The sequence below is a fragment of the Haematobia irritans genome, chromosome 3 (assembly GCF_050003625.1).
Source record: "Haematobia irritans isolate KBUSLIRL chromosome 3, ASM5000362v1, whole genome shotgun sequence".
Lineage (NCBI taxonomy): Eukaryota > Metazoa > Arthropoda > Insecta > Diptera > Muscidae > Haematobia > Haematobia irritans.
Window position 1 is genome coordinate 181,797,280 of NC_134399.1, and position 72,089 is coordinate 181,869,368.

General features: G+C 35.5%; 1 protein-coding gene across 1 annotated transcript; it reads left to right on the plus strand.

Moving 5' to 3' along the window:
• Positions 1-29,505: 29,505 nt before the first annotated feature.
• On the plus strand, positions 29,506-34,903 carry LOC142231316 (uncharacterized). The gene is made up of 2 exons (XM_075301931.1): positions 29,506-34,752; positions 34,886-34,903. Exons 1-2 carry the CDS (start codon positions 29,506-29,508, stop codon positions 34,901-34,903), a joined length of 5,265 nt encoding a protein of 1,754 aa, XP_075158046.1.
• The last annotated feature ends 37,186 nt before the right edge of the window (positions 34,904-72,089 follow it).

Below are 72,089 nucleotides of genomic sequence, written 5' to 3' on the forward strand. Positions count from 1 at the left end.
CGAAATTTGACAAAAAAATTTGTTTTTCTTTGTTAGACCGGGGACTTATCAGCCAACCTGTTAGTATCAGTCATTCCATTTGGTGAATCGTTCATTGAAATCGTTCATAGTACTACTATAGAGTCCAAAATGGATACTAGAGGTCGACACTTTTTCATGCTGATCAATATTATCTGCCCACATAGTGGTATAAACATAGCCTTATTATTTTCCAGATCTTTTTACAGTTTGGCGCTAATCCCAATCCCCAGTAACAGAAAATCCCTTTGTTTTATATTTACATGCTGCTAATTCCCAAAGATTTTATATTCCTTATATGCAACCCGTTGAAAGACCACAAGAATAGTCAACAGTCATCACATCCCACTGATGTGGGCGGGAAACAATATTCAATGATGGACATGGGGCGGATCATGAATTCATACGAATACTGATGGGTTGGTTGGTTGCATTCGTTGCGTTCGTCTTTTACCAGTTCTGAGGAACTGGCATTGTGACATGTGACACAATAAAACATCTCGTCTGTCAGTCACCCAGTCTGTCATATAGTCAAAGAGTCAGTCATTGCCATTTTACATTTCTCGCTGCATCAATAACGTTTTGGCAATGTGTCAACCGCTTATAAATCATTCAGTAGCACAATCGTAAATTCGCTCCTTTTGCGGTTTTTCAACTATCCCATATACGCATCTCACTGCGGTTTGGGTTTTTAATGGATTTGTGTATATGCAAACACACATACATACAGTCACGATTGGAAGTCTTTTTATATGCGAAAGTCTACAAGCATACATGTTCAAAGAATATTCACACACACACACACATTTATACATATGCTACGAATGCATTTATGCATGTGTAGCTACTTTTGTGCTTGATGTCTATATATGAATGGAATTTAATGCCCTTGTAGTTGTCAACTACATAACGTCGGTAAGTCATTGCCTTGATCATTTGTCATTACCAGTGCGTCTTTATCATTTAATAAATTCTGCACTCTCTTCAATTTGAAAAGGTTAAATTAACTTTATTGAATGCTTTGTACACTCATTGATAAATTTTCCTGAATTTCCCATGTTCTTTTTGCCCAATGGTGAAGTGAACCAGAAAGGAAAAGTGATGTTTGGTTGGAATATTATTTCAAGGCATCGAGCCACCGTGGTGCAATGGTTAGCATGCCCGCCTTGTATACACAAGGTCGTGGGTTCGATTCCTGCTACGACCGAACACCAAAAAGTTTTTCAGCGGTGGATTATCCCACCTCAGAATGCTGGTGATATTTCTGAGGGTTTCAAAGCTTCTCTAAGTGGTTTCACTGGAATGTGGAACGCCGTTCGGACTCGGTTATAAAAAGGAGGTGCCTTGTCATTGAGCTTAACATGGAATCGGGCAGCACTCAGTTCAGTTCACCACTGTGGTATCACAATGAACTGAATAGTCTAAGTGAGCCTGATACATCGGGCTGCCACATAACCTAACCTAACCTAAGGCATAGAGTCCGAAGGATGATATATGATCGGGCAAGACCTACATGACTAAAGGTGCACTCTAAAAATACCGAATAGACCTACGCGTTACAGATTGAAAGGGTTTTGAGTTTATGTTGTTTTGGATTTCTGCCCACACGTAGATGGATTAGAAATCGCAGTAATTTTGTTCACACACGTCGTTGGACGCGCGCGACCTAACCCTTATCGCAAATCAAAGAGTCGGAGTTAAAATTTTACAAATTCATTTATTGAGGTCTTCGTGACCTATTCTTTAGAGTTGCAAATCTAAGCCGTTAGGGAACAAACGGTAAAACTTAACGAAAAAAGGCAAAATAAATCATTGCTCTCTGAAAACATTAATAAAAAGAAAGTAAAAATTAATAAACAAAGGGTAAAGATTAAGAGAAAATATGATTTCTTGGAGCGAATCCGTTGACGCTCTTCGTAAGCACATTTTAACATAGGACCGAATGACGTCTTCCATTCAAAGCTTGTTGAACTCGCTTCAACAATTGGTAACCTGTTTTTGTTCAGGCTCACTTAGACCATTCAGTTCATTGTAAAATCACATTAATTGACACAAGTATATACGGCCGTAAGTTCGGCCAGGCCGAATCTTATGTACTCTCCACTAGAGGTGTGCGCGTGAGTGAACTTTCATTCACACTCACGCATATTCACGAAGTAAAATGATTGTTCACGCAAGCTCACGCACGATATGTTTGGTAGCCACTCACACTCAAATTTAAACCGGTACTCAGCACGAACTACTTTTGAAGACTCACGCTCACGCACGATTCACGACAATTAACGTGACTCACGACAAATTCACGAGACATACGACATTTTCCAACCGGGAAAGAGGAAAGGTAACAAAATTAATAAATATGAGATAGTTCGACAGCCAAATAGAATTCAGTTATCGTATCAGAAAGAATTAAATCTTGATTTTTTTCGTGAGCGTGATTTTGCAGAAATTTTATTCACGCACATTCACGAACCGATTTTAATTCTCACGCACGCTCACACACGACATATTATTTTTAGTCCCATTCACGCACATTCACGAAAGTTTCTTCAGATTTTGTTCACGAGTCATGTGATTCACGCGTGAATCACTACCCTCCACCATAGATTGCGTAGAAACGTCTACTAACATAAAGATGGTCATCCCAATTAAATTACTTGGGTTGCGGCCGATGGCAAGGCATCTTAAAACTTCCTAACATCATCATCTAAATTGTAAGTTAGTAGACAAAAGAAAGGTCGATTAAATACGCATATATTCAGTTCTTGGCCGGTATATATATGGAAGAAATAATTACGAACCGATATGAACTTTTGTGCGGTAATTATAGAGCCAGAATTGAAATATGGGGGTCGCTTTATATGGGGGCTATATACAATTATGAACACGAGTCTACCTACAGTGGCAGATTTTTACTAGTTGTTAGTTTGGTAGAATTCTTGATATTTTGGAAGATTTTGCAAAATATTCCTCCCCAACTATGATATGCTTTATAAAATTTCTATAGAAATAACATTTTGACAAAAATTTCTATAGAAATAACATTTTGACAAAAATTTCTACAGAAATAAAATTCTGACAAAATTTTCTATAGAAATCAAATTTTGACAAAATTTCGTAGAGACATAAAATGTTGACAAAATTTTCTATGGAAATAAAATTTTGACAAACTTTTCTACAGAAATAAAATTTTAACAAACTTTTCTATAGAAATAAAATTTTGACAAAATTTACTATAGCAATAAATTTTTGACAAAATTTTTATGGCAATAAAAATTTGGTCAATTATTTTTGGCTCGAGTGGCAATCGTGATTTTTCTGTGTTTGGGGATCGGTTTATTTGGGGGCTATATATAATATAGATCGATACGGACCAATTTTGGCATAGTTGTTATCAGCCATACACTAGCGAAATGTATCAAATTTCAACCGGATCGGATGAATTATGCTCCTTCAAGAGGCTCAGGAGGTCTACTATGGAAATTGGTTTATATGGGGGCTATATATAATTATGAACCAATTGCGGCATGGTTGTTAGAGACTACATACCAACACCAAGTTCCAAATTTCAGCCGTATCGGATGAAATTTGCTTCTCTTAAAGGCTCCGCAAGCCAAATCTGGGGATCGGTTTATATGGGGCCTATATATATTTATTGACCGATGTGGACCAATTTTTGCATGGTTGTTAGAGACCATATACCAACACCATGTACTAAATTTCAGCCGGATCGGATGAAATTTGCTTCTCTTTGAGGCTCCACAAGCCAAATCGGGGGATCGGTTTATATGGGGGCTATATATAATTATTGACCGATGTGGACCAATTTTTGCATGGTTGTTAGAGACCATATACCAACACCATGTACCAGATCGGATGAAATTTGCTACTCTTTGAGGCTCCGCAAGCCAAATCTGGGGATAGGTTTATATGGGGTCTATATATATTTATGGACCGATGTGGCCCAATTTTTGCATGGTTGTTAGAGACAATATACTAACACCATGTATCAAATTTTAACCAGATCGGATGAAATATGCTTCTCCTAGAGGCTCCGCAACCCAAATCTGGGGACCCGTTTATATGGCGGCTATACGTAAAAGTGGTTCGATATGGCTCATTTGCAATAACATCCGACCTACATCAATAACAACTACTTGTGCCAAGTTTCAGGTCAATAGCTTGTTTCGTTCGGAAGTTAGCGAGATTTCAACAGACGGACGTGCTTAGATCGACTCAGAATTTCACCACGACCCAGAATGTATATATACTTTATGGGGCTTTAGAGCAATATTTCGATGAGGTGGAGGGTATAAAAAACTTGACAAGTCACTTTTCGCTTGATACGCACTAAAAAAGCTTGACAATCAAGTCCGTCTGGCAACCCTAGGTATATGTGTAAAGACACAATGAGTAATGTTCTTTAAAGAACACAAAATTCCCGCGGTGACGTTGAAATTCCCTTCGAAGTTATATTGGATGGGAAGCTAGTCTTTAAGCTTGGTATTGAAGAACTAGCGAGCGAAGCCATGATAAACCTTGTACTTGTAAAACAGGAAAGTTTGAAAAAAAATTGGAATAAAACCATAAATTGTTCATAAATCCATGTGGTATGGTTTTGTAGACAGATCTTAAGCAGTCCAAAACTCGAGGTAGAGTTCAGGGAATGGTGTGTTTGTGTTTCTCAGGCGTATTCAATTAGACAGATACATACAGTTTGGCTAATACGTACAGCAACCCACTTCAGGTTCCTATCGTTTCCAAACCGCTCATCTGATAGCTGACACATTTATTCGCGCAAAAAATTATTTTATTATTTACAAGCTTACAAAAGCACTTTGATCTAATGCATTCAGAAATAAAGTTATTCGTGATGGAATTCAAGCGTCATAGTGTGATTTTCTTATATTTGACTGGAAAACAACAAGTGGAGCCACCCAGCAGTTAAATCTGAGTAAATCTTTTGTTTTTCGTACTATTACTCCTTACTGTGATACTAGCATTTTTGTATCCAAACAATGATCCGAAAGTGAAGAGAACATTTACTCGAAAATCCATGCCGCAGTGGTAGAAAACTTGCTCGTGAGCTGAACATATCGCGATAACGTATGCAACACATACTGAAAAACAAGTATATACAGCAGTAAGTTCGGCCGGGCCGAATCTTAAATACACCGAAAAAAATTTCCGTAGTTAAGCAGACTCTAAATTTAACTTATTTTTATTGGAAAAAAATTATTTGCTAGTAGTTAAATATTATTTTTATCGAAATTTTCCACAGCTTAATGAAATCTTACTTTTTTAAGTATGTCTCAAAAATTTTATGAACTAAACGTGGGTATAAAGTTCAATGACCGTACACATAAATTCAATATGAACTAAAGTAAAAGAAGATTTTCGTACGATTCCTAAAAATAGTAAGAATGAACTACTGTACGGTTAAAATGGTCATGATTTGGCGCCAATGATTTTCTTCTGTACTTTTAGTTAATTTTTTCTTCTATGAGAGGATTTAAATTGGTGAACTGTAGTTAAAGAGTACAACAGGGTATTAAAATTTCCTGGTTTTAACAACGCTTTGTGGAAATCTCAAAATGTGGAGCAAAATTTAGTTCAATTTTCGTGCGATCTAGTTCATTCTTCCTATAAAACAGTTCACTTTCTTTTCGGTGTACCCACCACCATGAACCAAATATTAGGGTTTCTTTAAAATTTCAGGAGGGCTTGAGGACTTGAGGACACTTCCCGAAGACAAATTTAAATATTTCACCTATGAGGACTATATCATATTCTGTATTTATAAGAACCATTTTTGTTTGAGTGTTAGAGGTATCATTAACATCTCTTGTAAGTGTGCAAGAAAATTATAAAATAACGTCTTGATTTGAAATCTTAAATCTGTAGATTTTCACCCGAGAAGTAAAATTTTACATTGAGTTTCAAGCAATTTTCATGATCAGTGCACCTCCTATACCCTCAAGAAGTGAAGTCGGTCTATATGGAGGCATTGTCAAATGGAGCGATAAAAACTTAATCCAATACGCGTTTTACAATTTCAGGCAAATCGGATAAAAACTACGGTTTCTAGAACCCCAAGGATCTCCCGATTTAGATCGTTCTATACTAAAATATGGACCGATACTCACCGTTTTTGGCACACCTCTTTATGTCCCGAAAATACCTCTAGATTTCCACTTTCAGGCAAATTGGATAAAAACTTCGGATTGTAGAAGCCCAAGAAGTAAAATCGGGATATCGGTCTATATGGGGGCTATACCAAAACATGGACCGATACTCACCGTTTGTGACACACCTCTTTATGGTCCTAAAATACCTATAAATTTCCAATTTCAGGCAAATTGTATACAAACTACGGATTCTATAAACCCAAGATGTAAAATAGGGAGATCGGTCTATATGGGGCTATACCAAAACATGGAACGATACGGACCATTTTCGGCACACCTTTTGATGGTCCTCAAATACCTCTAGATTTTCAATTTCAGGCAAATTGGATAAAAACTACGGTTTCTCTAAGCCCAATACCCCAAATCGGGAGGTCGGTTTATATGGGGACCATACCAAAACATGGAACGATGCTCACCACTTTTGGCACACGTATTTGTGGTCCTACAATATCTCTAGATTTCCAATTTCAGGTAAATTGAATAAAACCTGCGGTTTCGATAAGCCCAAGAAGTAAAATCGGGAGAACGGTCTATATGGGGGCTGAACCAAAACATGGACCGATAGTCACCATTTTTGGCACACCTGGTCATAAAATACCTCTAGATTTCGAATTTCAGGCAAATTGGATAAAAACTACGATTTCTATAAGCCCAATACCCCAAATCGGGAGGTCGGTTTATATGGGGACTATATCAAAACGTGGACCATCTTCGACCTTGACCTGCCTGCAGACAAAAAACTAATCTGTGCAAAATTTCATATATATATACTTTATATAGTCGGAAATCGATATTTCGATGTGTTACAAACGGAATGACAAACTTATTATACCCCCGTCACCATTCTATGGTGGTGGGTATAATGAATTGGAATAATCCCATTGAAGTGCCAAAAAGTGTAAAAGCTCACCGATGCACAAAAGTTAGACTAGAAGTGCCTCGGAGTTACTTCGCTTGCACGAAAGTAGTCAGTTACCAAATTTGGTTTTAACCGATGAGAAGCCATTGCAAATTGAACAGTTATTGAATAAAGAAAATGATAGGTTTCTTTGTGTTTTTCCGATCTTTATTTTTCACATGAAAATATTGAACTTTCATTTGAAAATGATAGTGTCTGACGTATATCTCAAGGCGGCGCTTCGCCGCAAATGGCCAAAATACCGCAAGGCAGTGCTTCGCCGCGAATGACCAAAATACCGCAAAGCGGTAGTGTATTGGCTTTGTCGGCCATTTGAAAGCCATAATTCGGGCCAAAGCAATCCAATTCAGAGAAATCTAAACTCCGACATTTTTTGCATTACAAATATAACGCTTTAATTTGTAGCATTTCACATTAACCACTACATTCGTTTAGACGTATTGGGCAAACAGTTAACTGCAACGAGCTGTCTCAGATACATCGTGGTTTTAGAATAATCTCAGAATTGCTAACCGCAGTAAATAACCTTTGAACTCCTGGAAAGAGATACCGAGAGTTCGGTCAGGCCGTATCTTATGTATCATCCACCATGGATTGCATACAGGAGGCACAAAACCTCAAATCTGGCGGTCGTTTATATGGAGGCTACATAGTAATGGAGGGATATGGACCAATTTTTGCATGGTAATTAGAGATGACATATTAACATCTCGCACCTAATTACAAACGGATCAGATGAAATTTGTCCGTCCTCACGTATATAGTGAATAGACAAATGCATAGCAAATGCATTCATTGCCAATATGTCTGGTTTATCGTATTTATAAGGCAAAAATATTACTCAAATTCCATGTAGGGAACTCATCATTACTTCTCGGTCATAAATGATTAAATATCTTTTTTTTTATTCACTGAATATAATTAAGGTTTAATTTGATTCATGTTTCAATGAACAGCTCATCACATTTTTTATGAAGACGGCACTTTTTAATTGATCTGTGAAAGGAGTAATGAAATGAGAATAAAATGCCTCGACGATATGTAACTGTATATTACTTTGGAAAATTTCATATAACGCTGATTGCAATGAAGATAATTTATATTTAATATGCAATTACTTTTAAATTTAATCTTAAATGAGATGACATACAAGTACGAATGTAATGAAACCATATCATACAAACCAAGAAAAGGTAAGTATATTTTTAAATTATTTTGTCCAAAGTGGACGAAAAGAACGGTAACAACACCAAAAATTATATGAATAATAAAGGCCATAATTGATAGAAATCCATACTTGAACTTGCTCATAAGGAAAGACGATTTTGGAACAAATCCATCGAAGTTCAAACAAGTATATACAACAGTAAGTTCGGCCGGGCCGAATCTTAAATACCCACCACCATGAATCAAATATAATAGTTTACTTTGAAAACTCTTTGTCGTAGCGGGTTACTTGATAATATATAGAATTTCAGGGGTATGATGACAAATATTCTAACAAGCAAATCAGTTCATCCAGTACGCTTCCCGAGGATAAATTTAAAGATTCTACCTATGATTCTGGATTTATGAAAACCAATTTTGTTTGAGTTTAAGAGAAATCGTGGAAATGATGAAATAACGCTTTGATTTGAAATCTTAAATGATTACGAGTAGTAAAATCTGGAAATTGTACTTTCAGTTTCAAGCAATTTTCATGAGCGGCGCGCCTGCTATACACTGAAAGAATAGTTTTCTTTTCAGAGGAACGACATTTTAGACAAGCAAAGTTTCCTTTTGACACAAATTTTGGAGACAATGGTTGAATCGCTTATCAAAACTTCGGATTAATTTGCTTTAAACGAAAATACTTTATACGAAAGAGGAATTTCGTTTGTCTAAAATTTCATTCCGGAGGAAAATATTTTTTCTTTGGATGTACCTTCAAGAAGAGAAATCGGTCTATATCGATGCCTTGCCAAATAGACCGGTAAAAATAAATGCGATACATATTTTTGAGGGACTACAATAACAGTATATTTACATTTTCGAGCAAATCGGATAAAAGCTACGGTTTCTAGAAGTCCAAGGAGTTACATCGGAAGATCGGTCTATGTGGGGGCTATACCAAAACATGGACCGATAGGCTCCCTTTTCGGCAAACCTTTTTATGATCATAAAATACCTCTATATTTTCAATTTCAGGCAAATTGGATAAAAACTAAGGTTTTCATAAGCCCAAGACCCCAAATTGGGAGGTCGGTTTATATGAGGACTATAGGAAAACTTGGACCGGTATAGCCCATCTTCGAACTTGACCTGCCTGCATACAAAACGAACGAATCTGTGCCAAATTTCAGGGCGATAGCGCCATTATTGAAGGCATAATGGCCACAAAAATCTCCGGATTGCATCTGTTGGCCGTTTTTTTGTGATAGTAACGCATGGCATGGGTTGTAGTGAGATTCTGAGTTGATGTCCAATGTTTAAGCCTATTTAATCGATTCAAAGATTTGACTTCCGGAACATCAAAGAGGTGCCAATTTCATCCGATCCGGTTTAAATTTTCGGTACGTGCTATTAATACAAGTCTTCCAACAACTCTACAAAAATTTACTCATATCGGTCAACAATTATATATAGCTTCCATATAGCCGATCCCTAGATTCGACTTCCAGAGCCTCTTGAAAAAGAAAATTTCTTTTCTTGATTGTGATGTCTTCTAAAAACCTCGCAAAAATTTATATAAAACGATCGCCAGATTTGATTTCTGGAGCCTCTTACTGGGCAAGGGAGCCACCGTGGTTCAATGGTTAGCATGCCCGCCTTGCATACACAAGATCGTGAGTTCGATTTCTGCCTCTTTCTTTCTTTCTGTGTTCAACTTAAAAAAAAAATATTCATATAATCTCATGTGTAGAAAATTTTATTTATGCATAGGTATGTATACAATATTTTTATAATATTTAATTGAGCCGACGGGCTTTTTGGGCAGCAAATAAATAAATTACTTCTGCAGTCGGCACATTTATTCAGTACCGTAGTACCCCCGCGAATGATTTAGTACCTTTTGTGTAGACATTTTTGAGTCGATATCAGAATTATGGTACAATAGCTTTGACAAAATATTTTAATATTTTGAGAAAGTCTTTATCAACCTTATTTGCTAATAGTCTTTTACAAATATGGCAAAACAGACATGTTTATGTGGGAAGAAAATCTCGATTTTGTAAAAGACATAGTCAAAAACAGGACTTTATTGAACTTCAAGAATGTTTTAGTCGAAAAAAGAATGTGATTCTATATTATCGGTTTTTTATTTCGGTAGAAAATGTTGTCAAAATTTTATTTCTATATAGAATTTTTGCAAAATTTTATTTTTTTGCTCCCCTTCACCCCCCCCCCCCCCCCCCCAATTAAAAATAAGTTAAATTTAGCCTTCAGATTTGGTTTGCGGAGCCTCTAAGAGAAGCATAATTCATCCGATCCGGCTGAAATTTGCTACATGGTGGTGGTATATGGTATATGGTATCATAATTATTTATAGCCCCCATATAAACCGATTCCCAGATTTGGTTTGCGGAGCCTCACAGAAAAGCATAATTCATCCGATCCGGCTGAAATTTGGTACATGGTGTTGGTATATGGTCTCTAACAACCACGCAAAACTTGGTCCACATCGGTCCATAATTATATATTTGGCTCTATGTTATATAAACCGATTCCCAGATTTGGCTTGCGGAGGCTCAAAGAGAAACAAATTTGGTACATGGTGTTGGTATATGGTATCTAACAACCACGCAAAAACTGGTCCACATTGGTCCATAATTATATATTTGGCTCTACGTTATATAAACCGATTCCCAGATTTGGCTTGCGGAGGGTCAAAGAGAAATAAATTTCATGCGATCATGCTGAAATTCGGTGCATGATGTTGATATATGGTCTCCAACAATCTTGCAAAAATTGGTCCATATCGGTTCATAACTATATATAGCTCCATATAAACCGATCCCCAGATTTGGCTGGCGGAGCCTCTAAGAGAAGCAAATTTCATCCGATACGGTTGAAATTTGGAACATGATTTGACCTCCGGAGCCTCTTGGAGGAGCAAAATTCATCCGATCCGGTTCAAATGTGGAACGTGGTGTTAGTATATGGTATCTAACAACCGCGCCAGAATTGGTCCATATCGGTCCATAATTATATATAGCCTCCATACAAACCGTTCTCCAGATTTGACCTCCGGAGTCTCTTGGAGGAGCAAAATTCATCCGATCCGGTCCAAATTTGGAACGTGGTTTTAGTATATCGCCGCCATACCAAAATTGGTCCATATCGGTCTATAGTTATATATAGCCGATCCCCAATAACACAAAAATTGGTCCATATCGGTTCATAACCATGGTTGCCACTCGAGCCAAAAATAATCTACCAAAATTTTATTTTTATAGAAAATTTTGTTAAAATGTTATTTCTATAGAAAATTTTGTTAAAATTTCAATTAACAATTTGGAGGGTACATAAGCTTCGGCCTGGCCGAACTTACGGCCGTATATACTTGTTCGAATTAAAGTCTTATTTGAGTTTTAAAAAGTATTCAATTAAAAATGTAATTGATTCAACATTTTTTTTTTTAATTGAAAAAAAAATCAAACACAAAAATTAATAGTATCAATTAGAATTTTAATTGGATCAATTACATTTTTAATTAGTTTTTAATTGAAGACATTTCAATTAAAAAAATAATCGGAGACATTTCAGTTAAAAAATAATCGGTTCAATAAATTGTGTGTCCATAATTATAAAAATTGATCCCCAGGTTTGACTTTTTGAGCTTAGTGGAGGAGCAAATTTTATCCGATCCGTATGAAATTTTGTACACAATGTCAATATTTGCTCCCTAATAACCATGCAAAAAATGGATCATATAATTCTATAATTACATATAGCCTCCATATAAACCGATCATCCAGAATTGATTTCTTGAGTCTCATGGAGTTATATAGTTCATCCTAATCAACTAAGTAATTTAATCAATGGTCTTAAATAAATGTATCAACTTCAAATATAAATTTAAACCAAGTTGTATGTTCTTGTTCAATACTATGTAATAACCATTAATAACAACAAAGTCCACAATATCCTATCAAATTTATTTCTATACTCAGACTTTCTCACACTTAAACAAATTAAGCTTGCTTTAGCTTGCTTAATTTTGTTTAAATGATTTTCAGGAATATAAGAATTTCAACTTCCATTGAAAAAAATATGTCATCAAAGACCATAAGCCCATGAATCCTATCGATAATCTCCATTTAAGAAACCTTCTTAACGAATTATGTATAATCTACTGTCTTGAACTTCTAGGAAAATTCATTGTTAATTTAATACAAAAATTTACCAAGAAATCATATTTAATTTTTACAGTCATTGCCTGAGCAACAGAAGAACAACATAAAATCAACAAAATCTTGGCCAGAACAACATATCATTTCACAAACATCCTGTGAAAATAATCCTCCAAAACCAATCTTTTTGCTCTTAGGAAATTTCACGCTTTTGTGCATCTTTCCGAAGCATCGTCATCTTCATCAGAAGCAGCATCAGCAACAGCAACAGGAGTAACTGCGTATATACCTGCTGTCTTAAGGGCATCTCACCAAGGAGAGCTTCAACACCATATCTTCTTTGCACACCGCACTGAAGGTAACAGAAAAAATAAATAAATACAAAAGAAGCCACCCAAAGGAAAAATCCATGAAGTGAAGTATTTGAGACATGAAGTCAAAACCAAAATAATTTCAAACTTAAATGAATACAACATCAGCAGCTAACAACATCACTTGTCTGATAATGGCTTTGTTATGCCATCGTCGATGTCGTAAACAGACAACAGTAGACAGTGATGTACAGTAAATAAGGTGACAACTCATATACTTCAGAACAGAGAGAGATTTCCAACGAAACCTTTGAAGATGAAAACTTCAAATGCGAACTAAAGTGAACTAGATTTGAAGATTGTTCTTATTGGTAAAGTTGTCTTTTAGATTGTGGTTACATCATTGTTTATGGTACCCGTTGTTAAAATCAGGGCTGCGGAGTCGAACCAATTTTGCTCGACTCCGACTCCAGCATTTTTCATCAGCTCGACTCCGACTCCGGAGTCGACTCAGGGTAATATAACTAAATCTCATTTTAATACCACTAATTTGTAATTCTATTGTGGGGGTACCGTAAGTGGATCGATATAATGTATCGTATTTATTTATGTGTGCAAAAAAAAAAGGTCTTAATTTTACATTAGATGCCAATTAAACTCTATATTTCAAATTTAGGGCAATGTTTAATAAATAAAATAATGCTATAAATACCCATCATAATATGAGAAGATACCAACAGTATATGTATTTGTGGACCAAAATTATTGATACTATCTCAAATCGTTTAAATTTGTTGCGAGCTATATAAAGGTTTATATTCCCATATGCATGAATTTGAATCTGAATCTGAATCGATTTAGATAAAATTGTATATACTTCTTCAAAATCTATGTACTTTAAATTAAATCTAACGTTATGGGACGTAACACAATTTTAACAAAAAATAAAAATTCAAGGAAAGTCTAAAGTCGGGCGGGCCGGTTATAATATACTCTGCATAACTTGGTATTTAGATCTACATTTTGATAAAATCTCAAATCAGACTTCTACAAAATCTCGGGCAATATTTGGGAAATATTTATAATTGTTTAGACATATTCGCAAAAAATGCATTTATGATTCATTCATTGAAAAAATTGAAAATTTGAGTAATTTCTACAAGTTTTCGACTTAGTAGTGAGCATCAGTGAGCATCCAATTTTGGAAAAATTTTTGTCTAGTAAATAAAATTTTGCAAAATTTTCTATTGAAATAAAATTTTGGCAAAATATTCTATAGAAACAAAATTTTGACCAAATATATAGAAATAACATTTTGAATAAAATTCTTATAGAATTAAAATTTGGCAAAATTTTTTATAGAAATAAAAGTTTGAAAAAATTATCAATAGAAATACAATTTAAAAAAAAATGTGTAGCAAACAAAATTTTGCAAAATTTTCTATAGAAATAAAATTTTGCAAAATAACTTATTCTATAGAAACAAAATTTTGACTAAATTTTCTATAGAAATAAAATTTTGACTAAATTTTATATAAAAACAAAATTTTGACCAAATATATAGAAATAACATTTTGAATAAAATTCTTATAGAATTAAAATTTGGCAAAATTTTTTTATAGAAATAAAAGTTTGAAAAAATTATCAATAGAAATACAATTAAAAAAAATGTGTAGCAAACAAAATTTTGCAAAATTTTCTATAAAAATTAAATTTTGCAAAATAACATATTCTATAGAAACAAAATTTTGACTAAATTTTCTATAGAAAAAAATATTTTTATAGTAATAAAATTTCGTATACATTTTTTATAGCAGTGAGCATCAGTAAGAAAAAAAATTTTGAGACAATTTGCATTAGAAATAAAATTTGACAATTTTTTCTTATAGAAATAAAATTTTGAAAAAAATATCAATAAAATTACAATTTTAGAAAAATTTTTGTGTAGTAAATAAAATTCTGCAATATATTCTACAGAAACAAAATTTTGACTAAATTTTCTATAGAAATTTAATTTTGACAAAATTTTCTAATAAAAAATTTATTACTATAAAATTTTGGCAAAACTTTCTATAGAAATAAAATTTTGACCAAATTTTCTAATAAAAAATCTACTACTATAAAATTTTGGCAAAATTTTCTATAGAAATAAAATTTTGAATTAAATTTTTATAGAAATAAAATTTTGACTAAATTTTCTATAGAAAAAAATATTTCTATAGTAATAAAATTTTGAATAAATTTTTTATAGAAATAAAATTTTGACAAAATTTGCTATAGAAATACAATTTTGAAAAAACTTTTTATAGAAATAACATTTTGACAAAATTTTCTATAAAAAACAACTTTAAAAAAATGTTCTGTCAATATTCCACATATGTAAAGGGTGATTTGTTAAGAGCTTGATAACTTTTTTTTTTTTAAAACGCATAAAATTTGCAAAATCTCATCGGTTCTTTATTTGAAACGTTAGATTGGTCCATGACATTTACTTTTTGAAGATAATTTCATTTAAATGTTGACCACGGCTGCGTCTTAGGTGGTCCATTCGGAAAGTCCAATTTTGGGCAACTTTTTCGAGCATTTCGGCCGGAATAGCCCGAATTTCTTCGGAAATGTTGTCTTCCAAAGCTGGAATAGTTGCTGGCTTATTTCTGTAGACTTTAGACTTGACGTAGCCCCACAAAAAATAGTCTAAAGGCGTCAAATCGCATGATCTTGGTGGCCAACTTACCGGTCCATTTCTTGAGATGAATTGTTCTCCGAAGTTTTCCCTCAAAATGGCCATAGAATCGCGAGCTGTGTGGCATGTAGCGCCATCTTGTTGAAACCACATGTCAACCAAGTTCAGTTCTTCCATTTTTGGCAACAAAAAGTTTGTTAGCATCGAACGATAGCGATCGCCATTCACCGTAACGTTGCGTCCAACAGCATCTTTGAAAAAATACGGTCCAATGATTCCACCAGCGTACAAACCACACCAAACAGTGCATTTTTCGGGATGCATGGGAAGTTCTTGAACGGCTTCTGGTTGCTCTTCACTCCAAATGCGGCAATTTTGCTTATTTACGTAGCCATTCAACCAGAAATGAGCCTCATCGCTGAACAAAATTTGTCGATAAAAAAGCGGATTTTCTGCCAACTTTTCTAGGGCCCATTCACTGAAAATTCGACGTTGTGGCAGATCGTTCGGCTATTCATGATGAAATGTCAAAGCATACTGAGCATCTTTCTCTTTGACACCATGTCTGAAATCCCACGTGATCTGTCAAATACTAATGCATGAAAATCCTAACCTCAAAAGAATCACCCTTTATATGGCCTTAAAATAAAATTAAAAAAAAAAATAATTTCGGGAATTAAAATGGATCGATCCAGCCCATCGGCTAGTCTAACATTCCAGGAAACATCAAAAGATATCCGTAAATTGAAGTTGATTTTCATTTACACTCATGCTGTACATTGATCGAATGAATAACGCAATGGAAACTAATTTGCGTAAAAACTTGCTTAGTTACAAAAATGTGAAGTGTTTTAAAAAATTTGGTTTAGCCGGAGTCGGAGTCGAGCAAAATGTTTACGACTCCGACTCCAGCAAAATCTTCAGACTCCGACTCCGGCTCCACAACCCTGGTTAAAATTACCTACAACAAACTTTGTTTAGTCCGAGAGAAACAATTTTTACAATAAAAGAAAATTTATTGATCTAAACTGCCTCTTTACAGAAAAGAAATTACTTCGTTAAACCCACCACCATAGAATGGGATGGGAGTATAATAAGTTTGTCATTCAGTTTGTAACACATCGAAATATCGATTTCCGACCATATAAAGTATATATATATATATATATATATATATATATATATATATATATATATATATATATATATATATATATATATATATATATATATATATGTATATATATATATATATATATATATATATATATATATATATATATATATATATATATATATATATATATATATATATATATATATATATATATATATAATATATATATATATATATATATATATATATATATATATATATATATATATATATATATATATATATATATATATATATATATATATATATATATATATATATATATATATATATATATATATATATATTCTTGTTCAGGGAGAAATTCTAAGACGATATAACCACGTCCGTCTGTCTGTCTGTTGTAATCACGCTACAGCTTTCAATAATTGAGATATCGTCCTGCAATTTGTCCTGCAATTTGGCACAGATTCATTTTTTGTTTGCAGGCAGGTCAACTTCGAATATGGGCTATATCGATCTAGGTTTTGATATAGCCCCCATATAAACCACCCCCCGATTTGGTGTCTTGGACTTCTAGAAACCCCATCCGAATTGCCTGAAATTGGATATCTTGAGGTATTTGAGAACCACAAATAGGTGAGCCAAAAATGGTGCCTCTCGGTCCATGTTTAGGTATAACCCCCATACAGACCGATCTCGCGATTTTACATCTTGTGCTTCTACAACCCGTATTTTCAATCTAGAGGTTTTTCATGGCCATAAATAGATTATCGGTAGAGATTTTGATATATACCACTGAAATTATAACGGATTTAAGTCCATTTGTAAATTTTTTGTTTCAGTTCCCTGCAATTTTCATGATCAGCGTGCCTTCTATACCAAAAAGTGACATTGGTCTATATGAACAAGAAAATTGTATATACCCAGTTAAGAAAACAGTATTAGTAAAATTCCATGCCTTATTCTAAAGGGTGGTTAAATAGTAAGGGCCGATGTTGAATGTGAACCACACCTAAACGCCAATTTTTTTTTCCGAATTTTATTTGAAATTTCTCTATTTCAGACTTACTCAATTTGAACCATGGAAAGATACACAATCCAACAACGTGTTAAATGGTTCCAAGAAATGGCAACAGTGGATGATCAATTTTCGAAGAAAATCATCTTCAGTGATGCGGCACATTTTCACCTCAGTGGATTCGTCAATAAACAGAATTGCCGCATTTGGGCGAATGAGAATCCAAGAGTAATTGTCGAAAAACCAATGCACCCACAAAGAGTGACTGTTTGGTGCGGTTTATGGGCTGGCGGCATCATCGGGCCGTATTTTTTCCAAAATGAGGCCGGTCAGGCAGTTACTGTGAATGGTGTTCGCTATCATGAGATGATAACGAACTTTTTATGGCCCGAATTGGAAGATATGGATGTGGACGATATGTGGTTTCAGCAGGACAGAAAAGATGTACGTCGATAAGCCAGCAACAATTCAAGAGATAAAGGATGAGATAAATCGGCACATTAACGGCATAGAACCTCCATTATGCCTCAGCGTCATCGAAAATTTGGACCATCGGATGAAGGTGTGCCACCGAGGTCGCGGCGCCCATTTGGCCGATATTTTGTTCCATACATAATTGAGTAATACCAATATATCATAATAAAATAAAATTACAATAATTTCCTAAATAGTTTGTGTTTTATTCAAAATCAACATCGGCCCTTGAAATTTTAACCACCCTTTAGTTACGGTCATTTTCATGTACTTCTGTTAGGCATTAACTCCCTGTTACCAGGAAGTAAATTGAAAATATCTTCTCTCCGGTTAACTTTAACTGAAAAAATTTCAGCAGTTAAGTTCCTAACTGGCATATGGAATAAATAGGCAAGATGACAGATATGTCCATAGTATGGTTTAAAAATTTAGGTTTGGATTTTTTACTGACACAAATTTTATTATTTCACACAAAAATTTAACTTAATGGAAATAAAATGGCTAAACTAAATTGATGAACATTTTTCCTTTGTTTCGAAGGCACTTTTTTCTATATTCTGAGTGTATAGTAGATTCATCTTTGATGCAAGTATACTGCCCTGCAGAACTCCTACAGATATTGGATATTGATTAGTAAATTCTCTATAAAATCGATTGCTCGGGCTAAGAATCTCACAATAATTCTTTGGAAGTAAGCTTTAGTAGGAGACAATTGTGCCAAACTCCATCAAAAGATTGGGAAATGTGCAATACTGCAGAGAAGACTTGTTTCTTCTCGAAGGCTTATTCAATATTATCCGTAACTCTGAGAACTTGTTCGATATTCGAGTGCTTTCTACGGAATCAAAATGGACGGCCCGGTATTATATTTCTTGAGACAATAAATAACTCCCCTATGGGAAATTGGTGCAAATTGCCACTGACGGACCTATCACAGAACTGGTACCTGTGCTCCAATTAGTTGCAATTTGTAAATAATCTTAACCCTCTAATACCCAATCCCGCCTTTAGGCGGGCTTCATTAAATCAGCGAGCTTTTAGTAAAATGCACCTTAAGACAACAAGGAGCCACCGTGGTGCAATGGTTAGCATGTCCGCCTTACATACACAAGGTCGTGGGTTCGATTCCTGCTTCGACCGAACACCAAAAAGTTTTTCAGCGGTGGACTATCCCACCTCAGTAATGCTGGTGACATTTCTGAGGGTTTCAAGGCTTCTACAAGTGGTTTAACTGCAATGTGGAACGCCGTTCGGACTCGGCTATAAAAAGGAGGTCCCTTGCCATTGAGCTTAACATGGAATCGGGCAGCACTCAGTGAAAAAAGAGAAGTTCACCACTGTGGTATCACAATGGACTGAATAGTCTAAGTGATCCCGATACATCAGGATGCCACCTAATCTAACCTAAGACAACAAAAATGAATAAAATAAAAAGAAAACTTAGTTAAAACTATTCAAGAGGCTTTATACTGAATTTTGTTTAGTTTTCTTCTTTTTGTGTAGTTAACATTGAATATTTAATCCGCTGACAAAAAAAATCGGACATTAGAGGGTTAATTTAAGATTTTGATATCAAGCATTTTCACATTTAGTGAAATAAAATTATCAGAATAACCTATTGTTCGACATATTTTAAAAGTTTTTTTTTTTCATTTCGGGTTCGATTGGGATGCCCAAATTGAAACAGATTTCTAAGAGTTTGCCCGAGACTGGTTCTTGTGGACCTGTCTAGGGGGTGTTCCCGCTAAATTGTCCCAGGACGTGTCTTTTGATATGAGTCCAAGACGCGTCCTAAAATGTAAATTTACCCCGTCAATGACAAACCCATGTTAAAGTGACCGGTCCCTTCCATACGTTTTGACCAGAACTGGGACTGGTCCATACACACCAGGGACTAGTCCTGTACCGGTCCTGAGATTTCCCCGATTTTTGTATCATGACAAAATCTGCAACTTTCTAGCAATTTTAAATATATTTAATTTTTAGAACAGCGTTCATAAATCCATGATATGGTAAATTTCTAAAGATATCACCCTTAATTTTATCGAAACCACCAGATTTATGGACCTTGATTTGATTCACTGCATCATAAACTTATTTAATAGTTAGCTGGCGAATTGCATAGTTATTTATTTGATGTTGGAGATTTTCTCATGTATTGCTTTGTATTTGTCCACAATAATAACATTCTTATATCATTACTTACGACTGTAGATGATATCCTACATATATTCTAAGATATGCCTTATGGAAGTTTCACATACAATGGTCTCGATAATTAGTGACTAGTCGATCAAACAATGGGTCACTTTCACAAAATGATTTAATAGTTAATCGTTTTCTCTATCAGCCATATTGAAATTATGGGTATTAGTTCGGTTTTGCGGGGAGTTTCTGAGAATTTCTGCATCGTCCTTAACCCCTTGACTACCGATGTTTACGACAACAAACACTATTTCCCCACAGAGTTTGGTTTTTCTCGATGTTATTTTAAAGTAGAGGCTTTAATCTAAAGTAGCTATAAATATTTCCCATATTGGTGAGCACTAAACTGTATTTTTATAAACTTCTTTTGCAAAAAAACGAAAAATACGAAATTTTGAATCAATTTTTCTACTTTATAACAGGTTGGCTGATAAGTCCCCGGTCTAACAAAGAAAAACACATTTTTTTGTCAAAATTCGTTTTTATTATTCAACATAGTTCCCTTCAAGAGCGATACAACGATTATAACGACCTTCCAATTTTTGATACCATTTTGGTAGTATTCCTTCGGTTTTGCCTTAAAAAAGGCATCAGTTTCGGCGATCACCTCTTCATTGCAGCCAAATTTTTTCCCTGCGAGCATCCATTTGAGGTCTGAGAACAAGAAAAAGTCGCTGGGGGCCAGATCTGGAGAATACGGCGGGTGGGGAAGCAATTCGAAGCCCAATTCATGAATTTTTGCCATCGTTCTCAATGACTTGTGACACGGTGCGTTGTCTTGGTGGAACAACACTTTTTCTTCTTCATATGGGGCCGTTTTGCCGCGATTTCGACCTTCAAACGCTCCAATAACGCCATATAATAGTCACTGTTGATGGTTTTTCCCTTCTCAAGATAATCGATAAAAATTATTCCATTCGCATGCCACAAAACAGAGGCCATTACTTTGCCAGCGGACTTTTGAGTCTTTCCACGCTTCGGAGACGGTTCACCGGTCGCTGTCCACTCAGCCGACTGTCGATTGGACTCAGGAGTGTAGTGATGGAGCCATGTTTCATCCATTATCACATATCAACGGAAAAACTCGGGTGCATTACGAGTTAAAAGCTGCAAACACCGCTCAGAATCATCAACACGTTGTTGTTTTTGGTCAAATGTGAGCTCGCGCGGCACCCATTTTGCACAGAGCTTCCGCATATCCAAATATTGATGAATGATATGACCAACACGTCCCTTTGATATCTTTAAGGCCTCTGCTATCTCGATCAACTTCATTTTACGGTCCTTCAAATCATTTTGTGGATTTTTTTGATGTTTTCACCACGCTTGAATTTTGCATACCAATCAATTATTGTTGATTTTCCTGGGGCAGAGTCCGGAAGCTTATTATCAAGCCAAGTTTTTGCTTCCACCGTATTTTTCCCTTCAGAAAAAGTATTTTATCAAAACGCGAAATTCCTTTTTTTTCCATTTTTTTCACAATAACAAAAGTTGCTTCACAAAAGACGCTCTATCTCACAAGCTTATTGACTTACAGACGTCAAATTTTGACACGAATCATTTCAAGGTTGGTACCATATAAAAATAATATGCACTTAATACTAGCGACGCCGTCTATGTGTCAAACCGGGGACTTATCAGCCAACCTGTTATCTCTACTAAATGAACATTCATAAAAGAAGTATTGCCGATATTTCTCCGTATTCTATGTTGTATTTTTCTCACAAATAGAACTTGTTTTCGTAAGGCCATTCGGTTCCAATTCAAGAATCAAGTTCTCAGGACAAACGTATATAGGTCTTGAACTAATTGAGGTGGGTTCTCATAAATACAATTTATTTTTTCTACATGCTCTACAAGTAAACAAGAATGTGGAAGGAAGAATAAAGTAATAATAATAAAAATCAATTAAAACATTGCTCCAAAAATATAATCTGTCCTGTTTTGAAAAAAGAACTTAATTTCGAAAATATGTCCATTTTCATTAAATTCAATTTCACTGTGCAATTGCTGCCAGTTTGTTGTTATGGACATACTCCAGTTGTTACCTGATGTTGTTACGAAAGCAAAGGACGACAATAATGCTAACTCGTAGCAATGACAACGCAAAGAACCACCAAACCACCATGTCTGTTCAGAACTCTAGAAAGGTTGATGAACAGATGGCGAAGCAGTATTGGAATATTCGCCAACTACAAATGCTTAAGAATCTATGAAATACTTGAGTAACTATAATCACCTTTTGCCATAAGCTCCTCTAAAACTCATCGTCTCTCACACTTTACGCCTTAGTTCTTGTCCCTTTCTTTGCCAACTTCCTGTTCATAATTTGTTGCCATAGATACTACTTTGGGGTTTCTATACTCCTTTCATCGTTCACCGTTCATTTTGGTGTGTCAAAGAAGCTTCATTTAATCGCAATGAATGTTAAATGTGTAGAATATGAAAAAAAACAACTCCAGAATCCAGACATCCTTAGACTTTGGAGAATCAAGAAAAACCTATTGCAGTGTATTCTACGAAGAAAATAAATCTTCAACAAAACAAACCAAACCAAATAAAAAAATTAAAACCATTAAAGTCAGCTTGTACACGTAGTCTATGTTGTGACATATTTTCCTTCTGGTATAGTTTCCGTTTCCTGGTGTTTCTATAGAAATTTAAGTCTTTGGGTTGTTGTTTTTACTCTCACTCATGTTATTTACAAGTTATCTTTACATCTTGACTTAGTTTTACATTCAATCCTTAAGACTTAACGCTTTCTTGTTAATTTAGATGGGGGTATTTGTATGGATTTTTATTTCTGTGAAAGCATAAAGAGAACTCTCAATGATTTATATACCTGACACTTTTCAAATGTTAGTGATAAAATTACCAGCAACTTATAATGTTCATTACTGGAAAGGATTGTGGAGAATAGATGATAGTAAAATCTGGATATTAACTTCGACTATAATGAACTCTAAATAAATCTTTTGAAATGAGACAAATAACAGGTTGGCCTCTGTTTTTTGGGATGCGAATGGAATAATTTTTATCGATTATCTTGGGAAGGCAAAACCAATCAACAGTGACTATTATATGGCGTTATTGGAGCATTTGAAGGTCGAAATCCCGGCAAAACGACCCCATATGAAGAAGAAAAAAGTGTTGTTCCACCAAGACAACGCACCGTGCCACATGTCATTGAAATTCATGAATTCTTCGAATTGCTTCCCCACCCACCGTTTTCTCCAGATCTGGCCCCCAGCGACTTTTTCTTGTTCTCAGACCTCAAAAGGATGCTCGCAGGGAAAAAATTTGGCTGCAATGAAGTGGTGATCGCCGAAACTGAGGCCTATTTTGAGGCAAAACCGAAGGAGTACAACCAAAATGGTATCAAAAAATTGGAAGGTCGTTATAATTGTTGTATCACTCTTGATGGGAACTATGTTGAATAATAGAAACAAAGTTTGACAAAAAAATGTATTTTTCTTTGTTAGACCGAGGACTTATCAGCCAACCTGTTATGTATAAACAAGTAAGTAAAGTAGAAAGTCGGGCGTGACGTACTATATCATACACTAAAACACCCCTGCTGAACTAGCAAACGTATGCATTTATGGGGTATCATTGCAATAGGTTTTTTTTTTTTGAACAGACAAAAGGATCAAGTTTAGTTGCCTAAGTCAACTGCAAATTAACACCTTAGAGTGGTCATCAAATCTCGCACGCGTTTCATTTCAAATGGAAATGATATATTTAATATAAGGGACTTGATAAATTGATTGATTAATTGAAAATAAAGTACTTGATACAATTCTATACACGCCCAACTACATAAATGTGAAACAAAAATCCGGTTTTAATTGAATTGAACAATTTTCATTTGAATTGTAAAAGGTTTCATTTGATTTGAAAAATGTTCATTTGGTTTGAAGGCGGATTCTTTTCATATCAGCCTAATATCGAAGCCTCAGGTAGATAGATTGACTTTTTGAAATGTCAGATAAATCTATACACGACTTACCATACGTGTTTCAGTACGGCCTAGTGGATATTTCCATACTTTTCAGGTTCCATTTAAAATTTAAAAGTTTTCAATTGAATTTTTTATGTTATTTTAAATAAGTGAATAGTAACGTCACATACTGAGATTTTCAGTTTAAAATTACCCAGCAAAAAAGGGCTTCTACAAAAGGAATTTGGATCTTTTGATCCAGAAGTAGGTGTACCTATTGTTGAACAAAAAATTATTTTAAACTTTTTCAATTTAAATGAGTTTGGCTCCCGATGAAAGGGATGTACAAATTATGTACATCAGGCTCACTTACACTATTCAGTCCATTGTGATACCACATTGGTGAACTTCTCTCTTATCACTGAGTGCTGCCCGATTCCATATTAAGCTCAATGACAAGGGACCTCCTTTTTATAGCCGAGTCCGAACGGCGTTCCACATTGCAGTGAAACCACTTAGAGAAGTTTTGAAACCCTCAGAAATGTCACCAGCATTGCTGAGGTGGGATAATCCACCGCTGAAAAACTTTTAGGTGTTCGGTCGAAGCAGGAATCGAACCCACGGCCTTGTGTATGCAAGGCGGGCATGATAACCATTGCACCACGGTGGCTCCCTAATTATGCTGTTACATTGTATTTATTGAAAACTTAACTAGTTTTACATGTCGCATTCGCAACTTCAAACTATTCGGATTTTGGGTGGTTCATAATGTTCATCCATACTTTCGTTGCATCAGCGAATGACTAGCTGGAGTTTTGACAATTTTGAAAAGTGAATTTTTAAATTCACTCTTATATAGTGTGTAGTAGTGAAGGCTAGTATGAGCATGAGTGTGTACAGATCGTTGCGTTTATTGCACCATCATGTAGGACCTATTAATTATGGCTTGAAGTCTTCTTCTGAAATAAGTCTATTGTCTTCTACTTTTTTTAATTTGATTATAATTTTATGAAGATTCCTGAGAACTGAAACTTCTTTGAACATACCATCATCTGGATATCATCAAATTCGCTGTCCAGCCGACGCGACTAAAGTATTTTGAATTTGCGACGTTTGTTACTTTTTCTATGTTTACGACGCGAATGTGACGTTTACGACGTTTACAACTTTACGACAGTCGCAAACCTAAACAAGTATATACGGCCGTAAGTTCGGCCATGTATAATCTAATGTATCCTCCACCATGGATTGGGTAGAAACTTCTACTAAAGTCGGTAAACCTGGATTGCGGCCGATGGCAAAGCATCTTAAAACTTCTTAACATCATCTTCTAAACAGTAAGTTAGTCCATGCGGGATATATATTAGTGTATAAACCTATAGCTTTATACTTAATAACATTTGAATTTTCTTATTTGAATTTAATTTGTAACTGCCATTTGAATTTATATTACCAAAATATCTACAGTTTGAAAATAACTAAGATCTACGAATGTCAATGAAAATGAATTATAATGTACTAAAAAAGATACAAATTTAGAAATAGCGACTTCTTTGGAAGTCACTCTAGCTAGTTAGGGTCACTTTTATTTTACCAACCGCAGAAGAAGCTACAAACTTACTGGTGAGGAACCTGAGCTCCAATAAACCACATATTGAATTGACTCCTCTTGGTGTTTTTATTTCTTTGTTTCCTCCACTTGGGTTTATTTACTTGTGTGGATTGAATTCCCTGTGAGATTCTATTCCACAAGTAACCCCTCTTGTCTCCTATAGCCAATCGTTTGCTCTGGTGAGATTAGAAGATCTCTGCGAAATAGAAATACAGTCCACAACAACAACAGACAACCCGTCACATCCAGCTCCATCATCATAGTCATCCAGTGTGTTGGAGCCCCTCTTCTTCTTACGTAGCCCCCTGACTACAGCATAAAGCCCCAATATTATTCATGGTCCTCTCGAAGAGAGTATCAGAGAACTCAGCAGCAGAGGCACACATCTCACAGCAAAGGAAAATGAGGTAAAGGAGAATGATAATTCCCATGGTCATCTCAGTATAATCTCGGTATCGGTAAGCGAAGCTTCTAAAATAGTTGATTGCGGGTAATTTATTGTGTAGTGTAAATGTTAATTGGTGTAAATGTGAGAAATATTTGAAGTGGTTCAAACTTCAAGAAATTGTGTGGGAAGATTAATATGATGTAGGAGTTTAATAATATCAGATAAATATATAAAAAAATTTGAAAAAAAATTAAACTTTCCCAGGCATAATTTTGTGTGGAGTTTGAACGAGAATTAGAAAAATTGATTTAAGAAGGAAACTTCCTCTAACACCTTATAGTGCGAAAATTTCGTTAAAATTAGCAAAAATTCGTCCGAAAAAGGAAAAAATCAACAGTGTCTTAAAAAGCAAGACAACCATACATATTGGTTACGTAATAATGGTTAAGCAAGGAAATATATAAATAGTCCGTCCGAAAATACAGAAATACATAGTGCGAAATTTCTGCCATTTGTGAAAACCGTTATCAGTGATTTGCAAATGTTAAGAAGTAATACAGAAGAAAAATTACGTAATATATAGGTGCATATATGCAAAAGTTAACGGTTCAGTTTACCCCCCCCCCCCTTAATAATTCGTTGGTTTATCATGTTTGTCTCTTCTTCACATCCTCCACCTTTTTCTAATCTGTAGTTGTTCATCGTTGTATGCCCTTATATGGTGATATTGCAGAGTTTCATTCCATCGTTCCTGTATGCAAATACTCCTATCTAAAATTTGGATATTTTGCATAAGGATAGATGTAGTGAAAGAAATCAACAAGAATCGCACGATAAGAAATATAATCGGCAAAAGTGTCAACATCATTATGTGTTAATGGTCATAATTGAATTTTGTGATTACATGTTCAAAAAAAAAAAAACATAAGAAAAAGATTACGCAAGTTTATCCCAATCTGCAAAATTTATATTGTGTTGAATTCAAATTACGCAAATTGATTTCAATCTGCAATCTCTATCTCAATCTGCATTTATATTATGTTGAATTCAAATTTGTCAATCGAAAATTTGAGCAAATTTATCCTATTTTTCCAAATTGTGTTATGTGGAATTAATTTCTTTATAAAATTATAATGAAAATTAAACTCGAAACAGAAATTGCGATCGTTTAACAATCATTTAAACCACACAGGAGTTTGAACAACATTGTCATTAAAAAAGGTAATCACAATTTTGATTATTCGCTAAAACTTACTAACATCCACCCTAATAAAAATGCAATGTCAAGATCTATCAAAACAAAAGAAAGATAATTGAACAAAATATCAAATCCATAAGCACATACATTTGCTCTTCTTCTTTCCATCACAAGAAGAAATCAATCTTAAACTACACAGAAGAATTTGGATAATGTGGAGAAATAGAGATAATTTTGTTATCGTTACACATACCATAAGGTTTCTCCGACTACATCAACTCTACATTAACTCACTCATGCTTTGAAAAATCTCTTAAAATCAAACCTGGATATACATCAACATACCACAAAATATTCTCTAAACATTTACGCCACATACACAGGCTAGGGAAAAATCTCTTATCATTTACACACATATACATATGAAACGACATTCTCTTAAAATAAGAGTGAGGGTCACTCATACCAAAAGAGATAGTCACTTACGACCCACAAAAACAAACCTCATCACTCGAGTTGAGTGACATAAAGAAGAAGCATCATTTTGGAAAGAATTTATCGATGAATCGATTGGGAAAAAAATCTAAAAAAGCTTATTTAAAAATAACTACTTCTACACAATATAAACAGAAACATAAACTAACATTAACTACTAACCCTAATGTAGAACGGTAACTAACTAAAGTTGGTTACGCTGGTTTAAATTTAATTTGATATCAATATACTTTTTTTATGATTATTTGATATATTTAATGGTCAACGGAAAACTATTGTTTCGCATGATGTTTACACGGAAATCGATCATTCGAAAACAAACTATTAAAAGTTAACTTCGTATAACAATTATGTTAATTTATATCGAAATGTTTGAAAACTCTAAAAAGTCGTTTAACCACGTTTCTGATATCGCCTGTTAATGGCTTCCCCAAGAAAGCTGTAAGTTAGTCTATCTAATCACTCAGAAGGCTTCTGCCAATCACTATTTTTATTCCGACTTTGTGAACCGAAGGTTGTATAGTTACCCTGTGAAAACTATACAGTATAATTTGGCTTAATTTAACGTCAAAGGTTGTATAGTAACCCTGTGAAAACTATACACATTAATTTTGCTCATTTTACATCAAGGTTGTATAGTAACCCTGTGAAAACTATACATTTTTATTTTTACTCAATTTGTGTCAAAGGTTGTATAGTAACCCTGTGAAAACTATACGATATTATTCTACTGAATGTCACCTCGAATTTTTCATAGTAACCCTGTATGGAATTATAATTTATTCGTGGGAATCGCATGGAATTTCGGAATATTTCTTGGGCCATTTTGTTTTACGTACGATTCTAATTGGTTTACCAGAATTTTTATAGTCACCCTCGGGAATCTATATGAACTGTCTGAAATAAAAATTTTTAGAGATTTTCTCTGAACTAGAGTATATGATTTATGATCAAGTATTTCCATTATCCTCGGCAGTTGGAATTTTCACGCGGATCCGAGGCAATTGTGTTTGTGCTTTCACGATTGAGATATTGGTTTCGAACCAATCGTGGGGCTGTTAGCTTTAGATCATAACGTGACTAGATCTCGACATTACGTATAATTTATGTCGGTTTATTTCAAGTGAAATCCATCGAGTTCAGGAACAATTTTTTGGAATTTGCGGTTTGATTTTATACTAATTTATTTACGAGGACAATATCTCTCTTGCAAGAATATCCGTTTCAAATTCGTATCAAGTCTGATTTCAACGACGGAATATGTTCATTGGGGTTTTTTTGTGCTTCAAATAAGTAGTCAATCTTCATTTATATTGAGGTGTCTCCTAACTTTAGGGAAATATGCGACTGTGATTTAGGGGTACAAGTGTACTTATAACAATAATTACGGTGTACGTTGGGCCAATTTGGTCAGATTTGGATTTTTAACAGATATTGGTGTGCCACGCATTTTTTTTTTTTCAATTTCCATACTTAATCATTACGAGCTCCGATTTGGGTGGCAAATTTTAATTTTTTGAAAATTTGAATTCTGCGCTATTGGTGCCAAATTCTTGCTTTCCCTTCCCTATAATTATCCGGAAGTGACAATCTAGTTCGAAATATGTCTGAACCAACGGGTGATAGTGTGTCTGTGTCAGATGAAAACCCCGTCATGCAGGATAGGGGTTTATTCGATTGTGATCAATTGATCATACTATGCACTGCGATCGAGAAGCTCAATGTTCTGGAACAAACAGAATCATTACTTCAAGTCAGAGTGGATGATCTGGAGCAAAGATGGCGAAAAGTTCAAACATCATATGAAGCAGTGATGTTATCGCCAGCTTCAGATGTCCCCAAAAAACTCAAAGACAACGCAAGTATGAACTACAACATTTGCTTGGAAACTTATTATGTTGCAAGTTCCCGACTATTCGACTTGTCGAAGGTCGTGGCTTCTTCTAATCCTAGAAATGAAGCGTCCCGATTGGCCATATCCCCCAATGATTTTCCAAGCCCTCGTCAGAGTTTTTCGGATCAACACACTGATTCTCCTGGGGTATTTATCAAAGTTCCTCCATGTGATACCCAGATTTTTGAGGGTGGGTACGAAGAGTGGCCGTCATTCCGTGATATGTTCACGGCGGTCTACGGAAACCACCCAAAGCTAACAAAAGCCCAGAAGTTATATCATCTCAGGAATAAGACACAAGGCCCAGCTGGGGCAATAGTAAAACGGTACCCACTTTGTGATGATAACTTTGATTTGGCATGGAATGCTTTAAAGTCCAGATACGAGAATAAACGGGTGCTCGTGGACAATCAACTGAAGATACTTTTCAATATCCCAACGGTCACAACAGAAACTAGTGAATCCATACAGAGAATCCAATCTACTGTAAATGATTGTTTAGCGACTCTGAAGACACTAGAGGTTGATATCGATCATTGGGATCCCATTCTAATTTACTTGATTTCCATAAAGCTTCCTGATAAGACTCTCTCCCTATGGGAGGAATCTCTAAAAACCCACAATGAGCTGCCAATGTGGTCTCAGCTAGATGCATTTTTAATTAATCGATTTGAGATTGTTGAAAGATTGGCTAGTATAAAGTCTACTAAAGATAGATATGGTACAAGAGATTCTGGCGTGCAGAGCGCTCAGACTTACTCGTCACAAGAGAAATTGAACTCGTCTTGCCCACTTTGCCATTCGGATCATTCGATACGTATCTGCCCAAAATTCAGAAGATTTTCGGAACAGGAGAGAATCGATTTTGCATTTAAGAACAAATTATGCAACAATTGTCTCTCCTCCAATCATTCAAAGCAGAAATGCACGAGTAGGAATACTTGTTTTATATGTCACAAAATGCATCACTCGTTGCTACATTTAAATAAATCGGAAGCCAAGGCGCAAAATTTTAATTTTGTGGGAAGTAATTCTACGAATAGATCCGACAGAGGGTCCTCAGATAACATTCCTTCCACTTCGAAACAGGTACCAAAGGTCCATTCGAATTTTGCCTCAAATGGTGAAGTGATTTTGCTAAGAACTGCGTTAGTTCAAATTGAAATTAGGGGAGAATTATTCACAGCACGTGCACTTATCGACCCCGGCTCACAACGAACTTTTGTGTCAGAGAAACTGATGAAACTTTTACAAATTCCCTCGAAAACTGCTCAGTTTGAGATCTTTGGTATCGGGGGTAAAAATCAAACAGCTAACAAAGAATGTGAGATTTGCTTATATTCTTATCGGTTTGATTTGAAATTATCTGTGAATGCTATTGTTTTACCCAAAGTAACTCAACGTTTACCAGCTATATCTTTTACGATCCCCAACTCACAACAACTTAGAGATATCGATTTAGCTGACCCATACTTCAATGAAGCGGCTCAAATTGATCTCGTTTTGGGGAACGATTCGGAACGATTTATAAACATTGAGGGGGTTAAGAAAAACGTTTGTGGAAACACCTCCGCCTACAATACAGTTTTCGGTTGGGTTCTTAGTGGTCCCATGAAATCTGAGACGGTTCATTCTTTTACTACTAATGTAGTTACAAGCGACGCTCCCTCACTGGACAGAATTTTGCGGAAATTTTGGGAAATTGAGGAAATACCTCAGTCAAAACCACTTTCGGATGATGCGAAATACTGTGAAGAGCTTTACGCGAAAACAACTACCCGAAACGAAGACGGACGGTACATAGTACGATTACCTTTTAGTAAAGATTTTCCAGATTCAGTATATCTGGGGTCTTCCCGGTTTTTCGCTCTGGGTCAACTTAAAAGAATCGAGCAATCTCTGTCAAAGGATACAGATCTTCAAACTCAATACAATTCTGTTTTAGAAGAGTACCTCTCCTTAGGGCATATGGAAGAAACAACGAATGTCGAGATTACCTCTAATGGGAAATTCAACTCATTCTATCTTCCACATCACGCCGTCGTGCGACCCGAACACAAGACCACAAAAGTGAGGATTGTGTTTAATGCCTCCCGAAAATCCAAATCAGGATTTTCTTTAAACGATGTTTTATTAACTGGTCCAACACTTCAAACCGATTTAATCTCCACGGTTTTGAATTGGAGAAGGTACAAATTTGTCTTTTGTGGAGATATACAAAAAATGTACAGGCAAATACTTGTACATCCCGATGACCGCTCTTATCAAAGAATTGTATATCAGAGATCTCCTGATAGCCCTGTTAAAGACTACCAACTTAAAACCGTGACCTTCGGTTTAAACTGCGCGCCATACCTGGCTATACGGTCGTTATTACAACTTGCTTCTGACTGCGAGCAGCAGTTCCCAAAGGTAGCATCGATATTGCGTAACGAAACCTACGTCGATGATATTCTTTCAGGTGGTTATTCTATTGCTGAAACTAAACAACTCCAATGTCAGCTCATAAGCACCCTATCTTCGGCAGGATTCCCCGTAAAGAAGATAACAGCGAATGACCCTCAACTTTTGGAACATTTGCCACCAGAGGACTTATATGATTTAGATTTTTTACATCTCGATGAAGCAAGCTCAACAAAAACACTTGGTATTAAGTGGAATGCGTTGACGGATTCGTTTACATATGATATAAACCCAATCCAAAGTCCCTCAACTTTAACCAAAAGGAAAATATTATCAATGGTGGCTCAGCTCTTTGACCCAGCCGGGTGGATAACACCTATTATAATAAGAGCCAAAATATTAATGCAACAACTGTGGCTAGAAGGCGGTGGTTGGGATGATTTGATTAGCGAAGATTCCCGTCGGTCATGGGAACAGTTGCACTTCGACTTTTCCCATTTGAGTTCTCTGCGGATTCCTCGTTGGATCCAATACATGCCATCAGATCAAATCCAGATTCATGGATTCTCTGACGCATCTAAGGCAGCTTATTGTGCATGTGTCTATGTTAGAGTCCAAGTTTCTGACTACGTTGTGTACTCAAACCTTCTCGTTGCAAAAAGCAAAGTTGCTCCACTTCAAACAGTATGTTTACCACGATTAGAACTAAATGGAGCAGAATTGCTTGCAAAACTCGTAAGCTATGTGGTCAGTTTATTTGAATTCAAGGACTCTGATATAATTCTATGGACAGACTCGTCCATTGTTCTGGGATGGCTCTCAAAACCTCCGTGGTCTTGGGAAACATATGTTGCAAATCGTACATCCAAGATCCACACCCTTGTTCCACGAGCACAATGGCGACATGTGTCCACACACGACAACCCTTCTGATTTGGGCACAAGAGGTTGTAGACCACAAGATCTTCAGAATAACTTACTTTGGTGGAATGGGCCATCTTGGTTGACAAATCCGCCAACAACTTGGCCAAAGAGCAATCCAGTTCCCACTCCCGAAACAGGAAGAAACTTTCAGGCCTTTAATGTTATTTCGGAAACTTTTGATATACTAGACAGATTCTCGTCTTACTCAAAAGCTTTACGGGTGGTATCTTATATTTTCCGGTTTTATAACAGACTGCGTCGCAATGGCAATGTTGACACCAACTCTTCCATTGATTTAACTCACAACGAAATCGTATGCTCAAAGAAAAGATTGATAAGTCTAAGCCAAAAACATTACTTCAAACGGGAATATGATGCTATTTTACTGAAAAATCCATTACCGAAAGATAGCCCATTAATCCCAATCAATCCCTTCATAGATCAAGATGACATACTTCGCGTGAACGGTCGTCTAGCACATTCGACATTGCCATACAATGAAAGCCACCCAATAATTCTCCCCGGGAATTCTAGGCTTTGCTGTCTATTCCTTTCACACTTACATAATTTCCTAGTTCATGCGGATTGTCTGCTCATGTGTAGAATGGTGCAGACAGAATTCTATATTTCAAGATTAAAACCCAGAGTGAAATCCATTATCCGCAAGTGCAAAGTGTGTATTATTTTTAAACAGAAGTCATGTTCACAAATCATGGCGCCATTACCACTCGATAGGTGTACCATTACCCCACCGTTTCATATAACCGGACTCGATTTCGCGGGTCCGTTTGAACTCAAAACATCCCACTTGCGAAAAGCTCCCATTGTGAAAGGTTATGTGTCGGTATTTGTGTGTTTCTCAACGAAGGCCATACATTTAGAGCCCTGTTCTGACCTCTCATCAGCAGCTTTTGAAGCCACGTTTGCTCGATTCGTTGGGAGGCGAGGACTACCCAGAAGGGTAGTATCGGATAATGGGCGGAATTTTGTCGGCGCCAGCAGGGTACTTTTAAGGGAATTTTCGAAATTTATAAAATCTACTACGAAAGATATATCGGACAAATATGCTTCTCATGGATTTGAGTGGAGTTTTATTCCACCTCATGCGCCACATATGGGCGGCCTCTGGGAGGCAGCCGTTAAAAGTTTCAAGCACCACTTTAAGAGAATTGCTGGGTCCTATAAATTTACTTACGAACAATTTGCGACGATATTGGCTCGAATAGAGGGTGTGCTTAATTCTCGTCCCATTAGCGCGATATCAGAAGATCCATCGGATCTGACAGCCCTCACCCCTGGTCACTTTTTAAAAGGGTCTCCCATGTTGTCTTTACCAGAGCCACTCGCCCAAAATATGTCTCTAATTAATAAATGGACAAAGCTCAAAGCTTTGCATCATCAATTCGCTGTACAGTGGAAAGATGATTACCTCAAATCACTACAGAAACGCTATAAATGGAAGCAGCCGAACTCGAATGTCAAAATCGGTGATTTAGTAGTATTAATCGACGATTTGATGCCTCCAAGTGAATGGCGATTAGGCCGAATTGAACAAATTCATTCCGGACCAGATGGTAACATACGAGTTGTTGACGTTCGAACTGCGACAGGACTCGTTAGTCGCCCCATTGTAAAGCTTTGCCATCTACCTTTTCTAAACACCGAAAACTCCTAACAATCAAGCTACTAACACAATCTTCACGTACTTCATGTCCGTGAAGAACTCATTTCCATTAACAAATATTCGAATTTATATTTTACAGCACCATACCGAAATCTAATCTATATCGTTCCATGGTATGCAAAGGCTTCCACAGCATTCGAGTTTGTCCCCGGTTCATAAAAATGACGCCGCTAGAAAGAAGTCGTACCGTAAGGCTTCATAAATATTGCATCAACTGCTTAGCAAAAAGTCATACGGTAGCCAAATGTACATCTAAAAACAAATGTAGAAAATGCAAGAACTATCACCACACATTGTTACATCCACAACGTAAGACGGTATCCTCTCATCCCAAAACCAAACGAAGAGCTGCAAAACAAAAACAACAAAATATTGAATCACATCCAACCCGAATGAATAAACCCAAACGGAAGACAACAAATAAAACTTCACGTCGTCAAACAACCCAACATCCCAAGACGTCATCAGCAGGCAACAAGAACAACAGCGGCAACCCAACCATAGACCCTTATGTTCTATCGGACGCAATCCGGTCACTTGCTTCGGTGCTATGCGCTAGCCACGGCTCGGCCAAATCCTAGGCCCGGCGCCATGTATAAACCTATAGCTTTATACTTAATAACATTTGAATTTTCTTATTTGAATTTAATTTGTAACTGCCATTTGAATTTATATTACCAAAATATCTACAGTTTGAAAATAACTAAGATCTACGAATGTCAATGAAAATGAATTATAATGTACTAAAAAAGATACAAATTTAGAAATAGCGACTTCTTGGGAAGTCACTCTAGCTAGTTAGGGTCACTTTTATTTTACCAACCGCAGAAGAAGCTACAAACTTACTGGTGAGGAACCTGAGCTCCAATAAACCACATATTGAATTGACTCCTCTTGGTGTTTTTATTTCTTTGTTTCCTCCACTTGGGTTTATTTACTTGTGTGGATTGAATTCCCTGTGAGATTCTATTCCACAAGTAACCCCTCTTGTCTCCTATAGCCAATCGTTTGCTCTGGTGAGATTAGAAGATCTCTGCGAAATAGAAATACAGTCCACAACAACAACAGACAACCCGTCACATCCAGCTCCATCATCATAGTCAGCCAGTGTGTTGGAGCCCCTCTTCTTCTTACGTAGCCCCCTGACTACAGCATAAAGCCCCAATATTATTCAATTAGGTAAAACAAAGGCCGATTAAATACGTATATAAAGGGTATGTAGGGAAGAAATAATTATGAACCGATATGAACTTTTGTGTGGTAATTATAAAGCCAGAAGTGAAGTATGGGGGTCGCTTTATATGGGGGCTATATACAATTATGAACACGATTCTACAAAAAATGCCAAATTTTTTACTGTTTGCTAGATTGCTAGAATTCTTGATGTTTTGGAAGAACTTACAAAATATTCCTCTCCAACTAAGAGGTGCTTCATAAATTTCCTATAGAAATGAAATTTTAACAAAATTTTCTATAGAAATAAAATTTTAACAAAATTTTCTATATAAACGTTTTGACAAAATTTTGTAAAGAAATAAAATGTTGACAAAATTTTCTATGGTAGATTCAAAATTTTGTAGATTATTTTTGGCTTGCGTTGCAATGGTGATTATAAACCGAAAAGTGCAAATTTTTCTGTGATTGGGGATCGGTTTATCTCGGGGCTTTAAATGAATACAGATTGATACTGACCAACTCTCACATGGTTGTTATCGGTCATATACTAGCGCAATTTTAAACGGATCGGATGAATTGCTCCTTCAAGAGGCTCCAGAGGTCAAATCTGGAGATCGGTTTATATGGGCGCTATATATAATTATCGACCGATATGGACCAATTCTGACATGGTTGTTAGAGACCTGGTACCAACACCACGTACCAAATTTCAACCGGATCGGATGAATTTTGCTCCTCCAAGAGACTCTGCAGGTCAAATCTGGGGATCGGTTTATAAGGGGGCTATATATAATTATGGACCGATGTGGATCAATTTTTGCGTGGTTATTAGAAACCATACACCAACACTATGTACAAAATTTCAGCCGTATCGGATCCAATTTGCTTCTCTTTGAGGCTCCGCAAGCCATCGGTCGGTTTATATGAGGGCTATATATAATTATGAACCGATGTGGACCAATTTTTACTTGATTGTTGGAGACCATATACTAATACCATGTAGAGGATCCGCAAGCCAAATCTTGGGATCGGTTTATATTTGGGCTATATATAATTATGGACCAATGTGGCCAATTTTTGTATCGTTGTTAGAGAAGTTTTTATCTTTAATCCAAAAAAATCAATGTCTCAGTTAAGTTAAAAATTATTTTTTAATGCATTGTTTTTTTTTTACTTTAAGGAAAATTTGCCTTACATCAAAAACACACGACATTAACTAAGAAACACACATTTAAAAGATTCATGTCCTAAATTTAAAGAACAAAATGTCTAACCCAATGATTATGCACTTTCTTTTAATTAAAATTTCTTTATATTAAAGAAATTTGTCCTTAATATTGTGTAAATTACGTATCCTAAAATTTTTTTCATTGTTGGAAGTTCATTTGAATTTTCTTTTTGTGATATTTAATTGTCCAAAAACTTAATTTTGAGTTTAAACCGCCAAATAGGGTATTTACCAAGATTTATCCATAAAACAAGTAAGGAAAATTTAAAGTCGGGCGGGTGGTGCAGGATATAATCTTTGTAGATCTACATTTTCGATACCATATCACATCCGTCAAATGTGTTGGAGGCTATATATAAAGGTTTGTCCCAAATACATACATTTAAGTATCACTCGATCTGGAGAGAATTTGATAGACTTCTACAAAATCTATAGACTCATAATTTAAGTCGGCTAATGCACTAGGGTGGAACACAATGTTAGTAAAAAACAAGTAAGGAAAGTCTAAAGTCGGACGGGGCCGACTATATTATACTCTGCACCACTTTGTAGATCTAAATTTTCGATACCATATCACATCCGTCAAATGTGTTGGGGGCTATATATAAAGGTTTGTCCGAAATACATTTAAATATCACTCGATCTGGACAGAATTTGATAGACTTCTACAAAATCTGTAGACTCAAAATTTAAGTCGGCTAATGCACTAGGGTGGAACACAATGTTAGTAAAAAATATGGGAAACATTTAAATCTGAAGCAATTTTAAGGAAACTTCACAAAAGTTTATTTATGATTTATCGCTCGATATATATGTATTAGAAGTTTAGGAAAATTAGAGTCATTTTTACAATTTTTCGACTCAGCAGTGGCGATTTTACAAGGAAAATGTTGGTATTTTGACCATTTTTGTCGAAATAAGAAAAACATATATATGGGAGTTATATCTAAATCTGCACCGATTTCAACCAAATTTGGCACGGATAGCTACAATGCTAATTCTACTCCCTATGCAAAATTTCAACTAAATAGGAGTTAAAAATTGGTATCTGTGGTCATATGAGTGTAAATCGGGCGAAAGCTATAAATGGGAGCTATATCTAAATCTAAATCGATTTCAACCAAATTTGGCACGCATAGCTACAATGCTAAAACTACTCCCTGTGCAAAATTTCAACCAAATTGGGCCAAAACTCTGGCTTTTAGGGTCATACTAAAGGGTGATACGGTCAAAATTTGGTCAAGGGAAAACGCGTGTAAATCGGTGAAATCGTTTATTTAAAAAATCAAATTAAATTTCTTTTTCACGTTCAATTAGTATACAATTCAGGAAAAATATTCAGTTAGGCTTTCGCTTTTCCAAATCCGAATTGCTGGGCCTCACGCTTGACACCTGCCATCAGATTTTGTACAGCCACCTTGTCCACCTTCTTCGTCGCAGAAAGCCAATTTGCCTTGAAATGCTGCTCGACCTTAGCAGTTTTGTTGGTCTTCTTTAGGTTCCGCTTGACAATAGCCCAGTATTTCTCAATTGGGCGGAGCTCTGGCGTGTTGGGAAGGTTCTTGTCCTTGGGAACCACCTGCACGTTGTTGGCGGCGTACCACTCCATGGCCTTTTTACCGTAATGGCAAGATGCCAAATCCGGCCAAAACAGTACGGAACAACCGTGTTTCTTCAGGAAAGGCAGCAGACGTTTATTCAAACACTCTTTCACGTAAATTTCTTGGTTGACAGTCCCGGGAGCTATGAAAATGCTGCTTTTCAAGCCACAGGTACAGATGGCTTGCCAAACCAGATATTTCTTTGCGAACTTTGACAGTTTTATGTGCTTGAAAATATCTGCTACCTTTCCCCTTCCTTTTGCCGTATAAAACTCCTGTCCCGGAAGTTGCTTGTAGTCGACTTTGACGTAGGTTTCGTCGTCCATTACCACGCAGTCAAACTTCGTCAGCATCGTCGTGTACAGCCTCCGGGATCGCGCTTTGGCCGTCGTATTTTTTTTATCATCGCGATTTGGAGTCACTACCTTCTTGTAAGTCGATAGTACGGCTCGTTTTTGGGCTCGATGCACGGTTGTAGACGATACGCCCAGCTTATTTGCGGCATCTCGGAAGGAGAGGTTAGGGTTTCGCTTGAAACTATCGGCAACTCTCTTTGTCGTCTCAGCGGCTTCCGGTTTTCGATTTCCCCCCGATCCAGACTTCCTGGCTGTCGACAAGCGTTCCCCAAACACTTTAATTACATTTGTAACGGTTGATTTGACAACTTTTAGCGATTTTGCCAGCTTTGCGTGCGAGTAGCTCGGATTTTCGCGATGCGCGAGCAAAATTTTGATACGTTGCTCTTCTTGCTTGGACGGCATTTTGACAACTGAAGAGTGAATTCCAAAATCAAAATAGGAGCAACATTCTACATACACACACCTTCAAAATGAGGGGTTATCAGGTTTTTTAAATGCAAAATTGAAAGAAATACGTCAAGTTTATATTGACCAAATTTTGACCGTATCACCCTTTAGTCCATATCGGACGAAAGATATATATGGGAGCTATATCTAAATCTGAACCGATTTCAATCAAATTTTGCACACTTGACTATAGTACCAATTGTACTCCTAGTGCAAAATTTCAAACAAATTCGGCCAAAAATCTGGCTTCTGGGGCCATATAAGTCCATATCGGGCGAAAGATATATATGGGAGCTATATCTAAATCTGAACCGATTTCAATCAAATTTCGCACACTTGACTATACGACTTAGTTTTATATTTGTACAAAATTTCAAGCAAATCGGTACAAAACTCTGGCTGCTGGGTCCATAATAGTGCATATCGGTGCATATGGGAGCTATATCTAAATCTGAACCGATTTCTTCCAAAATCAATAGGGTTCTATTCTGACCCAAATTAGGAACATGTGCCAAATTTGATGGCGATTGGACTTAAATTGCGACCTAGACTTTGATCACAAAAATGTGTTCACAGACAGACGGACGGACAGACGGACATGGTTATATCGACTCAGGGACCCACCCTGAGCATTATTGCCAAAGACACCATGTGTCTATCTCGTCTCCTTCTGGGTGTTACAAACATATGCACTAACTTATAATACCCTGTTCAACAGTGTGGCGCAGGGTATAAAAAACTTCAACGGAAGTACACTGAGAAAAAAGCATGCCCGGATCCAAAGATTTTGTCTTTACTTTACAAATTTTGGTATTGATTCCGAGCCAAATAAGCGGAGAATACATGTAAGGATACATTTAAGACACAATTCTCTTTTAAATTTGGGTTTTGTGTACTTGCTTCTAGGAAGCAAATTTTAATTTTTCGTTCTTTCAGCTTTTTTTCTTTGTCCTTTAAAAACGAGTTAACGACAACTTTATTTTCCAAAACCACTTCCAGTACCATTTATGCTATGTTTCAAGTAAAAAAGTCTTTAAAATAAAATGTTAAAAAACATGTCCTGTATTTGAACGATTTTTTTGCTTTGTAGCCAAGATGCAAAAAGGCAACAAATTAAAAGACAATTTCATTATTTTTAAGGACTTTTTTCTGAATTATTAATGCCATGTTGACCTTACCCCAAAAATTTGTTCTTTCATATTATGATACCCATTTTTAAGTAAAATTACTTAATTATAAGGACAATACGACTTCATTGAAAAGTTTATTGACTTTGGGACAAGGAAAAAAAACTTTAGATTAGAGAAATGCGTCTTCTATGCTAAGCAAAATTTGCATTCATATTTTAAAGACATGAAATCTTTGACCGCACGACAGTATTTTTTTCAGTGTAGAAAAAAGTTGATGTGAGATCCCGGGATACGCTTTAAATGTCTGTGAAATGTTTGTTGAACAACTTCCAATTTTTTTTTTTCTGGGTCACTCAAATCGAATTTGGGGATATATTTTTATGGGGGTATATCTAATACGGACCGATGTGAATGTATTATTATGCCACTATATAAATCGATATGGACAACGTTTTTGTGATTGCTAATGGGATAATATCCTTCCGTCACATATCGAGAGTGGACCAGAAGCAGAATGAGTTTCCAAAACGTTGTTGCATTCGAATCGGACAACAACAAGGATGAGTACAAGCTTGGTCTTTATTAAGTGCATAAGGATTAACACCGACATTATGCACCACCATCAGCTATTGCATCTTAAACATCTAAGGATTCTTTGCAGAATATCACAAGGATCTTAGCATCATTTCTAAAGCACAGAACGCTCAAGGGTTGTCAGGGAACAAGGCATGCTCTAATTCACTCAACGACATCATGCTGCATGGCATAGAGGCTTCTCTCTTCGAAACTGGCAGCTTGGTGGCAGGCAGCGTTAACAAGATTTTCATTGATACCTTAAGTGATGCAACACCAGCCATTGTAGACGGGGCTTAAGGATTGCAAGTGTTAAAGGAAAAAACAACACGGAAAAGAATCGAAACAAAATAACCAGCAGCAATAGTGGAAACAATTCTACACGCTGACAGTTCATAAATGCTAACTAGGAGTTAAATTTTAAGAATAACTTTATGTCGTCGCACAATGGGCTGGAAAATAAAAAAAATGTAAAATGTTGAAAAGAATATGATTTTATTTTTCCTTTCGAACGATCCTAAACTAAATCACCGAAAACAATTTTTCGTTTAATTGGAACTGGTCAATCGGCACAACATTTATAATTTTTAAAAATACCAAGAAACATTGAAAATTTTTTCTCAGAAATAAAATTAATAATTAATATATCGATAACAAGGCGCACGAATCCTTTGACCACAAACAACATAGTCCCTACGTTGCTACCTATTCGACTGATATTTTTGACCAGCGAGTGACTTTTTTAAGTTTCCAGAAAGAAGCCGCCTCACTGAAAAAATGGGAGATAGCTGATCGTAGATCATTTCGGGAAACTTTTTCATTGCAATGTGGGAGGTGTTAGCCGAAGGGTTAACATAAATGCAGTGTAAGCACGCCTTATTCTTAATAAAGTGGTGTATTGTTTCTTCAATCCAGTCTCGCATCGGGTTAATAATTCAGAATTTTGGACAGAACGTCCAGCGATGAATCGAAGTCGACCTTTTGTAATCTTGCTAATTTTATAAAACGGTGGTAATCACTTTTTCCAACCGATGGAAATGTCTTCGTCTTTTTCAGAGCGTATTTGCCTGGAGCAATCTACTGTTTCGAACATGTATTGAAAAGAGAATCAAAAGGTGGACTTTGAAACGGCCTTCTCTCATATAAAAAATTTTAATTTTCTATGATTTAAATGGAATTTTAATTTTTTTTTTCGGTTGATCTTGCCTTAAATTCCTTTTCTAAGACACTTAGTTTAGGAGATATGAACATAAGAATTTTTCTTACAAAATATTGTTTTTTTTGTAGTATTTGAATGTAATTTTCGAGTTTTTGGGGATGATCGCGAAATAACATCCTTTTTAAATATTTGATTGTTTTTTTAGGATTTAAATGTAATTTTAGATTTATTAGAAGTGATCACGAATTGACTCGCTGACGCTTAGTTTAGGAAATATGAGCACAAGAACTTTTTCATATAACAGCTTGGCTGATAAGTCCCCGGTCTAACAAAGAAAAACACATTTTTTTTTTGTCAAAATTCGTTTTTATTATTCAACATAGTTCCCTTCAAGAGCGATACAACGATTATAACGACCTTCCAATTTTTGATACCATTTGGTAGTACTCCTTCGGTTTTGCTTCAAAATAGGCCTCAGTTTCGACGATCACCTCTTCATTGCAGCTAAATTGTTTCCCTGCGAGCATCCTTTTGAGGTCTGAGAACAAGAAAAAGTCGCTGGGGGCCAGATCTGGAGAATACGGTGGGTGGGCAAGCAATTCGAAGCCCAATTCATGAAGTTTTGCCATCGTTCTCAATGAATTGAGGCACGGCGCGTTGTCTTGGTGGAACAACACTCTTTTCTTCTTCATATGGGGCCGTTCTGTCGCGATTTCTACCTTCAAACGCTCCATTAACGCCATATAATAGTCACTGTTCTCAATATAATCGATAAAAATTATTCCATGCGCATCCCAAAAAACAGAGGTCATTACTTTGCCAGCGGACTTTTGAGTCTTTCCACGCTTCGGAGACGGTTCACTGGTCGCTGTCCACTCAGCCGACTGTCGGTTGGACTCAGGAGTGTAGTGATGGAGCCATGTTTCATCCATTGTCACATATCGACGGAAAAAATCGGGTGTATTACGAGTTAACAGCTGCAAACACCGCTTAGAATCATAAACACGTTGTTGTTCTTGGTCAAATGTGAGCTCGCGCGGCACCCATTTTGCACAGAGCTTCCGCATATCCAAATATTGATGAATGATATGACCAACACGTTCCTTTGATATCTTTAAGGCCTCTGATATCTCGATCAACTTCATTTTACGGTCATTCAAAATCATTTTGTGGATTTTTTTGATGCTTTCATCGGTAACCACCTCTTTCGGGCGTCCACTTCGTTCACCGTCCTCCGTGCTCATTTCACAACGCTTGAATTTTGCATACCAATCAATTATTGGTGATTTCCCTGGAGCATAGTCCGGAAACTCATTATCAAGCCAAGTTTTTGCTTCCATCGTATTTTTCCCTTCAGAAAACAGTATTTTATCAAAACACTAAATTCCTTTTTCATTTTTTTCACAATAACGAAAGTTGCTTAACAAAAGACGCTCTACCTCACAAACTAATTGACTTACAGACGTCAAATTTTGAAGGTTGATACTATATAAAAATAATATGCATTTAATACTAGCGACGCCATCTATGTGTCAAACCGGGGACTTATCAGCCAACAAATAAATACAGCAGTAAGTTCGGCCGGGCCGAATCTTAACCACCCACCACCATGAATCAAATATAATTTCCTTTGAAAACTCTTCGTCGTAGCGAAGTATTTGATAATATATAGAAGCCCAAGAAGTAAAATCGGAAGATCGGGTTATACCAAAACGTGAACATGATAGGAACCATTTTCGGCACACCGATTTATGGTTCTAAAAAATACTCTAGATTTCAAATTTCAAGCAAGTCGGATTAAAAATACAGATTCTAGAAGCCAAAGAGGAAAATTCGGGAAATCGGTCTATACGAGGGCTATATAAGAACATGGACCGATGCTCTCCATTTTAGCCACACCTATTTGTGGTTACAAAATTTCAAGAAAATTGGCTAGAAAATACAGTTTCTAGACTCTCAAGAAATAAAATCGTGAGATCGGTCTATAAGGGGGCTATATCAAAATCTAGACCGATATAAAACGAAAACGAATCTGTGCCAAATTGCAGGACGATAGCGCGCCATTATTGAAAGCTGTAGCGTGATTTCAACAGACAGACAGAGGGACATGGTTATATCGTCTTAGAATTTCTTCCTGATCAAGAATATATATACTTTATATAGTCGGAAATCGATATTTCGATATGTTACAAACGCAAAGACAAACTTATTATACACCCATCACCATTCTGTGGTGGTGGATATAAAAATTTGGATTTAAATGAACTTTAAATTTTTTGGGGTGATCACATCTCCATTTCGCCCTAAGACGTTTAGTTTAGGAGATATGAGCACAAGTCGAATTTCCGAAAAATCTAAGAAAGTTAAATTTTAAACTTTAATGTTACCATTATTAAGAAATTGTGTCTTTCGACTTCTTGATTAAATGTCGGCATAAAAAGATGTACAGTTTTTAAACTTTTCCGTTAATATTCGATTTTCACTAACATCAAAAGTCCACTAATCAAGTTGACTGCATTTTCAAAAACTGCAAAAATCGATTACACAATTTCGTAGATTACAAAAGGTCGACTTCGACTTTTGTGCCAAAACGCCGAACTTCGACTGTTCCCCAATTTCCGTTTGTACACGTCCAAGTTTCCTAAAATTGAACATAAAATTCCGAAATAAAAAAGGCAACCCTCGTACCCCCACTGAGAAAAAAATTTTACATATTTTTTTAGTTTCAGTCCCATAAATGGGATTCATATTTAGATTGCAGATTTCAAAATATAATTTAAGTGTTAGTCCACGAAGTGTTTCAGGATATAGTACGAGGGCGGTTCGGAAACTTCTTAGCCTATCAATGAAAGAGAATAGTTAGTTTTTCAAAATTATTTTTATTTTTCAATATAATCTCCTGAAACTTCAGTACACTTAGTCCAACGCTTTTCTAGAAATTCTATACCTTGATTAAAATACCCTCAAGGTCTTCAAAATAGTGGTTTACAACTGTAATTGCATCTTCATTTGAGGTAAAACGCTTACTAGATTTGAGAACAAGTAAAAGTCACTGGGAACTAAATCAGGAGAATAAGGTGGGTGGTCAAGCAACTCGTACTATAATTCGTTGATTTTAGGCCATTGTTAAAACACTCTTGGGCGCTGGTGCGTTGTCTTGATGAAAAATTTTTTTTTTTGTGTTGTAAGCCAGGACGTTTTTCTCGAATTTGTACATTTAATTGATCCAAAAGGTTGCAATAGTACTCTGAATTTATTGTTTTACCCTTTTGCAGATAGTCAATCAATAAAATACCTTTGAAGTCCCAAAAAACCGTTGCCATAACCTTACCACACGGATGAAAAAGACTGTTTTTCATATGTTTGGCTATAAACATTATATGTTTGGAACACAAATTTTAAAACACAATATTTTTGAGTGCAAGCATATAATGTTCATAAACTAGCATAACATGTTTGGGACATATATGTTAATATGTTAGAACATATTATGTTTGGGACATAAAATGTTTGTAAATATAATATGCTTGGATGCAAACATATATTAATTTAGAAATAGTCTATAAACATATATGTGTTTAGTAGCTTGGAGCGCTATTTAACAGGGAACGATATTGAACTAAGTTGGTTGTTGTTGCTTGTTATTACAAAATTAACATTTTATTTTTCCTTGGGCAATTGATCAGCTACTTCTTTGATCCTTACAAACTGTGTGGTCCGCTTTTCGAATCCCCGTCCGGCAAAAGGTAAATTTAAAATAAAAAAAAATCATAAAATTGAATAATTTCTTCTACAATGTTTGTATTACAGAAAAAGGTGCTAAGAACTAAAAAATCTCGTAGAAGTGAGAAAGATGTGGGGGAATATACAATTAGGCAGAAACAAAATTTTGAGCATTCAGGTCGAAAACCTATGTTGTTAGCACCTATATTACCTGTTTATTTTCATAATTCATTATGATTGTAAATATATAAATAAATAAATAAAATTTTGAGCACAATATTGATTGGGAGAATTTTTTTTAAGCATATAATATTTTTGGGTGCAAAATGCTTCCAAACATATCATATGTTTACATAATAACATATTGTTTTTTGGAAGACAACATTATTGAATTTGGATGCAAAAATACAAAATGTTTGGAACTTAGACTACCCAAACATATATTGTTTAGACCAATATGCTCTCACACATATTATATATTGGAAGAGATCAAACATATAAATGTTTGGGCAATACCCAAAAATGTATATGCTTGAAGCAAAATATGTTTGGGAGTATATGTTACAGATGCGATTTTTTGTGAGCGTGCAGTCGATTGAATTATTTTTGCCTTCTTCGGGGCACTTGCTCCAGCTTCAGTCCATTGTTTGGATTGTTCTTTTGTCTTTGGAGTATAGTGGTGGATCCTTGTTTCATTAACAGTTATGAAACGACGTTTATAACCCATTCTATTTCGCTTAAAACGATCCAAACAAGCTTGAGAAATGTTCATTCTTATGCGTTAACAAATGCGGCAACCATCTTGCAGAAAGCTTTTTCATCTGTAACATAGTTCTTCATGCAAAATTAAATGGACTCGATCATTTGAGATGGCCATGATATTAGCAATTTCACGCACTTTTATTCGTCGATCATTTAATACCATATCATGCACTTTGGCTACAATTTCTGTTGTTGTTGCTATTTTTGGACGTCCACTATGTGGTTCATCTTCAATGCTTGTACGACCACGTTTAAATTCAGCAACCCAATTTTTTTACTGTTGCATATGAAGGAGCACTTTCACCTAACACATTCACCGTATCATTATGAATTTCTTGTCCCGATAAACCTTTTTTATGTAAATATTTGATGACAGCATGCATTTCTAATTTTTCCATTGTAAAAAAATTGCGGATGCGCCTTTTTTGGACACCTGTTTCTATATGAAGGAGTTGCCAGATCGAAACAAAATTTAATATGTGTTCATAACAGAGATGGAAGTTTCCAAAAACACTTAACTTTTTTCTGTTTATACTGCGCTTTTTGTGCTAGGCTAAGAAGTTTCCGAACTGGCCTCGTACAATTGGCCTCTCACCAATTATAGAATTATCTTACTAGTACTTGACCTACATTGTTGCAAACGAGACCTTAACACAAAATAGTCTTCACACACCATCTACTGTGTGCATACCCACGCTTCATTCGTTGCAACAATCTGTGGAAAATTGTCAACAACCACTATGACGACGACGATGACGACAACAATTGCCTACGGCAATATTATGAAGTAAAAACGATCTAAAGAATACAAAAAAAAAGCGGAGAAGAAAATTGTCTTTGCATTTTACCACGAAAAAAATTGGATGAAGGATTTAGATGTTGTCTCGCTATTGTGGGAAGTGTCGTACATGTACTGTCAACATCTACCATCTGTGAGAATATAAAGCAGGCAGCCAAGTGATATGGAAACCTAATCGCATACAATCTATCCTCCCTCCCCGTGTTCGATGTCATTTACAAATCCATATCACTTTCGACGATATTGGCGACCACGCATTGATATTGTTAACTTGAACAGGTATTGCATGAAAATTTAATATTCCTTTTTTTGTTAGTAGGTAAGTATTTTATAAGATTTTAAGAAAGTTTGTGAAAGTTCGGCCAGATCGAAGTAGTTGACAAGCGATCTACTTGGGTTGTGGTAGTAGCTGATGGCAAGGAATCTCACAAATTCTTAAACCTTAAATAATAATTTTATGTTATTGAAAAAAAATTCTTATGAATGCGAGTAAGAATAGAAGAAGGCTTTAAACAGCACACGAAGTTTTTCTTGTTGATCAGAAGTCGATATACTTTTCAATGAAGGCGTTTTGTCTTTAAATTTAGGAGGTTTGAATTTAAAATGGATATCTTAACATTAAAGAAAATTCTATTGAAATGAGGTAATTTTTGTAGGCGGATGGTATTGCAAATGGGCCATATCGGTCTCCTTTTACGTATAGCCCCCATATAAACGGACCCCCAAATTTGGTTTGCGAGGCCTCTAAGAGAAGCAGATTTCATCCGATTCGGCTGAAATTTGGTACATGGTGTTAGTATATGATCTCTAATAACCACGCAGCAATTGGTCCACATCTGTCCATAATTACATATAGCCCCCATATAAACCGATCCCCCGATTTTGCTTGCGAAGCCTCTAAGAGAAGCAAATTTCATCCGATTCGGCTGAAATTTGAAACATGGTATAAGTATATGGTTTCTAACATCTGTACAAAAATTGGTCCACATCGGTCCATAATTATATATAGCCCCCATATAAACCGATCCCCCGATTTGGCTTGCGGAGCCTCTAAGAGAAGCAAATTTCATCCGATTCGGCTGAAATTTGAAACATGGTGTTAGTATATGATCTCTAATAACCACGCAGCAATTGGTCAAAATCGGTCCATAATTACATATAGCCCCCATATAAACCGATCCCCTGATTTTGCTTGCGTAGCCTCTAAGAGAAGCAAATTTCATCCGATCCGGTTGAAATTTGGTACATGGTGTTAGTATATGGTCTCTAACTACCACGCAAAAATTGGTCAACATCGGTCCATAATTATATATAGTCCCCATATAAACCGATCCCCCGATATGGCTTGCGGAGCCTCTAAGAGAAGCAAATTTCTTTCGATCCGGCTGAAATTTCCTACATGGTGTTAGTATATAGTCTCTAATAACCATGCAAAAATTAGTCCACATCGGTCCATAATTATATATAGCCCCATATAAACCGATCACCAGATTTGACCTCCGGAGCCTCTTGGAAGACCAAAATTCATATGATTCAGTGGAAATTTTGGTACGTGGTGTTAATATATGGCCTCAAACACCCATGCAAAAATTGGTCGAAATCGGTCCATAATTATATATAGCCCCCATATAAACCGATCCCCAGATTTGACCTCCGGAGCCCCTTGGAAGAGCAAAATTCTTCTGATTCGGTTGAAATTTGGTACGTGATGTTAGTATATGGTATCCAATCACCATGCAGGAATTGGTTCATATCAGTCCATAATTATATATAGCCCCCATATAAACCGGTCCCCAGATTTGATCTCTGGTGTCTTTTGGAGAAGCAAAATTCATCCGGTCTGGTTGAAATTTGGTACGTGGTGCTGGTATACGATATTTAACAACCATGCCAAAAGTGGTCCATATCAGACCATAATAATATATAGCCCCCATATAAACCGATCCCGAGATTTGCTTTTGGAGCCTCTTGGAGAAGCAAATTTCATCCGAGTCATTTGAAATTTGGTACATTGTGCTAGTATATGGCCGTTAACAAGCATACCTAACTAGGTCCATATCGGTCTATAGTTATATATAGCCCTCAGATAAATTGATCTCCAATCACACAAACATTATTTGTAGACTTACCTCTACATAACTTTTTAGAAAACGATGTTAAGAAGTTTTAAGATACCACAACCCAAGTAATTCGATTGTGGATGACAGTCTTTCGTAGAAGTCTCTATGTTACGCAATCCACGGTGGAGGGTACATAAGATTCGGCCTGGCCAAACTTACGGCCGTATATACTTGTTTTTCTCTAATCCCGGAATATAAAATGCAACCCTCGTACTATATTTATAAAACTACACAAAGAAACATACTTCGAAGAAATTGTGTATTAAAGTTTTCTTAAACCTCTACTTTTCTTCACCACGGACAATACAATGACAGTAAACGCGGTCATATCCAACACATCCTTAGAGAAGCTAATGTTGCTGCGAATAAAGCATACAATAGAAAGTTCATCAAAGACTTTTAGAATATATATTTATTCTTTCACTAAGGAACTATGTATTGTAAGGAACTATGACATTGCTGCGAGGTATTTTGTTTATCGTACATTCAAGAAATTTATTTATCTGATATCCAATGCAGTTGATAATCTTCATGTATTTCCTGGAAAAACATTGTACTTTCAACTCTTTTGGATTTACAACACACAACGACTTTTCAGTGCTTTCCAGATTGTAGTTGCGTGTATAGATGAAAATATCTCAAATTCTTAATTTTTTTTTTTGCATATAAATTGAGTGATTATAGTTACTGGTAGCATTTCCATACGTGTGGTTACACAAGTGATTTGGTATTTGGATGCATGTGACAATTCGATGTTTGCGCAAGAAAAGACCAATCAATATTTATTGGATTTTTCATCGGGTACACTGTTAGAAAAATATGTTTTTCATATGTTTCGATATAAACAAAATGTGTTTCGGGCACAATTTTTAAACACAATATATTTAAGTGCAAACATGTAATATTCTCAAACTAACACTAAATGTTTGGAACACATATGTTAATATGTTAGAATATATTATGTTTGGGGCATGCATGTTTCATAAAAATTATATGTGTGAATGTAAACATATATAAATTTACAAATTTCGAGTAAACATATATATGTTGTGATATTTTATTCAGAGAGCGACAGAGAGAGAGAGAGAGAGAGAGAGTATAGAGAAAGAAATAGAGATAAAAACCGGGAGGGTCGACGAAAGATATCAAATTAACACAGCGAGAGAATCAAAAGAGAGCAATTTCTGTGAAACCGCTTATATGTTGTTTCGGAAACTGCTTTATGATAAGGCCAAAAATTGTATATGCTTAAGTCTAAATATTATTTAATTTAAGCCTAATTATTATTTAATTTGTGTATATTCTAAAATTATTTATGTATGTTTATACTCGACCCCACGTTCTTCCTTTGTTAGAGTTTTTGAATTCCTTCCAAAATTTCAAACTTTTATACCAAAACCAGTTTTTTATTACAAAATTGTTATTTTTGCAATAAAAAAATAATATCTTAGCCAAAAGCTCAGTCCATTTTGTTTATATCAAGCACTGTTTCTGACTGTAAATCTTTAATAACCCACATGTCGAAGTTTCATTATAAAAATTTAATATAGTATAAATATAAATGTGTAAATTAAAAAAAAAATGGTGTTTGGTCGGAGCAGGGATTGAACCCACGACCCTTTGCATGTACGGCAGACATGCTAACCACTGCTCCACGTTGCCAACACATGTATGTTTCTGTTAAATAATGTTATGTTTGCATGGGCTCGTGGGCGCTGCAAACTATGCTATATAAATGTAACTTATAACGATAATTGTCTACTGGTGACTATAACAGCTACGTAGCTCAGTGGTAGTGTGTTGGCTTACAAACTATATGGTCCTCGGTTCGATTCTCCGTCCAGGCGAAAGGTAAAATTTAAAAAAAATTATAAAATTGAATAATTTCTTCAACATTATTTGTATTACAGAAAAAGGTGCCAAGAACTAAAAAATTTCGTGGAAGTGAAAATTATGTTAGGGAATGAGCACAATCTTCTTTGGGGAAAATTCTGCCAAGCATATAATATTTTTGGGCTCAAAATGCTTCCAAACATATTATATGTTCACATAAAACAAACATATTAATGTTTCGGCAGTATCCAATAATATATGTGCTTCCTGCAAAATATGTTTGGAACATATGTTAGAGAGGCGATTTTTTTTGAGGGTGTACGATTCCATCGGATATACGTGTAAATTTCCCAGTTGAGTTTGAAGCGTGAGTTTTAAAATTTATTCTGTTATTCTAAAAAAAACATAAGGATATATTTTCTGATCATCAATTGTATCATTATGATTTGTAATAGAATGTGGACTTATATGTTCAGGCCGGATAAAATTAAATTCGGCAAATGTTTTGGCCGGCCAAATCTTAAATACCCACAGTTATTGAATGTAATGGATTATCATATGTGGTACATATCGTTGGCAGAAATGCAAAAGAACGTAACTGCAATCTTCATTTTTTTTTACAGGAGAAGATAAAAACATTATTAAATCTGCAAAAATAATGTTTACGTAACCATTTTTTTTAAATACTGATTAAAACACTCCGACTTTATTTTTTATCGTAGCAACCTAAAAGTTTGTGAGACCATGGCTGTTGATAAAACACAAATGCAGTCAAAAAACCATTTTTCGAATTTTTGTTAGTTACATTCTTTTGCATTTTTGCTAACGATATATAACATCACAACTTTTGCTGCAGATAAGCAAATAATGCAAATTGTGTTAATATCGGCTCAGTAGTAAATTATAGATACTTACTTATGAAAATTTGATAACAAAAATTTAGTATTAGAGTTTTAACACACACCGCTCTCGAGAAAATGGATTAAAATGGCATGGTTCCCAAAGTTAAATTTGCATGATTAGATTTTAGGACATTTTACAAGAGGGTGTCTTTAATTTCTGTCTAAGCGTTAGAGAAAATCGAATGAAAATGTCACTTTTCATATGATTTCATATAATTTGTTGGTTGCACAATTTTCAGCAGTCCATATCAAAATTAAAATATATCAAAATTAATATATATATATATATATATATATATATATATATATATATATATATATATATATATATATATATATATATATATATATATATATATATATATATATATATATATATATATATATATATATATATATATATATATATATATATATATATATATATATATATATATATATATATATATATATATATATATATATATATATATATATATATATATATATATATAGACCATTTGAATCTGGCAACCCTAATATAAGCTATATTTGGCATAACTCCAGATTTTTAATTTTAAGCAAATCGAACAATAATTAATGCCTTCCAGAAGTGAAATCGGGATATCAGTCTACCTGGGAGTAATATTAAAACACGACCCAATATATCATACACCAAATTTAGTAATGCTGTTTATGACATTAAATTATCAGTCTATATGTGGCCTATATCTTGAACCAATATATACACAATTTGGAGCAGCTTTTTAAAAACCTTAAAATATCTTTAGAAGCAACGGGTTCTGTACGTCAGCAATACGTGTTTACGACCGAGTCTATGCTCTTCAGTCTCATGAGTAGCACTTCAGCTGATATGCGGATCATGTGGGCATCACCATCAGTACTCCCAGAGCTGCATTAACTGTTGTTCTCATTGCAGCAGTCATATAAATAAGCGCCGTCCTGTTTATTCTGTTCAGTTTCTGTATATGATCCCGATGGTTTAGAAAAGTCCACCAGACTTGGCATCTATAGGTAGGTTAGGTTAGGTGGCAGCCCGATGTATCAGGCTCACTTAGACTATTCAGTCCATTGTGATACCACATTGGTGAACTTCTCTCTTATCACTGAGTGCTGCCCGATTCCATGTTAAGCTCAATGACAAGGGACCTTTTTATAGCCGAGTCCGAACGGCGTTCCACATTGCAGTGAAACCACTTAGAGAAGCTTTGAAACCCTTAGAAATGTCACCAGCATTACTGATAATCCACCCCCAGAAAAACTTTTTGGTGTTCGGTCGAAGCGGGAATCGAACCCACGACCTTGTGTATGCAAGGCGGACATGCTAACCATTGCATCACGGTAGCTCCATCTAGGTAGATACAGGTCTTACAAAAACTGTAAACAGCCAGTGAAAGAGGGAGGGCTTCATTCCCCAACCAGCTTTTGGCACGCATATAGTACCTCGTTGGTCTTCTTTAGTCTAACAGCTGTAATGCCATCCAGTGTACCCCCACTGTCTTACTGAAACCATTTTAGAAAAATAGACGACCATCTTTATTCCACAAAATCGTATGAAATGCTCATCTTAGATATTCAACGTCATCATCTAAGAATACTCAGTAAAAAACAAGTTGTACAACAAAGTATTAAAGTGACAATTTTTGTTTAGCAGTCACTTCCATTAACGGCTGCAAGCAATGAATAGCTCGTAAGCTACTGCATCCGTTTCATCTCAATCCCAACAAGTAAGTATTCAATACAGATTCCTTTCGTTTTATTCTTTCGCCTCCATTGTTCATCAGCTACGTCAGCTTATACAACATTTTGCAAAAAATTTTCCCCCATGTCTCCTTAAGTTTGATGTGTGTGTGTGTGTGTATTTCATGCATCCGTTTCATCTCAATCCCAACAAGTAAGTATTCAATACAGATTCCTTTCGTTTTATTCTTTCGCCTCCATTGTTCATCAGCTACGTCAGCTTATACAACATTTTGCAAAAAATTTTCCCCCATGTCTCCTTAAGTTTGATGTGTGTGTGTGTGTGTATTTCATTCTGTACAAGGATTCATTTTTAGGAAAAACGAATATCAACACCATAACCCCTCCAAAAACAAAAACACGAAACGATTCATTCAAAGGATGACGATGGCAATGATGTATGTAATCCTGATCCTTAAAGACATTAACATAATGGTTTTCTAAGCGTTGCATGTTTCACGTTGCATCTGCATACATCATCATAGCCGCATCCATTCCTTCTAGATAGAGTGGCCACAATAACATCATCATCAAGATAGTGTGTTTGATAGCCACCAACGAAGAAGAAGAAGGATAACAGCTCATCGGGATCCAAGGACATAGAGTTGAATGAATTTTTAGTTTTTATATGGAAGACTAGGTGCATGCTAAAACAAAGTCCTTTTTGGGTGGTTTGGCATTTATCGCTCATCGCCTGTTGTTTTCCTATTCTCTTTGTTCGACGAAACAGGCATTGTTTGCTAAAGCAGATGTTGCTTTTGTAGTGGTTCGATATGGTTTGGGGCAGCAATTCCATGTATTCTTCTGATAATCAACAACAGCATTTTTGCTGTCTGTTTGTTGTCTTGTCGCCATAGCTCGGTAGCTTCTGCTGCTATCGTTGTTGTTATTGTTGTTCTCCGTTATCCCATCATTTCTTTGTTTATTGAGTTTAATTTATTTATTCTTTTGCTTTTTTTTTGTTTGGTTTTAGCATAATTTGCGTATTTATTCTTTAAGGTTTTTTGCGTTTTTCTTTTGTGTTGCTTTTTTTGTCCATATTGAAGATTCATTTTGCTGTCATACCGCGATGTCAGCAACAGCAACCACTGGTGAATATAAGGACATCACAAAAATAACAGAACCAATAACTAACATAGAAGGTCACAGTGGAGCGGTACAACATATCGATCAATCAGAAAAACCATTTTTTTATGGATAGAGACTGTTTCCCCAAATATTCCCCATTACACTCAAAAAACAGTGACCCCACCAGGAAGCAGCATTATTGTTAATTTTAGAAAATTTAGATTAATTTTAGAAATTTTTGACTGAACTGTATTACAAACGTAGATGTCAGGTCGATTTCATGAGTAAATAAAGTCAAGAAAACTTTCTCAAAAAAAAAAAAACAAGTAAGTAAAGTAGAAAGTCGGGCGGGGCCGACTATATCATACCCTAAACCACCCTTACTGAATTAGTAATCATAAGCATTTGTATAGGTCTGGGAGATAAACCGCAGTTGCATATTTAAGAAAATTAAGGGGTACATGTCTATGGGTGCTTTGTGTCAATCTGACTATAGCTCATAGTCAATGTTGCCAGGGAAAATGTTCGGTTTACCCTACAAGGACAAAAAAAGTTCCCTACTTTCCCATACATTCCCAAACAATTTTCCCTACTATATTTTAATAATTTAAAATTATTATAATTTAATAAATTATAATTTAAAAAATTTTACAAAACAAAAATGGTTCTAAGTAAGTTTATTATCTTAAAACATGAATTTGCAACGTATATAACTTAGAATATAAATTTGTATTACCACCACGGTTGCCACAGTTTGTAGAATTCTACCCAAATTAGTCATCTTTTTTGTTAAATCTCTATAAAAATAAAAATTTGGAAAAGTTTCTATAAACACATTTTTGTGAGAAATTTTTCTATAGAAATAAAATTTTGACAATAAATTCTATAGAAATAAAATTTTTAGAAAAAATTCCACAGAAATAAAATTTTGAGAAAATTTTTTTGTAGAAATAATATTTTGAAAAAAATTTCTATAGAAATACAATTTTGACAAAATGTTCTATAGAAATAAAATGTTGACAAAATTTTCTGCAGGAATAAAGTTTACCACACATTATTAAAGATCAAGCCTTGCCGGCTTCTAATTTCCTCCTCTACCTCCACCAAAATGTAAAAATTATTACAAATTGTGTTGAGTGAAAATGTCCTACATTGTGGCCCTACATCCCTACAAGACGCTAAATATTAGAAAAACCCTACATATAGGGAATTTCCCCTACTTCTACCAACACTGGCTGTGTTGATATTGCGCCTACGGAGTTAGTATGCCACTAATATTGAGCCCATTATTAAAAAAGAGAAAATCGTTAAATTAGTGTGGGTAATAAATACAAATTTGTACAAATCGAGCAATATTCTTATGTAAGAGCTACAAGTACGTATTAGTACGATCGGCTAGTACATCAAAATTTGAAATTTGAGTAACATTCGTTAATAAATAAGAGTACTATGGCCAAATTTGGGAAAATGGAGCGATGCATATATATGGAAGTTATATCTAAATCTGAACCAATTTGCGTAATATTTTGCTGGTTTGATTAATACCACAAAAGGTTACCTTGTGCAAGATTTGAGTAAGATCAGTTAAGAAATGAGGCCTGTATGGTCAAACATAAGGTTATTAGGGGCGAATTTTTCAAAATCGGGTGATACATATATGGGAGCTATATCTACATCTGAACCGATTTCGATGAAATTTTGCACATATAGTTAGTACTATAGAGGACTGGATCTAGCCAACTTTTAGTAAGATCGGTTAATAAATAAGGTTTCTATATGGGAAAATCCGGCTATACATATATATGGGAGCTATATAAATCTGAACCGATTTCGATGATTTTTTGCACATATAGTTAGTCCTATAGAAGATTATATTTAGCCAACTTTGAGTAAGATCGGTTGATAAATAAAGGTTTTGTGGCCAAATTTGGGAAAATCGGGCGATACATATATATGAGAGCTATATCTAAATCTGAACCGATTTCTATGAAATTGCGCAGACTTGAAGGGCGATGGAAAAGATTACCTTTTGCCAAATTTGGTGACGATCCGATTGAAAAAACGCGCAACGTGACCCCATTTGTCGAAATCGGGCGATACATATATATGGGAGCTGTATCTAAATTTGATCCGATTTCTTCCAAATTCAATAGCGTTCGTCCTTGTGCCCAAAAAACTTCCTGTACCAAATTTCATCAAAATCGGTTAATAATTGCGACCGGAATCCTGTGAACAACAAATCAGGAGGTGATTCTGAGTCGATCGGTTATATTTTATGGGGTCTAAAATCAATATTTCTGGTAGGCACATTTTTTGGCCGATCAAACTTATTATACCCTGACCACTATGTGGTTTAGGGTATAAAAACTAAAATAGAATTAAATTGGCCTTAGTGTCGTACAAGATTCAATTTCATTTTTTTTTTTTGAGATTCAGATCTATACACTTTTGTACAGGTTTGATCCAATTGTCGAAGCACTTATGTCACTCTGATTGTGGGTAACTCTAAAACATCCATTTTGATCGCATCAACCGCTTTTTCAGGTGTCGACTATTTTATTTTTTACGTACGGGAATAAAAACAAGTCATTCGGTGCCAAGTCAGGAATATACGGTGTATGACCCATTAAATCGATGTTTTGAGTGCTCAAAAATCTAGTTCTTTGAGCCGATGTGTAAGATTTCCCATTGTCGTGATGGAGAGAGATCCGTCTACGTCTTCGTGCGCGAGCTACTTTTGTTAGATTTGGCTCATCGTGAAACAAACATACAGTTGACTGCACCGCAATTGTAGTTTTGCAGCATTTCTTTCGACCAATCTAGCGAAGGCTTTTTTCGCACGATTGAAAAACTGTGTAGGATCCAACCCGATCAAATTTATTTGGCGGTCGAATAATCATGCAATATTCAATGTATAATGCCTATGTTTCTCTTAAGCTTACGTGACGATCTTGCAATATCAGTTGGCGCACAGCATCAGAGGATTTTGGAACAACACCCGAGTTTGGACGACCATCTTGGAGTGAACAACGACCTCGGTTAAATTAACCATACCATCGCCAAAAACTGAATTAAGTCAATCAATGCACTATTGTTGAGTTAATCCATGTCGAAACTTGTAAAAAATAATCGCATGAAAATGTTCACGATTTAGTTCCATTCTTTTAAGATGCCATAAATAATACAAATAGCACCCGTATGTCAAATCGATAATGTCAAGCTTTCGATAGAGCTGTCAGTTAGCAGATTGCAACACTTGCGTTGCCCAATTCCGAAATATAAAACTCTACTATTTTACTACTTGCATAGATAATGCAACAAAATAATACACTATATTTTTTCTTTTATAATTTTATTGTTCAAAATTTATTGTTCGCAAATAACAAAAAATCTTGGAGTCAGTATGAACCCATCCACATATAAACCCATCAGGTACCCCAATATTAATTTCATAACCTCACCGCATGTTCTCTGTAAACCTCATATAATTTAGAGAATTTTAGATTTTTCACTGTACTTTAAAAAATGTCGAACAAAGGGGAGGTCCCCCTCCGCCACCAACTATCGAAATATAAAGTAGCGGATCTTTGTCTAAATGCAAACCCCAACCTTCCAGGTGTCAAAAAAAGATTTAGTTCCATTTTTTAGGCGAGAAGAATCTTTTAAGTTGCCATAAACAATACAAATATCACTCGTATGTCAAAACGTTCTGAGGACGTTTAACATCGAAAATGTCAAGCTTTCGATAGAGCTGTCAGTTAGCAGATTGCAACGCTAGGGTTGTCCAATCCGAAATTTTATAAAACTCAACTATTTTACTATATGTATAGATAATGCAACAAAGTAATACGCTATATTTTTATACCCTCCATCATAGGATGGGGGTATATTAACTTTGTCATTCCGTTTGTAACACATCGAAATATTGCTCTAAGACCCCATAAAATATATATATTCTGGGTCGTGGTGAAATTCTGAGTCGATCTGAGCATGTCCGTCCGTCTGTTGAAATCACGCTAACTTCCGAACGAAACAAGCTATCGACTTGAAACTTGGCACAAATAGTTGTTATCGATGTAGGTCGGACGGTATTGAAAATGGGCCATATCGGTCCACTTTTACGTATAGCCTCCATATAAAGGGACCCTCAGATTTGGCTTGTGGAGCCTCTAACAGAAGCCTATTTCATCCGATCCGGCTGAAATTTGGTATATGGTGTTGATATATGGTCTCTAACAACCATGCAAAAATTGGTCCACATCGGTCCATAATTATATATAGCCCCCATAAAAACCGATCCCCAGATTTGGCTTGTGGAGCCTCTAACAGAAGCATATTTCATCCGATCCGACTGAAATTTAGTATATGGTGTTGGTATATGGTCTCTAACAACCATGCAAAAATTGGTCCACATCGGTCCATAATTATATATAGCCCCCATATAAACCGATTGCCAGATTTGGCTTGCGGAGCCTCAAAGAGAAGAAAATGTCATCCGATCCGGCTGAAATTTGGTTTATGATGTTGGTATATGGTCTCTAACAACCATGCAAAAATTGGTCCATATCGGTCCTTAATTATATATATCCCCCATATAAACCGATCCCCAGATTTGGCTTACGGAGCCTAAAAGAGAAGCAAATTTCATCCGATCCGGCTGAAATTTGGTATATGGTGTTGGTATATGGTCTCTAACAACAATGCAAAAATTGGTCCACATCGGTCCATAATAATATATAGCCCCCATATAAACCGATCCCCAGATTTGGCTTACGGAGCCTCAACGAGAAGAAAATTTCACCCGATCCGGCTGAAATTTGGTTCATGATGTTGGTATATGGTCTCTAACAACCATGCAAAAATTGGTCCATATCGGCCCTTAATTATATATAGCCCCCATATAAACCGATCCCCAGATTTGGCTTGTGGAGCCTCTTGGGGGAGCAAAATTCATCCGATCCGGTTCAAATTAGGCATGGTCGCTAACAACCATACCAAAATTGGTCCAATCACACAAAAATTGGTCCATATCGGTTCATAATCATGGTTGCCACTACAGCCAAAAATAATCTAACAAAATTTTATTTCTATAGAAAATTTTGTCAAAATTTTATTTCTATAGAAAATTTTGTCAAAATTTTATTTCTATAGAAAATTTTGTCAAAATTTTATTTCTAGAGATAATTTTGTTAAAATTTTATTCGGTTCATAATAAAATTTTCATCATTGTCAAAATTTTATTTCTATAGAAAATTTTGTCAAAATTTTATTTCTATAGAAAATTTTGTTAAAATTTTATTTCTGTAGAAAATTTTTTCAAAACTTTATTTCTATAGAGAACTTAGTCAAAATTTTATATCTATAGAAAATTTTGTAAAAATTTTGTTTCTATAGAAAATTTTGTTAAAATTTTTTTCTACAGAAAATTTTGTCAAAATTTTGTCTACTTTGTCAAACTGAATTATATACGTATTGGATCGATCTTTTTTGATTTAATATATACCACATATGGATTTACATACAATTTAGAAGATGGTGTTAGGAAGTTTTAAGATACCTTGCCATCGGCAAGCGTTACCGCAACTTAAGTAATTCGATTGTGGATGGCAGTGTTTAGATGAAGTTTCTACGCAATCCATGATGGAGGGTACATAAGCTTCGGCCTGGCCGAACTTACGGCCGTATATACTTGTTTCTTTTATAATTTTATTGTTCAAAATTATGCCGCAAATAACATAAAATCTTAGAGTCAGTAATTTGTGCCTTTGGCACGAATTCTAGGCTTCAAATGGTCGACAAAGCCATCACACATCCAAAGAAGAAACATGATCTCCCCAAAAATGTTTTAAGAGCAAAATGTTTTTTGTTTTTTTGGAAGTTGTCGGAACATTTTTGTCGCAAAATTGTGTTTTTTGGCAAACATATAGGTACATGATCGCCGAACTCAGAAACTTAACTTTCTAGAAAATAACATGGTTGCGGCAAACAAGTTCCATGTTCACCAAATAACATTTTTCTCTTTAAACATGTTTGGGGTGCTTATATTCCTTCTCTGGAAGCCACCGTGGTGCAATGGTTAGCATGCCCGCCTTGCATACACAAGGTCGTGGGTTCGATTCCTGCTTCGATCGAACACCAAAAAGTTTTTCAGCGGTGGATTATCCCACCTCAGTAATGCAGGTGACATTTCTGAGGGTTTCAAAGATTCTCTAAGCGGTTTCACTGCAATGTGGAACGCCGTTCGGAGGTCCCTTGTCATTGAGCTTAACATGGAATCGGGCAGCACTCAGTGATAAGAGAGAAGTTCTCCAATGTGGTATCACAATGGATTGAATAGTCTAAGTGAGCCTGATGCATCGGGCTGCCACCTAACCTAAGTGGCTCCACGGAATTTTGCCCCATTCCCGGCGAGAGACGTCTTGAGATGGTCAACACTTTTGAATTTGTTAATGCCAACCTTACTCTCTAAAATGCAAAAGTCCAACAGATTGAGATCCGGAGAATTTAGTGCCCGTTGTGTGGTAGAAATGAAGCGAGTGTGTGTTAGAAATGAGTTCTGATTGTCAATCGAATGTGTTTGTTCACAAACTGCCCAGAAAAAAAATTTAGAAGTTCTTCCAAAGGCACAACTTCAAAAGTACTTCCGGAAGATGCACTCCAAATGATGTTCTTTATTTTAACTACCCAGGAAGTTCTTTTAATTAAATTTTTTAACAGAGTAAGAGTAAGAATTCATAAAATGGTACAAATAATTCAAATTTTGTCGAAAAAAATGCTAAATCCAATCTGAAAAAATTGTGAATTTTTGAAAATATTTGAGGTGAAACGTTTCCGACAAGCGTTTAAATCCATTAAAAATAATAAAAATTATTTATTTGAGAAAATATCACAGATTTTTTTTAATTTACATCCAAACCATCGAATTCGGATCACACCTAAAGAAGTGATGCAAATTCAGTGCAACGGCTTCCGTCCTATGACAAGCCCATGTAAAGGTCATCGCTTCTGCGTCAATGTTGCACCGCTTCCGGATACGAAAAGAACATTTTCATTACTTTTTTGGCGACGCTTTTTTTGCTGGGTGCTTAATTTGGAATGGCGTCTCGTCGGAGAAATTCAAATTCGGTAACACACCAGCAACTCCTTGATACTGACTTAGAAAAATCTTTGTATTTTGAAACTACCGTCGATTTCGTTAATAAAAATATAGTAGTGAGCTGAGTCCTGAGATGAGAATATGTAATTCAAAATAGGTTTACATGTTTGGATGTAAACATAAGATGTTTTCGAAGATAGGTTTCTATTGCAGGTAGATCGGTTCACATGGTATGCTTCTCGAAGAAAATTGTAAAGGTACTACATGAGACTACATCATATTGAATTTATAAGAACAATTTTTGTTTTGAGTCTTAGGCGAATTTTAAACATCTCGTTGTGCAAAAAATGCGATGAAATAAGGCCTTTCATTAGATTTGAAGTCTATATTTTATTTATTAATATATATCTTTTTTTAATGGGAAAATTTTCTTTCTCGTTTCTTACAATTCCAATGATCAGTGTCCTTCTATACATACTCTCAACAACTATTTCCGATATATACAATACCTCTACATTTCCAATTTCAGGAAAAATCGACTAACATTTTCAGCGGAAGCCTAAGAAGTCAAACCGATAGTTGATGCGATATAAGCCTTATCCAGCACATACCCAATTATGAACTTAAAATACTTCCAGATTTCGAATTTCAGGCAAATGGAATAAAAATTGCAGTGTGTAGAAGCCCAAGAATTCAGGAGATCGGTTTATATGGGGGAAATATCCCTACGGGAAATTGGTGCAAATTGCCAATGACCGACCTATTACAGAACTGGTACAAGTACTCTCTTGATTTGGTCAAGGGAAAACGCGTGTAAATCGGTGAAATCGTTTATTTAAAAAATCAAATTAAATTTCTTTTTCACGTTCAATTAGTATAAAATTCAGGAAAAATATTCAGTTAGGCTTTCACTTTTCCAAATCCGAATTGCTGGGTCTCACGCTTGACACCTGCCATCAGATTTTGTACAGCCACCTTGTCCACCTTCTTCGTCGCAGAAAGCCAATTTGCCTTGAAATGCTGCTCGTCCTTAGCAGTTTTTTGGTCTTCTTTAGGTTCCGCTTGACAATAGCCCAGTATTTCTCAATTGGGCGGAGCTCTGGCGTGTTGGGAGGGTTCCTGTCCTTGGGAACCACCTGCACGTTGTTGGTGGCGTACCACTCCATGGCCTTTTTACCGTAATGGCAAGATGCCAAATCCGGCCAAAACAGTACGGAACAACCGTGTTTCTTCAGGAAAAGCAGCAGACGTTTATTCAAACACTTTTTCACGTAAATTTCTTGGTTGATAGTACCAGAAGCTATGAAAATGCTGCTTTTCAAGCCACAGGTACAGATGGCTTGCCAAACCAGATATTTCTTTGCGAACTTTGACAGTTTTATGTGCTTGAAAATATCTGCTGCCTTTCCCCTTCCTTTTGCCGTATAAAACTCCTGTCCCGGAAGCTGCTTGTAGTCGGCTTTGACGTAGGTTTCGTCGTCCATTACCACGCAGTCAAACTTCGTCAGCATCGTCGGGTACAGCCTCCGAGATCGCGCTTTGGCCGTCGTATTTTGTTTATCATCGCGGTTTGGAGTCACTACCTTCTTGTAAGTCGATAGTCCGGCTCGTTTTTTGGCTCGATGCACGGTTGTAGACGATACACCCAGCTTATTTGCGGCATCTCGGAGAGAGAGGTTAGGGTTTCTCTTGAAACTACCGGCAACTCTCTTTGTCGTCTCAGCGTCTTCCGGTTTTCGATTTCGCCCCGATCCAGACTTCCTGGCTGTCGACAAACGTTCCCCAAACACTTTAATTACATTTGTAACGGTTGATTTGGCAACTTTTAGCGATTTTGGCAGCTTTGCGTGCGAGTAGCTCGGATTTTCGCGATGCCCGAGCAAAATTTTGATACGCTGCTCTTCTTGCTTGGGCGGCATTTTGACAACTGAAGAGTGAATTCCAAAATCAAAATAGAAGCAACATTCTACACACACACCTTCAAAATGAAGGATGTTCAGGTTTTTTAAATGAAAAATTGAAAGAAATACGCCAAGTTTATATTGACCAAATTTTGACGGTATCACCCTTTACCCTATTGCTCGACATATTTCAAAAGTTTTTTTCTTCATTTAGGGTTCGATTGGGATGCCCAAATTGAAACAGATTTCTAAGAGTTTGTTCGAGACTGATTACTGAGGACCTATCTATGGGGTGCTCCTGCTAAATTGTTCCAGGACGTGTCCTTTGGAATGAGTCCAAGGCCCCGTCAATGACAAACCTATGTTAAAGTGACCGGTCCCTTCCATACGTTTTGATCAGAACTGGGACTGATCCATACACACCATGGACTAGTCCTGTGTGCAGACGAAAAACGAATGTGTCACCAACTTCCAAACGACAGCGCTATTATTGAAGGCTGTAACGTGATTACAACAGAAAACCATTCTGTGGTGGTGGGTATAAAAAGTAAATTCTAAACATTTTTTTTTTTAAGTTTTAAAAATTAAAAACACAATCCTTTTGGATAGTAGATGTTACAAAATGCTTTCAAACATATTACATGCGAATTTTATTGAGGACGGGTGGAAAATGTAATCTCTTTTTAAATTAATATAATTAAACGATATCTATCCCACAGTACAAAAGAAGCATCATTAACATCATCCGTAGCATCTGTTGGTTCTACATTTTAAATATGCTGTCTCTACATTAGGGCAATAGCTTTGATAATGGCATTTATTCTATTGTTTTTTTTTTCAGTTTTGTTGTTGTTGTTGCAGGTCTCTTTATATAGGCAAATTGTTGTTGTCGACTTATTACACGACAATTTCACTTCTATAACCTACAGAAAAATACGTGAAAAAAGCTACGAAGGCAGAAGATTTGAAAGTCGTGTCCAAAATCCGTATTAAAGATTTATTGTTTTAAATTTGATTGTAATCATTTAATAGGAAGTTTATTTTAGTGTTTAATTTTTTGTCGGCATCTTATGATGGATTATAAAATGTTCTCTTTGTTTGTGCCTTGGCATTTGTTTTAATACGGGTCAGTCTAGGCAATTGGCAAATAATTTTTATACCCACCACCATAGAATGGTGATGGGGGTATAATAAGTTTGTCATTCCGTGTGTAACACATCGAAATATCGATTTCTGACTATATAAAGTATATATATTCTTTATCAGGGAGAAATTCTAAAACGATATAAGCATGTCCGTCTGTCTGTCTGTGTGTCTGTCTGTCTGTTGTAATCACGCTACAACCTTCAATAATGGAGCTATCGTCCTGAAATTGGGCACAGATTCGGTTTTTGTTTGCAGGCAGGTCAAGTTCGAAGATAGTCCAAGTTTTGATATAGTCCCCATATAAACCGATTTCCCGATTTGGGGTCTTGGGCTTATAAAAACCGTAGTTTTTACTCAATTTGCCTGAAATTGAAAATCTAGAGGTACTTGAGGACCATAAAAAGGTGTGCCGAAAATGGGGCCCATAGGTCCATGTTTTGGTATAGCCCCCATAGAGACCGATCTCCCGATTTTATTTCTTGGGTTTCTAAAAACTGTTTTTAATATTCGATTTGCGTGAAATTGGAAATCTAGAGGTATTTTAGGACCATAAAAAGGTGTGCCGCAAATGGTGCCCATCGGTCCATGTTTTGGTATAGCCGCCATATAGATCGATCTCCCGATTTTTATACTTGGGCTTCTATGAACTGTATTTATTACCCGATTTGCCTGAAATTGGAAATCTAGAGGTATTTTGGAACCACAAATAGTTGTGTCGAAATTGAGGTGTATCGGTCCATTTTTTGGTATTCCCCCATATAGACCTATGGTTAGGTTAGGTTATGTGGCAGCCCGATGTATCAGGCTCACTTAGACTATTCAGTCCATTGTGATACCACAGTGGTGAACTTCTCTCTTATCACTGAGTGCTGCCCGATTCCATGTTAAGCTCAATGACAAGGGACCTCCTTTTTATAGCCGAGTCCGAACGGCGTTCCACATTCCAGTGAAACCACTTAGAGAAGCTTTGAAACCCTCAGAAATGTCACCAGCATTACTGAGGTGGGATAATCCACCGCTGAAAAATTTCTTGGTGTTCGGTCGTAGCAGGAATCGAACCCACGACCTTGTGTATGCAAGACGGGCATGCTAACCATTGCACCACGGTGTACCCTCCATATAGACCTATATCCCATATAGACCTATCTCCCGATTTTACTTCTTGGGCATCTAGAGACTATATTTTCTATCCGATTTGCTTGAAATTCAAAATCTGGAGGTATTTTAAGATCACAAATAGATTTGTCGCAAATGGTGCCTATCGGTCCATGTTTTGGTATAGCCCCTATATAGACTGATCTCCCGATTTTATTTCTTGGGCTTCTAGAATTCGCCGATTTCACCCAATTCGTCTGAAAGTGGAATTCTACAGGTATTTGAGGAACATTAAGAGGTGGTGACTATTGGTCCATGTTTTGGTATAGCCCCCATATAGACCTAACTCCCGAATTTATTTCTAGGACTTTTGGAATCTGGCAGACCACAAATAGATCAGCCGAATATGATGTGTGTCGACTCATGTTTTAGTATAGCCTCCACATAGACTTCTAGAACCCGTAGTTTTTATCCGATTTGCACAAAAATGTAAATGCACTGGAATTTTAGACCCTCAAAAATCTGTATCGCAATAATTTTTACCGGTAATGCATTTTTGGTAATGCATGGATATACACCGATTTCTCTTCTTGGGGGTACACCCAAAAATATTTTCCTCTGGAATAAAATTTTAGACAAACGAAATTCCCCTTTCGTATAAAGTATTTTCGTTTAAAGCAAATTAATCCGAATTTTTGATAACCAATTCAACGATTGTCTCTAAAATTTGTATCAAAAGAAAACTTTGCCTGTCTAAAATTTCGCTCCTAAGAAAAGAAAACACATCTGTCAGGGTATAGCAGATTTCCAGATTTTACTCATCGTATTCATTTAAATAATGGCGGAAAAAATCTAAAGATTTAAGTTTTCAAATCATCATATACACGATATGATTATGATTTCTCTAAAACTCAAGCAAAATTGGTTATCGTAAATCCAGAATCTGATCTTCATAGGTAGAATCTTTAAATTTTTTCTTCGGGAAGCGTACTGGTTGAACTGATTTGCTTGAGAGAAGATTTGTCATCAAACCCCCTAAAATTCTATATATAATCAAGTAACCAGATACGACGAAGATTTTTCAAAGTAAAGTATTGATTCATTTAAGTTGTTCAATTTCAAAATTTAATAGTATAATAATAGAAGTGGCCTAACTTCATACATGTATTAACATGAAAACGCTGAAATCACGCCGATATCAAGAAAAAAATAAGTAAATATTTTTTTGACAAATGCAAGAAAATTTGACATAATAAAAAAAATTTTTGTAGTTTGAAAGAAGAAAAGGGCTTTCAATTGCAAGAATGTCATACGAAGTTCAAGATAAGCGCATTTGTAATAAAATTTACAAATTTAAAGGAATAATGAACCACTTTGTGAGAAGTAAGAATTTACTTCTTCTTTTTGAGTGTAATTACCATGCGAAAATTGGTTCATATCGACTCGACTGTATATACACTGATCAAAAACTAAAGAGACATAGACTCCATACACACAAAAAAATAATTCTTTCCTCCCAAACGAAATTTTAGACAAACAAAGTTCGTTTCTCATTTGCTTTTCGCTGTAAGGAAGTGTATTTGGAAGAAAAGTACATACTTTTTGTGATAAACGTTTATTTTTTCCAGGATGTAAAAACAATTTCATAAAGACAAATTCAAAAAAAAAACATTGTTTTCTTGCTAATTGCATTTTCCCTCACATTTTTCTCACATCCACGAGGTTTTTTAGTTCTTAACACCTTTTCCTGTAATACCAACAATTTATAAGAAATTATACGATTTTATAAATTTTTAAAATTTTTTACCTTTCGCCTGGACGGAGAATCGAACCGCGGACCATGAACTTTGTAAGCCAACACACTAACCACTGAGCTATGTACCTGTTATGGTCATCAATAGATAATTATTCATATAAGTTATATTTATATAGCATAGCTTGCGGCGCCCACGAACCGAATAAACAAAGTTTATTTAATAGAAACAAACGTTTAGTTTGGCACCGTGGAGCAGTAGTTGCTACGTCCGACTTGCATGCCAAGGGTCGTGGGTTCGATCCCTGCTTCGACCAAAGTTTTTTTGTTTGTTTTTTTTTTTTTACATATATTCCAGATATGTTCGAAAGACTCCGAAAAAATGTTCAACATTACATTGTAGTATATTATATTTTGAACTGTAAAATGTGTCTTATTAAAGACCTAAAGTCAGAAAAGAGCAGTGTTTGATATAAACGAAATGGACTGTGTTGTTGTTTCAAAAATAACTTTTTATTGAAAAAATAAAAATTTTGTAACAAACGAATTTTTTTGGTGATAAAAGTTTAAAATTTTCGAAGCAATTCAAAAAACTCTAACAAAAGAAAAACGTTTTCGGTACACGTTTTCCAAACGTTTTTTTTTTTCTTTGCGTGTATGAACTAATTTACAATTTGGAAGACAATGTTAAAAAAATACCTTACCACAGACAACTGCCACCAAAAGCTTTGTAATACAATTGTGGATGACAGTCTGTAGTAGAACTTTATACGCATTCTATGGTGAATAATACATAAGATTCGGCCTGGCCGAACTTTCGGTAATATATACTTTTTGAATCAAAATATTAAATCACCAATCTCTTTTTTTTTAATGAAGAAACGTTTTTAATTTTACTTTATTAAATTTATTGAAATTTGTTTAAACAAAGTGTAAACAACTATGCCAAAAAATTAAAAATCCAAAAAAACATATCGCTTTCACTTTCATTTTTACTGCCAAAACTTCAAACTTCAATGGAAATCTGCCTAAGCTGGCTCACAATTACATAATCATAATCTGGCCATTAAAACATATGTAAATAATCATTGTCTGCTTATAGGCTTTCAGCAGCTATTAAAAAATTGTTGCATATATTGGGGATTACAATACGACAGACATGTACACTAACTAGATCTCACTTCCTCTTCTGCTCTTCTGGCTCTACTAGACTAGCAGTTGGAATGCAAAACAAATTCTCGCAAACTAATACTGGCATACAAAGAGTAATTAAGAACTTAAAACTTTTGTTATGGGGTTTTGTGTTTGTTTGCTAGTTGTTGTTGTTGCTGCTGTTGCTATTATTTGTACTTTTTATTATACTATGTATATGCAATTTTCTATGGCAATACCATAAGACAGTAAACATACTAAGCATACCGATGGACATCGAGAGGGAAAGTAAAGGGGACATGCAAGAGAAATCAACTCATTAAATACTTAAGTTCAAATAGGAAGCCGGAAAGTATGGGCAACTAGAGAGAGAGAGAGAGAGGAAAGCAAGAAAAACACCAATAAAAAATAAATGTTTATGACCATGCAACTAAGCAAATTACACATAAACGACTAATGCTATAAGTTTTCCTAGGGCTATCTATGCTAGAGGGTTGGTCTTGCCAATGAAGGTAAACAGCTGTTATTCAAATCAAAATTTGTGAAAATATAAGCAACGATTTGTTGTGCCGTGACGAAGCTTTTTTTACCCTATAGCATAGATTTGACTTATTGGGGTTTGTTATAAAAAATCTTTACATATTCAAAAATTGAAAAAAAAACTTAATCAAAAAACAAAAATCATAATATCAATCACAGTTTTAATTGGGCATAGAACAAAATATTTTATTAAAAATTTGACTTATCGGGGTTTGTTGTAAAATTTTTTCAAAAATTGAAAAAAAACATTATCATTTTTATCTTAACCAACAGTTGTATTTGGTACACACAAAAAATTTTTGGATCCAATTATTTTTTGTATTTGAAATTTCTTAAATCACGAAAATCATAGTATCAATCATAGTTATAAATGGGCATAAAAGAAAATATTTTATAAAAAAATTAATTGATTTGAAAATTTCAATTGATTGATTTAATTAAAAGTTGTTTAATTGATGTTGATTGCAAAAATCACTTAATTTTTTAATTTATTCAATCAAAATCTTAATTTATATTGATTGGAAAACTCATTCAGTTTTTTAATAGATTCAATTAAGTATTTAGTAAAACTTTGTAATTAAATCAATTAAACACTTCATTAAATTTTGCAAACGACATCGATTACATTTTTCTATTATATTGTTAATTGGAACAATTAATTGTTAAAAAAAAGTAAAGTAGAAAGTAGGAATGGGCCGACTATATCATACCCTAAACCATCCCTTCTGAATTAGTAAACATAACCATTTGTGGAGTTATTATAGTTATAGGTTTGTAGTATAAATCGCATTTTCATATTTAATAACATTAAGGGCTACATGTAAATGGGAGCTGTATTACATACTGAACAGAAATTTCTGATATTAGGAGATATAAATAGTTGGATTTGAACCTACAGAGTTAGTATGCCACTAATATTGAGTCCATTATTAAACAAGTGAGTAAAATAGAAAGTCGGGCGGGGCCGACTATATCATGTTTACATGTTTATGGGTGTATTGTCACAATCTGAACAGAAATGTCTAATATTAGGAGCTATAGTTTATTTTGCACCAAAAGAGCTATGTTAGTATGCCACTAATATTGAGTCCATTATTAAAAAAGAGGAAATCGGTCAATTAGTTATGGGTAATAAATCCAAATTTCTGCAAATAGGACAATAGGTTTATGTAAGAGCTACATGTGAGTCTAAATACGATCAGCTAGTACATCAAAATTTGAAATTTGAATAACATAGGTTAATAAATAAGAATATTATGGCCAAATGGACAAAATAGAGCGATGCATATATGGGACCTATATCTAAATCTGAACCAATTTGTATAATATTTTGCAGGTATGATTGATACCACAGAAGGTCACTTTGTGTAAAATTTGAGTACGATCAGTTAATAAATGATCAAAAATAAGGTTATTAGGGGCAAATTTTTCAAAATCGGGCGATACATATATATGAGAGCTATATCTTAATTTGAACCGATTTCGATGAAATTTTGCTATAGAAGATTACATTTAGCCAACCTTGGTTACGATCGGTTGATAAATAAGGGGTTTACGGCCAAATTTGACAAAATCGGGCGATACATATATGTGGGAGCTATATCTAAATCTGAACCGATTTGGATGAAATTTCGCACATACAGTTAGAGGTATAGAAGATTATATTTAGCCAACTTTGAGTACTATCGGTTGATAAATAAGGGTTTTAGGGCCAAATTTGGCAAAATCGGGCGATACCTATATATGGGAGCTATATCTAAATCTGAACCGATTTCGATTATTTTTGGCACATATTGTCAGTACCATAAAAGATTAGAGTAAGCCAAGTTTGAGTAAGATCGCTTAATAAATAAGGTTTTTATGGCCAAATTTGGGAAAATCGGGCGATGCATATATATGGGAGCTATATCTACATCTGAACCGATTTCGAAATTTCATCCAAATCGGTTAATAATTGCGACCGGAATCCTGTGAACAACA

What these genes read in the sequence shown, in the direction of transcription:
- LOC142231316 (XM_075301931.1), top strand. Translation starts at nt 29,506, where the DNA reads ATGTCTGAACCAACGGGTGATAGTGTGTCTGTGTCAGATGAAAACCCC.